The following is a 67,483-nucleotide window of genomic DNA, read 5'->3' as shown; positions in this document are numbered from 1 at the left end:
TTAGGCTGACCGTACCAACACAAGCATCCATGTGCTGCCCCTAAGCACGTGCCTAATGAGAAATTTGCCACTGAAAGAAGGCCCGTTCCTGGGCGGAGACTGGGAGGTAACAGGGTAGAAAAAAATACCCAAAAGAGAGAGTGTTGAAGACGTGTCACAGAAAGTGTTGCGTACAAAGAGGCTTAAACGCTCACAGAGGAGTCCATGTCCACACAGATAATGCATTCACCAAATGGCTGCTGCAAGTTTGAATGGTGAGTCAGTGGTATTTCAGTGTCTACAGACGCTGACAGTGGGTTGGATGCACAGTTCTGCAGGTGCGGACTATGTAGTGCAGGGGTGGGGAACCTCCGGCCCGCGGGCCGTATAAGGCCCGCAAAGCCGTTTGCTCCGGCCCACCCGCTTCTCCCAGTGAGACACGCCGCCGCCCAGTCCGGCGGCAGCATGTCTCAAGTGTCAGGACAGGGAGGAGAGCGCGGCGGCGGCGTGTAGAACTTGAAACCAGCCGCCGGTTCGTGAGCCAATCAGGAGCCGCGGCTGCCGGTCCACGAGCTCTGATTGGCTCTCGAACCGGCGGCTAGTTTCAAGTCCTACACGCCGCCGCCCAACATAGCCGCGCTCTCCTCCATGTCCCGCCGAAAGGAGCGGTAAGTAGCACGGAAGGGGGGGGGGGGGGCACTGTGGGGGCATCTGTATACCTGGCACTGTGGGGGCATCTGTATACCTGGCACTGTGAGGGGCATCTGTATACCTGGCACTGTGAGGGGCATTTGTACACCTGGCACTGTGAGGGGCATTTGTCTACTTGGTTGGCACTGTGGGGGCTTTTGTATACCTGGCACTGTGAGGGGCATTTGTATACCTGGCACTGTGGGGGCAATTGTGGATCTGGCACTGCACTATTGGGGGCATATGTGTATCACGTCCCATTTTAACTGACCACACCCATATTTTTGGCGTGCGTGCGCCTCCGGCGCGCCCATACAGTACCTCTGAGGGGCAGACCTGCTGGGGGGCAGGGTAATTTCTCTAACGTCCTAAGTGGATGCTGGGACTCCGTAAGGACCATGGGGAATAGCGGCTCCGCAGGAGACAGGGCACAAAATAAAAGCTTGAGATATCAGGTGGTGTGCACTGGCTCCTCCCCCTATGACCCTCCTCCAAGCCAGTTAGATTTTTGTGCCTGGCCGAGAAGGGTGCAAACTAGGTAGCTCTCCAGAGCTGCTTAGAATAAAAGTTTAGTTAGGTTTTTTTATTTTCAGTGAGTCCTGCTGGCAACAGGCTCACTGCATCGTGGGACTAAGGGGAGAAGAAGCGAACTCACCTGAGTGCAGAGTGGATTGGGCTTCTTAGGCTACTGGACGTTAGCTCCAGAGGGACGATCACAGGTTCAGCCTGGATGGGTCACCGGAGCCGCGCCGCCGTCCCCCTTACAGAGCCAGAAGAGACGAAGGTCCGGTGAAAGCGGCGGCAGAAGACATCCTGTCTTCAAGACTAAGGTAGCGCACAGCACCGCAGCTGTGCGCCATTGCTCTCAGCACACTTCACACTCCGGTCACTGAGGGTGCAGGGCGCTGGGGGGGAGCGCCCTGAGACGCAATATAACACACATATACCTTAGCTGGCAAAAGGAATACATCACATATAGCTCCAGGGCTATATGGATGTATTTTTTCCCCTGCCATTTTACACAAAAAAGCGGGAGTTAAGGACGTCGTGAAGGGGCGGGGCCTATCTCCTCAGCACACTGGCGCCATTATTCCCTCACAGCTCCGCTGGAAGGACGGCTCCCTGATTCTCCCCTGCAGTACTGCATCTGATTCAGGGTAAAAAAGAGAAGGGGGGGCATTTTGGCAGCAAATAACTAGATTAACAGCAGCTATAAGGGATTAACACTTATATAAGGTTATCCCTGTATATATATAGCGCTGGGTGTGTGCTGGCAGACTCTCCCTCTGTCTCTCCAAAGGGCTAAGTAGGGTCCTGTCCTCTATCAGAGCATTCCCGGTGTGTGTGCTGTGTGTCGGTACGCGTGTGTCGACATGTATGAGGAGGAAAATGAGGTGGAGGCGGAGCAGTTGCCTGTGTTAGTGATGTCACCCCCTAGGGAGTCGACACCTGACTGGATGATTGTGTTTAAGCAATTGAGTGATAATGTCAGCAATTTACAAAAAACTGTTGACGACATGAGAAAGCCGGCAAATCAATTAGTGCCTGTTCAGGCGTCTCAGACACCCTCAGGGGCCCTAAAACGGCCGCTACCTCAGTGGGTCGACACGGATCCAGATACAGATACTGAATCTAGTGTCGACGGTGACGAGACAAACGTAATGTCCAGTAGGGCCATACGTTACATGATCACGGCAATGAAAGAGGCATTGAACCTTTCTGACACTACAAATACCTCAAAGGCGGGTATTATGTGGGGTGTGAAAAAACTGGCAATAGTTTTTCCTGAGTCTGAGGAAATAAATGAGGTGTGTGATAAAGCGTGGGTTTCCCCCGATAAAAAACAGCTAATTTCTAATAAGTTATTAGCACTATACCCTTTCCCGCCAGAGGTTAGGGCACGGTGGGAAACACCCCCTAGGGTAGATAAGGCGCTCACACGTTTATCTAAACAAGTAGCGTTACCGTCCCCTGATACGGCCACCCTCAAAGAACCAGCTGATAGGAGGCTGGAAAATATCCTGAAAAGTATATACACACATACTGGTGTTATACTGCGACCAGCAATCGCATCAGCCTGGATGTGCAGTGCTGGAGTCGCATGGGCGGATTCCCTGACTGAGAATATTGATACCCTGGATAGGGACAATATTCTGTTAACTATAGAACATTTAAAGGATGCATTGCTATATATGCGTGATGCGCAGAGGGATATTTGTACCCTGGCATCAAGAGTAAGCGCAATGTCCATCTCTGCCAGAAGAGCATTATGGACCAGACAGTGGTCAGGGGACGCAGATTCCAAACGGCACATGGAAGTATTGCCGTATAAGGGGGAGGAGTTATTTGGGGCTGGTCTAACAGACCTGGTGGCCACGGCAACGGCTGGAAAATCCACCTTTTTACCCCAGGTTACTTCACATCAACAGAAAAAGACACAGTCTTTTCAAACTCAGTCCTTTCGTTCCCATAAGTACAAGCGAGCAAAAGGTCACTCTTTTCTGCCCAAGGGCAGAGGAAGAGGAAAAAGGCAGCACCATGCAGCCGCTTCCCAGGAGCAGAAGCCCTCCCCTGCTTCTGCCAAGTCTTCAGCATGACGCTGGGGCTTTACAAGTGGGGGCCCATCTCAAGAATTTCAACGCGCAGTGGGCTCACTCGCAAGTGGATCCCTGGATTCTACAGGTAGTATCACAGGGGTACAAACTGGAATTCGAGGCGTTTCCTCCTCATCGGTTCCTGAAGTCTGCTTTACCAAAGTCTCCCTCCGACAGGGAGGCAGTTCTGGAAGCCATTCACAAGCTGTACTCCCAGCAGGTGATAATCAAGGTACCCCTCTTACAACAGGGGAAGGGGTATTATTCCACACTATTGGTGGTACCGAAGCCGGACGGCTCGGTGAGACCAATATTAAATCTAAAATCTTTGAACACTTACATAAAAAGGTTCAAATTCAAGATGGAGTCACTCAGAGCGGTGATAGCGAACCTGGAAGAGGGGGACTATATGGTGTCGCTGGACATCAAGGATGCTTATCTCCACGTCCCAATATATCCTTCTCACCAAGGGTACCTCAGGTTTGTAGTACAAAACTGTCATTATCAGTTTCAGACGCTGCCGTTTGGATTGTCCACGGCGCCTCGGGTCTTTACCAAGGTAATGGCCGAAATGATGATTCTTCTACGAAGAAAAGGCATCTTAATTATCCCTTACTTGGACGATCTCCTGATAAGGGCAAGAACCAAGGAACAGTTAGAAGTCGGAGTGGCACTATCTCAGGTAGTGCTAAGTCAGCACGGATGGATTCTAAATATTCCAAAATCGCAGCTGATTCCAACGACACGTCTACTGTTCTTAGGAATGATTCTGGACACAGTCCAGAAGAAGGTGTTTCTCCCGGAGGAGAAGGCCAGGGAGTTATCCGAGCTAGTCAGGAACCTCCTAAAACCAGGACAGGTCTCAGTGCATCAGTGCACAAGGGTCCTGGGAAAAATGGTGGCTTCTTACGAAGCGATTCCATTCGGAAGATTCCATGCAAGAACTTTTCAGTGGGATCTACTGGGAAAATGGTCCGGATCGCATCTTCAGATGCATCAACGGATAACCCTGTCGCCAAGGACAAGGGTGTCTCTCCTGTGGTGGCTTCAGAGGGCTCATCTACTAGAGGGCCGCAGATTTGGCATTCAGGATTGGATCCTGGTAACCACGGATGCCAGCCTGAGAGGCTGGGGAGCAGTCACACAGGGAAGGAATTTCCAGGGCTTGTGGTCAAGCATGGAAACATCTCTTCATATAAACATTCTAGAACTAAGGGCCATTTACAATGCCTTAATTCAAGCAAAACCTCTGCTTCAGGGTCAGGCGGTGTTGATCCAGTCGGACAACATCACGTCAGTCGCCCACATAAACAGACAGGGCGGCACGAGAAGCAGGAGGGCAATGGCAGAAACTGCAAGGATTCTTCGCTGGGCGGAAAATCATGTGATAGCACTGTCAGCAGTGTTCATTCCGGGAGTGGACAACTGGGAAGCAGACTTCCTCAGCAGACACGACCTTCACCCGGGAGAGTGGGGACTTCACCCAGAAGTCTTCCACCAAATTGTAAACCGTTGGGAAAGACCAAAGGTGGACATGATGGCGTCACGTCTAAACAAAAAACTGGACAGATATTGCGCCAGGTCAAGGGACCCTCAGGCAATAGCAGTGGACGCTCTGGTAACGCCGTGGGTGTACCAGTCAGTGTATGTATTCCCTCCTCTGCCCCTCATACCGAAAGTATTGAGAATCATAAGAAGGAGAGGAGTAAGAACTATACTCGTGGTTCCGGATTGGCCAAGAAGGTCTTGGTACCCGGAACTTCAAGAGATGCTCACGGACGAACCGTGGCCTCTACCTCTAAGACAGGACCTGCTACTGCAGGGGTCTTGTCTGTTCCAAGACTTACCGCGGCTGCGTTTGACGGCATGGCGGTTGAACGCCGGATCCTGAAGGACAAGGGCATTCCAGAAGAAGTCATCCCTACTCTGGTAAAAGCCAGAAAGGAAGTAACCGCAAAACATTATCACCGCATTTGGCGTAAATATGTTGCGTGGTGTGAGGCCAAGAAGGCCCCTACACAGGAATTTCAACTGGGTCGTTTCTTGCATTTCCTGCAAACAGGACTGTCTATGGGCCTAAAATTAGGGTCCATTAAGGTTCAAATTTCGGCCCTGTCGATATTCTTCCAGAAAGAACTGGCTTCAGTACCTGAAGTTCAGACATTTGTGAAAGGGGTGCTGCACATACAGCCTCCTTTTGTGCCTCCAGTGGCACCTTGGGATCTCAATGTTGTGTTGAGATTTCTAAAATCACACTGGTTTGAACCATTGTCTACGGTAGATTTCAAATATCTCACGTGGAAGGTGTCGATGCTGTTGGCCTTGGCTTCAGCTAGGCGTGTGTCAGAATTGGCGGCTTTATCATGTAAAAGCCCTTACCTAAATTTTCATTCTGACAGGGCGGAATTGAGGACTCGTCCTCAATTTCTACCTAAGGTGGTTTCTGCATTTCACATGAACCAACCTATTGTGGTACCTGCGGCTACTAGGGACTTAGAGGACTCTAAGTTGCTGGACGTTGTCAGGGCCTTGAAAATATATGTTTCCAGGACGGCTGGAGTCAGGAAAACTGACTCGCTGTTTATCCTGTATGCACCCAACAAGCTGGGTGCTCCTGCTTCAAAGCAGACGATTGCTCGTTGGATTTGTAGTACAATTCAGCTTGCACATTCCGTGGCAGGATTGCCACAGCCAAAATCAGTAAAAGCCCATTCCACAAGGAAAGTGGGCTCATCTTGGGCGGCTGCCCGAGGGGTCTCGGCTTTACAACTTTGCCGAGCAGCTACTTGGTCAGGGGCAAACACGTTTGCTAAATTCTACAAATTTGATACCCTGGCTGAGGAGGACCTGGAGTTCTCTCATTCGGTGCTGCAGAGTCATTCGCACTCTCCCGCCCGTTTGGGAGCTTTGGTATAATCCCCATGGTCCTTACGGAGTCCCAGCATCCACTTAGGACGTTAGAGAAAATAAGATTTTACTTACCGATAAATCTATTTCTCGTAGTCCGTAGTGGATGCTGGGCGCCCATCCCTAGTGCGGATTGTCTGCAATACTTGTATATAGTTATTGTTACAAAAAATTCGGGTTATTATTGTTGAGCCATCTTTTCAGAGGCTCCTTTAAATTTATCATACTGTTAACTGGGTTCAGATCACGAGTTGTACGGTGTGATTGGTGTGGCTGGTATGAGTCTTACCCGGGATTCAATATCCTTCCTTATTATGTACGCTCGTCCGGGCACAGTATCCTAACTGGCTTGGAGGAGGGTCATAGGGGGAGGAGCCAGTGCACACCACCTGATATCTCAAGCTTTTATTTTGTGCCCTGTCTCCTGCGGAGCCGCTATTCCCCATGGTCCTTACGGAGTCCCAGCATCCACTACGGACTACGAGAAATAGATTTATCGGTAAGTAAAATCTTATTTTTTTAAGTTGAGAATTTTTGTATGGCCCCCGAAGGATTTTATAAATATCCAAATGGCCCTCGGTAGAAAAAAGGTTCCCTGCCCCTGATGTAGTGGCATTAGCAAAAAGACCCAACTACAGAAAAAGATGCATCTGTGGCCACTCCTAAAATCACATTCATTTAGCCCAATATGTTTTCCGCTGCAAACTGGATTACACCTGGAAACAGGGCAAATAACAGCCTAAAGCTGCCCATATTAAAATTATTCACTTGCAGTCTCCTAGGTAAGAGATATAGCTTTTGTTTTGTAGTTAAATATGCATTTACTTTAAGGTTTAAAAATTATGCAAGGAATAGTCAGGATAACACTCAGTAATTTTAGTTTTAAGTCAACTTGCCCTTTTGGATTTAATTGTTTTAAAATTCATTGTTCATTGCCTTCAGGGCTAATATTTTAACACACCATGTTTATGTAAAGTAATACATCAAACTCAATCCAATCGAGTAATAAAATTCATCACCACCAGGTGTATAGGTACACAAATATTCATGCATTGACACAACTAATATACTGTTACACTAGGTCAAACACATTGACCTTGCATTTCTGCTGTGTCTGCCTTTGTTCATCTGCCCCTTTCCTGTGCTGCCAATACACTGGCTGGCCCTCATTTTTAATTTATCTAACCTCCCCAGTAAATTTAAGCCCATGCCCAGCCCTCTACTGCTCTGGCTGCCCTTGTGTCTGTTCTCCACAATGCTTGTCTACGGGATCAGTATAATTTCACAACTGACGGGATACCGACGCCGAATCCCGACAGCTGGAATCCCAACCAAGAGTGCAGCGTGTCTCCTCATGAGCACTCGCTACGCTTCAGGCACGGTGGCGACCGCCCCCCTCGGGTGGTGGCATGGGCCACCACCCAAGTGGTGTTTGTGGCCGGCGGTCAGGATTCCAATTGTCGTCATTTCAGGATTTCGACAACTGGGATCCTGACAGTCTGGAATATAACTGCATACTCTTGTCTACATGTGCCTAGCTCTCTACTGCTCAGGCTGCCTTTGTCTCCTCTCTTGGGAGTCTATTTACTAAGCCTTGGATGGAGCCAATCCAGCTCATAACTGCCGTGTTCCAGGCTGGATTTGAAAAATGACAGGAGCTGGTTGGTTGGTAATTTATCTCCATCCACGGCTTAGTAAATAGACCCGTTGGTGTCCATGATCTACAGTACTTGTCTACATGTGCCCAGCCATCTACTGCTCAGGCTGCCCTTGTCTGATCTCTTGGTGTCTATCCTCCACAGTGCTTGCCCACTCATACCCAGCAGTCTCCAGTGGCATATCCTTTGCTTCACTCGTTGGCCTTGTCTCATTTCCTGGTGTCAGTCCCCCCAGTAGTTTTTGCCCCTGTCCTTTACTGCTCTGGCTTCATCTCCTGTCATCTATCCTATCCAGTTGTTGTCTCCCCGTCTGTCCTATACTGCTCTGCATACCCCTTTACCTCATCTCTTTGTGTTATCCATCCCTGTAATGTCCTCTATCTGCTCATTTTGTCTCATCTTGAGTTCTTGTCTGTCCGTGTTCTGCCCTCTAATGCTGCATCTGTCCCTTTGTCTCGTCTTCTGACCATTGTCCTCTCCAGCGGTTGTCTTCTAGTCAGCTGGTGGCTGTGTGCATATTGTTCTCACTCTTCTTCCCTATTCACGGTCTTCATTTGTGTTATTTGGCAAACTTGATCTTTGTATTGTTATTTGAATAGCCACCACCTAGGCAGTTATATTTCATTCACCTAATGCTGTTCCGACACTTGGTGGTGACATAATGCACTGTCAGTGAGGGCTGTTAGATGCTGCATGCGGGGCTTATCCCGCTGGGTGTCACAGTCGCTCAAAAAATGAAGCTTTAAAAAGCACAAATGGGTTATTGCCATGGGAAGAGTTCTGCACATTCCATATACTTTGTCTTGATACAAGTTTCTTCCAATCGTTCCATAATGATTCCACGCGCAGGTAATCCTTTTATTCCCTTACAGAACATCGTTTTGCCACCACTGTGGATTCAGTAGTCCTCTGACGCCAGATGGCACAGCTGGTGTAATGCTGCTCCTTGGCCTTTGTAAGGACAGATATAAAAGTAATAAATATCCTATATTCCTATTGAACAGTTTTTAAATACGTTCTTCTTTGGTAGTGACATGATACATTCTGTGGTCTGACATGTCCAGCAATGCCATAGTGATTTAGGTGTAGTCTCAGTTCATACGGATGCCGGATTTGGCCTGTATCCAGTCTATGTAGCGCGTCACCCGCGTATAAACACCGGGCTTATCCTTTTGACCACATCCATCACCCCAGCTGATGACACCCATAAGGTGCATGCGTCCGTTCACAAGGCAAACGAGAGGACCCCCTGAGTCCCCCTGCAAGGGAAGAAGATGGAAAATACTGTCCTTTGCTCTCCCATATAATTACATTTGAAATACATCATAGAACAAACAGACAGTAGGAATAACATTTATATAATAGGTAGTCCCTTCTGCCATTATAGACTGGCTGTTTATGGAACAGGTCAGTGAATCAGCCAAGATTTCTGTAACATGAGGCTAAGCCACCAATCCCCAATCCTATATAACTGTAATGGAACAGTGTCTCGGGGAGACCTCCTTTTGCCATCACTGGGTTCAGTAAGCAGGAAATAGACCCTCAGTAGGGGAACTGCGCCTTCATAGAGATAGGCAGAATGATTTACTTACTATATGACAACTGTATAATCTACACGCCCAGTCTGCTGTCATATCTACAACCACAGTGTCTGTTAGGTATGAAATGCTGGATGCCGGTGGTCAGGGGACCAACAAGGGGTGGAAGTAGTCTAACCCTCCCCCTAGCATCCTGTCTCAGGCTGTGTATGAGAGAAGTATGGTTTGCTCACCTGGCAGGCGTCATCCTGGTTCCGCGTGTCACCCGCACACAGCATGTTAGCAGTCACAAGGCGGTCAGATAGCTGCTTGGGGGTACACATGGTGTCGGGGTACAGTCTTACATGACCTTCTTTAAGCTGTTCAGAATAGAATGGAGAAACTGAGGAGAGAAGACAGAGAAGTAAGTTATATAGGCGTCCAGATATAGGCACGTAAACAGTTAAGATAACGGAGTCAGAAATAAGAGCCTACAGTACAAACGCTCCCCCTGATTTAGATCTGCTTATATGCTGCTATCACATATATACCGCAACATCATCACTAACACTATATAAAGTGTGTATTATGTATATATGCCAGGTCCAATATCTATACTTGTAATAAAAGTGTAAGGGTTGTGTCTCATACATAGTAATGTTTTTTAAAAATATACTGCTAGTGACTGAAATATGGAGGTGAAAATTTTTTTTTGCTGAATTTTCATCTGTTATTGAATAGCTTAGTGACCTACAAAGAAACGGAGGTATGTATGATCTCAGGGAAAGGAGCAATAAAGGAAACCACAGACGCTTGATACTCGGCGCATCCAGGTTCCTCCTGTCCAAAATGACTATATATACACACACACACTCTCACTCTCACTCTCTCTCTCTCTCTCTCTCTCTCTCTCAATATATATCTACAAGGACCCAGTCATTTGATATGTAGAATAGAACCTGGTAATTATAATATAATAATAGTCAGTGTCATGTTTTGTTAATAAGCTGCCATCTCATACCATATGCATGTGGAAATATCCTTGCATACTTGTTTAAGTGTCTGAGAAGTACACACTATGAAAGCACATTTAACCTTATTGCTGTCCACCCATTGGCTGAACCTGCTGCTAATTTCATAGCTTCCGATGCAAACCTTCCAGAAAATCTGGCATTAGTTTATAAGGCCTTGGGAGAATGCTGATTGGTAGGTAGCAATACCATTTGACTCAGCATTACAGGTCTATGATTGGTCCATATATTCTCTGGGTCTCTCCAGATAACACAAGTCCTATACCATGTTTTACTTGCTTTTGTCCTGTTTTATTTGAGCTTACTCTTTAAGAGATGGTATACAGCTCCCACCATCTTCTACAAATGACCTACCCCAAACCACTGGTGTAGTGAATACATAATATTTAGTACGATCAGAGATGGGTGTGGTTCATTGGGTCGACCACGTATGGTCGACATGCATTAGCTTGACATGGAAAAAAGGTCGACATGAGTTGTTGAAAACTTTTTTTGGTGTCGTTTTCTTCGTAAAGTGATGGGGAACCCCAATTAGTGCACCGTGTCCCCTCGCATGGCTCGCAAGCTATGGGCATGGTGCCTTGCTCTGCTACTGCTGCGCTCGGCACAGGTTACCGTTCCCAATTGTAGTCCACGTGGATCGTTGGGTATGAAAAAGGTTAAAAAATGGAAATAAAAATGTGAAAAACTCATGTCGACCTAGTGATCATGTTGACCTAATGCCTGTAGACCAAACGTGGTCGACCTAATGTATGTCGACCTAATGACCGCCATCCATAAGAGATGGCCATATGAAACAAATAAAAGAAAATGGTTCCTCCCAGTTGGCGCAAGTCAGGTGTTACTGATATGCATCCTCTTTTATAGGGTGCTAGAAAACATATGAAGTCTAAGGGGTCCAATCAGAGTGTAATGATAAAAACATGATATTTTAATATGAACACTACACTAAAAAAGGGACTTGGACGTCCCGAAACGCGTCAGCGTTTGCCACTCAGTGCCCACGGATGTTTATGGACTGTTGGATCCAGTGAAAGATCTCGTTTGGAAATCAAACTCTAGGAGCCGTATGCAGGGTATTTTTCCCGGGAGTACTCTGCATTCTTCACCTGTGGCTCCTTTTCCTCAATTTGGTAGGACTTCTTTCCATACGAGCTTTCATTTGTTTGTTATGGCTCATTTGCATTTTATATGTTTTCAAGGCTGTATTCAGCTCTAGGAGCCGTATGCAGCGCCAATTGGGAGGATCCATTTTCTTTTATTTGTTTCATATTCTGATTAGGAGCTTTTGAGGGAAGCTCCTGGGTTCTCCCTGGGCTTGCACTAGTCTTACAGCGCAGCAAGCAACCTCAAAATTTGCCATTGTATATAGATAGAGATGGGCATATGTTTTGTGTGTTGTCCTTTACGTATATGTTTTTGCTTACTGACAGCCAATTTTTTTATTTCTCTGACGTCCTAGTGGATGCTGGGAACTCCGTAAGGACCATGGGGAATACCGGCTCCGCAGGAGACTGGGCACAAAAGAAAAGCTTTAGGACTACCTGGTGTGCACTGGCTCCTCCCCCTATGACCCTCCTCCAAGCCTCAGTTAGATTTTTGTGCCCGACCGAGCTGGGTGCAATCTAGGGGGCTCTCCTGAGCTTCTTAGAAAAAGTTAGTTTTAGGTTTTTTATTTTCAGTGAGACCTGCTGGCAACAGGCTCACTGCATCGAGGGACTAAGGGGAGAAGAAGCGAACCTGCCTGCTTGCAGCCAGCTTGGGCTTCTTAGGCTACTGGACACCATTAGTTCCAGAGGGACCGAACACAGGCCCGGCCTCGGAGTCCGGTCCCAGAGCCGCGCCGCCGGCACCCTTACAGAGCCAGAAGCAAGAAGAGGTCCGGAAAATCGGCGGCAGAAGACATCAGTCTTCACCAAGGTAGCGCACAGCACTGCAGCTGTGCGCCATTGCTCCTCATGCACACCACACACTCCGGTCACTGATGGGTGCAGGGCGCTGGGGGGGGGGGGCGCCCTGAGCAGCAATATAAACACCTTGGCTGGCAAAAATACATCACATATAACCCCCAGGGCTATATGGATGTATATTAACCCCTGCCAGATTCCAGAAAAAAGCGGGAGAAAAGTCAGCCGAGAAGGGGGCGGAGCCTATCTCCTCAGCACACTGGCGCCATTTTCCCTCACAGCTCCGCTGGAAGGACGTCTCCCTGACTCTCCCCTGCAGTCCTGCACTACAGAAAAGGGTAAAACAAGAGAGGGGGGGGCACTAATTAGGCGCAGTATAATATAAACAGCAGCTATAAGGGGAAAAACACTCTGTATAGTGTTATCCCGGTATATATATATATATATATATATATAAAGCGCTCTGGTGTGTGCTGGCATACTCTCCCTCTGTCTCCCCAAAGGGCTAGTGGGGTCCTGTCCTCTATCAGAGCATTCCCTGTGTGTGTGCTGTGTGTCGGTACGGCTGTGTCGACATGTATGAGGAGGAACATGATGTGGAGGCGGAGCAATTGCCTGTAGTGGAGATGTCACCCCCTAGGGGGTCGACACCTGAGTGGATGGGCTTATGGAAGGAATTACGTGAAAGTGTCAGCTCTTTACAAAAGCAGTTTGATGACATGGGACAGCCGGCTACTCAGCTTGTGCCTGTCCAGGCGTCTCAAAGACCATCAGGGGCGCTTAAACGCCCGCTATCACAGATGGCAGATACAGACGCCGACACGGATACTGACTCCAGTGTCGACGATGAAGAGACGAATGTGACTTCCAGTAGGGCCACACGTTACATGATTGAGGCAATGAAAAATGTTTTACACATTTCTGATAGTACAAGTACCGTTAAAAAGGGTATTATGTTTGGTGAGAAAAAACTACCTGTAGTTTTTCCTGCATCTGAGGAATTAAGTGAAGTGTGTGATGAAGCGTGGGTTTCTCCCGATAAAAAAACACCCCCTAGGGTGGACAAAGCGCTCACACGCTTGTCTAAACAGATGGCACTGCCGTCTTCTGATACGGCCGCCCTTAAGGAACCTGCTGACAGAAAGCAGGAGAATATCCTAAAATGTATATACACTCACACGGGTGTTATACTGCGACCAGCAATCGCCTCAGCCTGGATGTGCAGTGCTGGGGTGGCTTGGTCGGATTCCCTGACTGAAAATATTGATACCCTGGATAGGGACAGTATATTACTGACTATAGAGCATTTAAAAGATGCATTTTTATATATGCGTGATGCACAGAGGGATATTTGCCGACTGGCATCAAGAGTAAGTGCGCTGTCCATATCCGCCAGAAGAGGGTTATGGACGCGGCAGTGGTCAGGTGATGCTGATTCCAAAAGGCATATGGAAGTATTGCCTTATAAAGGGGAGGAGTTATTTGGGGTAGGTCTATCAGACCTGGTGTCCACGGCAACCGCTGGGAAATCCACATTTTTACCCCAGGTAGCCTCTCAACATAAGAAGATGCCGTATTATCAGGCGCAGTCCTTTCGGCCCCATAAGGGCAAGCGGGCAAAAGGCTCCTCATTTCTGCCCCGGGGCAGAGGGAGAGGAAAAAGGCTGCAGCAAACAGCCAGTTCCCAGGAACAGAAGTCCTCTCCCGCTTCTGCCAAGTCCTCAGCATGACGCTGGGGCTCTACAGGCGGACTCAGGCATGGTGGGGGCCCGTCTCAAGAATTTCAGCGCACAGTGGGCTCACTCACAAGTGGACCCCTGGATCCTTCAGGTAGTATCTCAGGGGTACAAATTGGAATTCGAGACGTCTCCCCCTCGTTGTTTCCTAAAGTCTGCCTTACCGACGTCTCCCTCCGACAGGGAGGCGGTATTGGAAGCCATTCACAAGCTGTATTCCCAGCAGGTGATAATCAAGGTACCCCTCCTGCAACAGGGAAAGGGGTATTATTCCACGCTGTTTGTGGTACCGAAGCCGGACGGCTCTGTGAGACCTATTTTAAATCTAAAATCTTTGAACACTTACATACAGAGGTTCAAATTCAAGATGGAATTACTCAGAGCGGTGATCGCGAACCTGGAAGAAGGGGATTATATGGTGTCTCTGGACATCAAGGATGCTTACCTCCATGTCCCAATTTACCCTTCTCACCAAGGGTACCTCAGGTTTGTGGTACAGAACTGCCACTATCAGTTTCAGACGCTGCCGTTTGGATTGTCCACGGCACCCCGGGTCTTTACCAAAGTAATGGCCGAAATGATGATACTTCTTCGAAGGAAAGGAGTTTTAATTATCCCTTACTTGGACGATCTCCTGATAAGGGCAAGATCCAGGGCACAGTTGGTAGTCGGAGTAGCACTATCTCAAGTAGTGCTGTGGCAGCACGGTTGGATTCTCAATATCCCAAAATCGCAGCTGATCCCGACGACACGTCTTCTATTCCTAGGGATGATCCTGGACACGGTCCAGAAAAAGGTGTTTCTCCCAGAAGAGAAAGCCAGGGAGTTATCCGAGCTAGTCAGAAACCTCTTAAAACCAGGACAAGTATCAGTGCATCAATGCACAAGGGTCCTGGGAAAAATGGTGGCTTCCTACGAAGCAATCCCATTCGGCAGATTCCACGCAAGAACATTCCAGTGGGACCTGCTGGACAAATGGTCCGGATCGCATCTTCAGATGCATCAGCGGATAACCCTGTCTTGAAGGACAAGGGTGTCTCTCCTGTGGTGGTTGCAGAGTGCTCATCTTCTAGAGGGCCGCAGATTCGGCATTCAGGACTGGGTCCTGGTGACCACAGATGCCAGCCTGCGAGGCTGGGGAGCAGTCACACAGGGAAAAAATTTCCAGGGCTTGTGGTCAAGCCTGGAGACATCACTTCACATAAATATCCTGGAGCTAAGGGCCATTTACAATGCTCTAAGCCAAGCAAGGCCTCTGCTTCAAGGTCAGCCGGTGCTGATCCAGTCGGACAACATCACGGCAGTCGCCCACGTAAACAGACAGGGCGGCACAAGAAGCAGGAGGGCAATGGCAGAAGCTGCAAGGATTCTTCGCTGGGCGGAAAATCATGTGATAGCACTGTCAGCAGTGTTCATTCCGGGAGTGGACAACTGGGAAGCAGACTTCCTCAGCAGGCACGACCTCCACCCGGGAGAGTGGGGACTTCACCCAGAAGTCTTCCACATGATTGTAAACCGTTGGGAAAAACCAAAGGTGGACATGATGGCATCCCGCCTCAACAAAAAACTGGACAGGTATTGCGCCAGGTCAAGGGACCCTCAAGCAATAGCTGTGGACGCTCTGGTAACACCGTTGGTGTACCAGTCAGTGTATGTGTTCCCTCCTCTGCCTCTCATACCCAAGGTGCTGAGAATTATACGGCGGGGAGGAGTAAGAACTATTCTCGTGGCTCCGGATTGGCCAAGAAGGACTTGGTACCCGGAACTTCAAGAAATGCTCACAGAGGACCCGTGGCCTCTACCTCTGAGAAGGGACCTGCTCCAGCAGGGACCCTGTCTGTTCCAAGACTTACCGCGGCTGCGTTTGACGGCATGGCGGTTGAACACCGGATCCTAAAGGAAAAAGGCATTCCAGACGAAGTCATCCCTACTTTGATAAAAGCCAGAAAGGATGTAACCGCAAAGCATTATCACCGCATCTGGCGGAAATATGTTGCGTGGTGCGAGGCCAAAAGGGCCCCGACGGAGGAATTTCAACTGGGTCGATTCCTGCATTTCCTGCAAGCAGGAGTGTCTATGGGCCTAAAATTAGGATCCATTAAGGTCCAGATTTCGGCCCTGTCGATTTTCTTTCAAAGAGAACTGGCTTCAGTGCCTGAAGTCCAGACGTTTGTTAAGGGAGTGCTACATATACAGCCTCCTTTTGTGCCTCCAGTGGCACCCTGGGATCTGAATGTTGTTTTGGGTTTCCTAAAATCACATTGGTTTGAACCACTCAACACTGTGGACTTAAAATATCTCACATGGAAAGTGGTCATGCTGTTGGCCATGGCTTTGGCCAGGCGTGTGTCAGAATTGGCGGCTTTATCCTGTAAAAGCCCTTACCTGATTTTTCATACGGACAGGGCAGAATTGAGGACTCGTCCTCAATTTCTCCCTAAGGTGGTTTCAGCGTTTCACCTGAACCAGCCTATTGTGGTACCTGCGGCTACTAGGGACTTGGAGGACTCCAAGTTGCTGGACGTTGTCAGGGCCCTGAAAATATGTTTCCAGGACGGCTGGAGTCAGAAAATCTGACTCCCTGTTTATCCTGTACGCACCCAACAAGCTGGGTGCTCCTGCTTCTAAGCAGACTATTGCTCGCTGGATTTGTAGTACAATTCAGCTTGCACATTCGGTGGCAGGCCTGCCACAGCCAAAATCTGTAAAAGCCCATTCCACGAGGAAGGTGGGCTCATCTTGGGCGGCTGCCCGAGGGGTCTCGGCTTTACAACTTTGCCGAGCAGCTACTTGGTCAGGGGCAAACACGTTTGCTAAATTCTACAAATTTGATACCCTGGCTGAGGAGGACCTTGAGTTCTCTCATTCGGTGCTGCAGAGTCATCCGCACTCTCCCGCCCGTTTGGGAGCTTTGGTATAATCCCCATGGTCCTTACGGAGTTCCCAGCATCCACTAGGACGTCAGAGAAAATAAGAATTTACTTACCGATAATTCTATTTCTCGTAGTCCGTAGTGGATGCTGGGCCCCCATCCCAAGTGCGGATTATCTGCAATACTTGTACATAGTTATTGTTAACAAATCGGGTTATTGTTGTTGTGAGCCATCTATCCAGAGGCTCCTCTGTTATCATGCTGTTAACTGGGTTCAGATCACAAGTTGTACGGTGTGATTGGTGTGGCTGGTATGAGTCTTACCCGGGATTCATAAATCCTTCCTTATTGTGTACGCTCGTCCGGGCACAGTATCCTAACTGAGGCTTGGAGGAGGGTCATAGGGGGAGGAGCCAGTGCACACCAGGTAGTCCTAAAGCTTTTCTTTTGTGCCCAGTCTCCTGCGGAGCCGCTATTCCCCATGGTCCTTACGGAGTTCCCAGCATCCACTACGGACTACGAGAAATAGAATTATCGGTAAGTAAATTCTTATTTTTTTTTGCTGTCCGTAAATTTGTTGCCTGTTTTCAGCCATGGGGATTGCTGCAAGGAAAACATTCCTAATAATGCCTGGACTTGTATGACCAATGTAATGAAAGTATATAGAAGACTGTTCTCATACACTGCTCAAGCTTCCCGTATCCAGAAATCTCACACTCCGTCCAGTCTGGCAGTGTCTGTCCTCTCTCTGGCATACATGCTGGCCTGGCACTGTCTGTCTCCATCGCACATGACCCAGAAGCAGACTTGAGCTTTAGAAGAGCTGCAAAACATGGCAATGAAGGGGAAAGATGTGAGAGCTGAAATTAATTGTACAGACACAGACAAGAGCAATGCAATATTAGGGGGGTGTAATTTTAAAGATAGGAGATGTTCTGAGTAGAGATTCCCAACTACGTGAATGGACTCAAAAAGACTCAAGTAACCTCTAATTATACACCGATATCCTTAAAACTTGGACCGCTGAGGGCCTTATAGGGGGAACTTGAAGGCTGGAGTTGGGAACCAGTGTTCTAAGTGGAAATGAGTGAGAAAATAGGCAATAAATAGTTTTGGGGTAAGCTTAGCAATCAGGCACATGTGTGAAAACTGGTGTACCCATAGCAACTAATGATACATTTGCTGACTTTTGTGATCAGTTAAGTGTCCTGGGCTAGGCAAGGGTAAACCGGACTGTACTCAAATAGAGAATTTCAGTAAGGGTGGGGAGCATTGAAATTGGTTAAATGAACAGGATTACTGCGATGTGGCATGGTACACTGGGAATCCTGCCACTATTTGCTCACCAATGTCATTGTCAAAGGTCCTTTCATCAAACTGAGGGTGACTATAAATTGTTTCCACTTCAAATCTTTGTTCCTCCTCCCCAGGCACAACCCGGAATGTCCGGCCCAGTTTCACATTGAACTGCTGAGGGGAGGCCCTGCAAACAAAATGTGTCAGTGGCGTGACATGGTATACTCGCACCCGCTGTCACCTGTAATAATCAATACAAAATACTCACTCATCAGGGAAACAATGGGCTGCTGTCAACACCCAACAGCGGTCTATGAGAGTCCCTCCACAGCGAAAGAACTCAGATCGACGCCCTTTAATAAAGATGGCTGCCATCCATGGGTGAGAGGTTATCTGTGCACCAAGGCCTCCAGCGATCCGGAACTGGGGCAGTAATTGTGTTTGTTGTTGAGGATGCTGTTGAGGTTTCCGAATACCACAGGTGGCTGGCAAAAATAAACAGAGAGCAAATGGTAACACTAGATCAAATTAGGTCTGCATCGTATGGCTCCTGCCCAATTCATTATCACTTACAGCATTGGGGGACATCACAGAATTCCCAGGCTGTTTCTGTCCCATTCCTAACGTGACACCAAGGACGAACATCATTGTCTGGATTCCTGCAACGTATGTAAGAGACAACACTGTTGTACGGAAAGATCAGGCAATAGTCTAAGGATCAAAACAGGGCTGTGATTTGAGCCATCTTGTCTGTCAACATGTTAAAGTAATAAAGCTTAAAAATCCCTCTGGCAGATGTATTAAGCCTGGAGAAGTGGTAAAGAAGTGATGAGTGGAAGGTAATAACACACAAGCCAATCAGTACCGGTTTGAAAAATGGAAATGACAGTTAGGAGCTGACTGGCTGGTGCGTTATCACCTTCCACTTATCACTTCTTTATCACTTCTCCATACATCTGCCACCCTGTTTCCTCTTCCTGAATGGGCTGAACTTCTTAGCATCAGTCTATATCCCCAGGGGAAGGCATCTGAACCTAGAAATACCCGGATCAATGCTAAGTAGCAACGCCCTGGCCAATGCTATGTATGGTGACCAGTGGGTGCATGGGTAACGAAAAGTAAAATTATACCCTATATTAAATAAAGATTATCTGTGCCCCTTTATTATAATATTTAATTGTAGATTCTGCAGTATGGAGGGTACCATCACAGTAATGTGCGGTGCTCTGAAACTGCTACACAAACCGTTTTTAGTAAATATCCCCCTGGACCTCTGGCCATGTACATATACACACAGAAATGGGGCTATGCTTCTCTCATTTGTATTGGTGGTCCTCATCTGTTTTCAGTTAACCCTAAAAGTGTCATTGTTCTGGGACCCAAAAAGAGTTAGGGGGACATTTACTAAGCAGTGATAAGAGCGGAGAAGTGAGCCAGTGAAGAAGTTGCCCCATCAACCAATCAGCAGCTCTGTATAATTTTATAGTATGCAAATTATAGATGTTACTTCAGTGCTGATTGGTTGCCATGGCTCACTTCTCCGCTCTTATCACTGCTTAATAAATGTCACCCTAAGTTCTTAATAAAATATATTATCTATCTGTCCGATCCCAGCCCACAGGTTGTGCACCCCTCATCTACATTATGGCCCTCATTCCGAGTTGATCGGTCGGTATTTTTCATCGCATCGCAATGAAAATCCGCTTAGTACGCATGCGCAATATTCGCACTGCGACTGCGCCAAGTAATTTAACAATGAAGATAGTATTTTTACTCACGGCTTTTTCATCGCTCCGGCGATCGTAATGTGATTGACAGGAAATGGGTGTTACTGGGCGGAAACACGGCGTTTTATGGGCGTGTGGATGAAAACGCTACCGTTTCCGGAAAAAACGCAGGAGTGGCTGGAGAAACGGAGGAGTGGCTGGGCGAACGCTGGGTGTGTTTGTGACGTCAAACCAGGAACGACAAGCACTGAACTGATCGCACAGGCAGAGTAAGGTTGAAGTTACTCAGAAACTGCAAAGTAGTTTGTAATCGCAATATTGCGAATACATCGGTCGCAATTTTAAGAAGCTAAGATACACTCCCAGTAGGCGTAGGCTTAGCGTGTGTAACTCTGCTAAATTCGCCTTGCGACCGATCAACTCGGAATGAGGGCCTATGTTCTTCTCCACCATGGGTATTATTCATGTTTTTTGCTCCACCATGATTTATGTTAGTCCAATTTATAGCCCTCTCTGCCACTGGCCATCTCTACTATTTATAATAGTCCTTTTTATGATTCTCTCTACCATCAGTTTTAGTTGTAGTTATAGCTAACAAAGATTTGTCTAGATGTTGTGTTAAAAACATCACTGCTTTGGCCAGCGCTAACGTGACAGCAGCCATTCAGTGTTGGTCGAACAAAAGTGTTTCAGGAACAAATAGTCACCGGTACATCGATGTAATCCTTTCGTAAAATTGAATTAGGAAACATTAACTTGTTTTATTCCCTGTCTGGCACTATAGTTGTGCCCTGAGCAAGCTCTTACTGTCACAGTCAGCTACAGTATATGTACTGCACAACCTAAACGATTATTCAGTATTTATTTTGACAAATTGGGTGAGTAGTCTCAGAGATTCTGGTTTATTACCCGTAGGCTGAGATGAGTCTTCAGCTCCTGGCTGGTAAAAGTTTGTGCACATGCACTGCCAACTAGCCTGTCTGTTATTGGGCCACGCCCATAACGCATAAAGAGATCTTACCTAGCAATCAATACTAGGTGATTGTTCTTTGAACCCGCTCAATCCTGTACAAATCCTGAAAACATTTGAATGAGATATCGGCTTTTGACCTCTGGCTTTTGTTTGGACTACTGTTCTGTCTGCTCCTGTATTTGTTTACCACTTACTGGCCTGTTTACTGACCCTGCTTTTACCCTTTCTGCTTTACTAACAACCGCTGTGTACTGAATATTAGACTTATCTTTGAATCTTTGCTTGCTGTATCCTTGCCTGCTGATCATCTCAGGACTGTGTACCATACCATACCACTGTCTTTCTATAAGTTACTGGTGGCCTGATAGTATGAGGCAGGTGAGTAACATTCTTAGATCATTGTGGTTGCTCCACATGCATTGCCAAATTTATGCTAGTGTCCTTGCCAATGGGGTCCAAAGTTAGTAAAGAAGGTAATGAAATGTGTGACACTTACCTGCAGTAATTGTGGCTCCCCAGTCCCTGACTGCGGGCATTGTCACTCCAGGCAGTAAATGCTCTGTTTTTTAGCAAAGGTGAGTCCCAGTGCAAGCAGCGGGTATTAGAGGTGGTGACACTCTGAGAACCCCGATATGTTGTCCCTCTGTCAGAATAACATTTTGATGGGGCTGAATGGAATGGAATAAATGTAGACTTCAATTTATCCTGCATTTTTATCAGTTATTAACAGTTGTTATTAATCATAATAAAATCTACACTATAAGTTCTCTTGATCATGAGCAAGATCCTCTGTAACCTTTTATTTTCATTTCTGGATTATTTTGGAATTCTCAACCCACCGTGACAGAACTTTGGCACTTTCCGCATGTTGTCTGCCATTTATGTGAACATGTAAGAAGCAGCACTCTGCCAAGACAGCTATACCACAATGGAAAACAGCTACAATCTGCTGCTGAGGTAAACTCCTTCTTTTTTTCTTCTAATGACCAAATGAGTGGAAAAGACTTTTTGAAGGACTTCAGTTGTGTGCTGAGTGTCTTCCAAAGTGTTGGGATTTGGATATGCGGTTGGCTTCAAGGTCATCTCCCTGGTTAGTATTTTCCTGCCAGAATTAAAAGCCTTCTACCGTTTCCAGGAAAATCTGTGTGCGGAGATTAGTGGGTAGTAGTCAGGTCTGGAACTCAGTCCATGGCAGACCTTGAGCTGATAAGTCATCACCAGCAAAGGGAGTGTATATAAACCATTCCAGCAGTAGGGGCTGATTTTTAGTTGGGCACATTGCTTTTCATGGACGCAAATAGCGAGTTTTAGCATAAAGCACTTACGCAGAAGCGAATTTGCACATTTTGTGTTTCTTTGCTAAGTTCTTAGTTGGATGGACCTTGGCTGGTTCTCTCTTGCATAAAATGAGCATTCTATGGTCCCATCTGGGCGGAGACAATGTGATCACACGGAGCTGTTCAGTCTTGTGGTTATGAAGTTGGCGTGTAGCTAGCACTCCATGCTAATCTAAGTCATACATATGAAGAAGGGAAGCCTGTTTCAGATGGATCTCCTGTACCTGATTCTAATGATGGCAGTTGTGGATGGAAAAACAACGGGAGGGTCAGATTCTAGCTTGATGCTAAACCGGATAGTCGCATTAGCGATACGGAAACTCCCAGTAGCATTAAGTAATAAATCAGGGATCCACTGCATCAGACAGACACAGCAGCTTTGTGTCCGACTCAGAATCAGCCCCATACTCTCTGTCAAATGCTTTCTGCGTTCATGACCGCTGTCTTATACATACATGTAATACGTAAACTGGACCTACAGGGCCATAGATGTGCACCGTGTATGTATTTATAAACAGTTTGCAGACTACTAGTTTAACAAACTAAATAAAATTTCCATAATGTTCCTACAACCTATTCACACGCTCTGCTAGGTGAGTACGGTGACTGGCAGATGAGCACGGGTCCTGCATCACTGGCAGTGATAGAAGCTGCCAGCGCGTCTGGGCCTGCACTAACTCATAAGGCCTGATTTAGATTTCTACGTAAACCGGATGTACAAATCCGATGGTGAGTGCACCATACATGTGCAGAACAGGTTCTGCGTCATTGCACTTACTACCCAATAAGCTGCAGGCATTTGAGGACAGGGCAGGGACTGCGCCACGCAGTGTTACATTATATCAAAAACTTTCTTAATTGTCTGCACTTGCTATGGAAACACTGTTCAGTCTGGTGGCACTTACCCACTTTGCAGGGTGGCACGCTGCAGTACTCCCAGCTGTACTTTCCATCCTTGAAAACATGGCACCAGGGAGTGATGTCATCATCAGGGTTCCTGTGAAATGGTAAATCTCCTTATTGTACATACAATACAGCCATACCTAGTTTGGTGGCTTGTCAGGGTTATAGAAACAACTCACTGCTGGCCGTTGACAGTTACAATGCGTGGCCTTGCCAACTGTGTGAGGAATATGAGCTGTGCTCTATGCTTATCCAAGTAGCCCCAGACCATGACCGTACCAGGAACACAAACATCCACTGAGGGTTTATGAACCAGAATTATTTGCCAAGTCTCCCTGCTAAACAGCAAATGCAAATCCTTCAGATGAAAAAAAAAAAAAAATGAATTCATTTTCTGTTGTTGCTGTTATTTATTCCCTTATTTATCAATGAGTGATAAATTTCACAGTGAGTGATAAATTGCACCAGGCAATCAGCTCCTAACTTCCATGTCACAGGCTGGGTTTGAAAAATTACAGGAGTGGATTGGCTGGTGCAATTTATCACTCACAGTGAAATGTATCACTCATTGCTAAATAAGGGCATTAATATCAGTGCAGTAAGATGTCTGTTAGGACCTGCTGGTCGGGCCAAGTCGGACACAGGCTTGGAGAGTAATAAACAATCAGCTCCTAACTGCCACGTCACAGGCTGTGTTTAAAAAATGACAGTTAGGAGCTAGTTGGCTGGTAGTTTATCACTTTCCATTTTATCACTCTCCAAGCGATGATGCATCTAGCCCTATATATCCTCTCCATGCCACTCCCTCAGTGCTGGTTATAGTTTACCCTTGCTGTGTAAACTGCTGGTCCGTGTTACCTATCTTGGTCACCATCCTGTGGATACTCTGTCGGAATCCCTGCCTATCAGTGTCCAGTATCCTGTCCTGCCTGCTTTTACCCAGGTTTAGACTGGCACTCTCCATAAACATCTGTCCCCAATACCAGGTGCGCATTTCAGCAGGGCCAAGAGCTTCCAATATGAGCCATTTGAAACAAACAGAAGGGGTGACTTTAAGAGCTGTAAATGTAACAGGGTGCTGTGCTGTAGCATATTGTCTCAACTCTATGGTTATGTTTCAACCTCTCCTATTCCAGTTTTAAGTAACTGGTGATATCATGCGATAAATGGACACTGTGCTTCCCTTTCTTACCACTATGCGGCAATATAAGCCTGGAAACTGCTACACCAGTATGGATCCATCTGACTACCTGCAGTAGTTGTGGTTGCCCAGTCCAAGTTGTTGCGCCTCTCTGTGCTGTGCATTGTATTTCTTTTGACTGAGAGCTGGGGAGTTCCAGTTCATACAGACCCCTCCACTCAGAGTCTTGCTGTGGTTTCCTCTGTATGTCTGTCCTGAGCCCTGATAACACGAGTCAAGAGTGTCTGCAAAAGGATAAAGAGATACTATGCATCAGTCTACTGTTCTATTAGTGTACAGGTTATCAGTACTGGCATACAATCATTTCATAGAGCGATATGTTCATAATAAGGGTAAATGGTCGCTCTGCATCACTATACAATGCAGCACTACAAGGGCACATGTGGGATTTCAAGAGGGGAATTTCCAAATACTCGATTTTAGAGAGCGTGTAGCCAGGCCATGAAGGGGGCATAAATAGCACTTAACATGTTATAGTCTGCCTTATATTTTTCTCTTACGTCCTAGAGGATGCTGGGGACTCCGTAAGGACCATGGGGTATAGACAGGCTCCGCAGGAGACATGGGCACTCTAAAGACTTTAGTTGGGTGTGCACTGGCTTCTCCCTCTATGCCCCTCATCCAGACCCCAGTTAGATCCTGTGCCCAGAGTAGACTGGATGCACTGCAGGGGAGCTCTACTGAGTTTCTCTGAAAATACTTTTTGTTAGGTTTTTTATTTTCAGGGAACACTGCTGGCAACAGGCTCCCTGCATCGTGGGACTGAGGGGAGAGAAGCAGACCTACTTAACTGATAGGCTCTGCTTCTTAGGCTACTGGACACCATTAGCTCCAGAGGGTCGGAACACAGGTGTCGTCCTCGCTGTTCGTCCCGGAGCCACGCCGCCGTCCTCCTCACAGAGCCGGAAGATAGAAGCCGGGTGAGTATAAGAAGAAAGAAGACTTCACAGGCGGCAGAAGACTTCAGATCTTCACTGAGGTACCGTGCAGCGGTAACGCTGCGCGCCATTGCTCCCACACATACACAGAAGGCACTGGACGGGTGCAGGGCGCAGGGGGGGGCGCCCTGGGCAGCACTCAAGGGAAACTGGCTAATATATTAGATACTGCGGAGGCAGTATATTGAAAACCCCCCGCCAGTATAAAGAATTTGAGCGGGACCGAAGCCCGCCGTTGAGGGGGCGGAGCTTGATCCTCCAGCACTAACCAGCGCCATTTTTCTCCACAGCAAGCTGCAGAGAAGCTGCTCCCCGGACACTCCCCTGCTGAGCAAGTACAGAGGGCAAAAAAGAGGGGGGGGCACATTTAATTGGCGCAGTGAGTGTATTATTTATTCTATAAAAGAGCGCTGTACAGTCTGGGATTTTATTCCAGTGTCCAGTGGCGCTGGGTGTGTGCTGGCATACTCTCTCTCTGTCTCTCCAAAGGGCCTTATTGGGGGGCTGTCCCCATAATTGTATATCCCAGTGTGTGTGGGGGTGTCAGTACGTGTGTGTTGACATGTCTGAAGCGGAAGGCTTGTCTAAGGAGGAGGTAGAGCAGATGATTGTGGTGTCTCCGTCGGCGACGCCGACACCTGATTGGTTGGATATGTGGAATGTTTTAAATGCAAATGTGTCTTTATTACATAAAAGATTGGACAAAGCAGAGTCCAGAGAAAAAGCAGGGAGTCAATCCAAGGCTTTGACTGTCACAAGGCCCTTCGGGCTCTCATAAACATCCCCTCTCCCAGGTAGCAGACACTGATACCGACACGGATTCTGACTCCAGTGTCAACAACGATGATGCGAGGTTACACCCAAGGGTGGCCAAAAGTATTCATTATATGATTATTGCAATAAAAGATGTTTTGCATATCACACAGGACAGGTTACGGTGGGAATCCTCGCCCAGGGTGGACAAGGCTTTGATGCGCTTGTCCAAAAAGGTGGTGCTACCGTCTCCAGACACGGCAGCCCTCAAGGATCCAGCTGATCGCAGACAGGAGACTACCTTAAAATCAATTTATACACATACGGGTGCCTTGCTCAGACCGGCAGTAGCATCGGCATGGGTATGTAGCGCGATAGCAGCATGGGCAGATAACTTGTCATCTGCCATTGACACCCTAGATAAGGATAGCATTTTATCGACCTTGGGTCATATTAAAGATGCAGCGTTATATATGAGAGACGCTGCGAGAGACGTTGGGCTGTTGGGTTCAAGAGCCAATGCCATGGCAATTTCTGCTAGGCGAGCCCTGTGGACCCGCCAATGGACGGGTGATGCCGATTCAAAGAGATATATGGAAACTTTGCCTTACAAGGGTGAGGTTTTATTTGGGGAGGGCCTCGCGGACCTGGTTTCCACAGCTACCGAGGGTAAATCTTTTTTGCCTTATGTTCCCCCACAGCAAAAGAAAACACCTCAATATCAGATGCAGTCCTTTCGGTCGCATAAGTCCAGAAGAGGTCGGGGCTCTTCCTTCCTCGCCAGAGGTAAGGGTAGAGGGAAAAGATTGCCTGCTACGGCTAGTTCCCAGGAACAGAAGTCCTCCCCGGCTTCTACAAAATCCAACGCATGATGCTGGGGCTCCACTGCGGGAGTCCGCGCCGGTGGGGGCACGTCTTCGACTCTTCAGCCAGGTCTGGGTTCTGTCAGATTTGGATCCTTGGGCGATAGAAATTGTATCTCAAGGCTACAAACTGGAATTAGAAGAAGTGCCTCCTCGCCGATTTTTCAAGTCGGCTTTGCCAGCTTCTCCCCCAGAGAGGGAAATAGTTTTAGCTGCAATACAAAAGCTGTGTCGACAGCAGGTGATTATCAAGGTTCCCCTAATACAACAGGGAAAAGGGTACTATTCAACCCTATTTGTGGTCCCGAAACCGGATGGCTCGGTCAGACCCATTCTGAATCTAAAATCCCTAAACCTGTATCTAAAAAGGTTCAAATTCAAGATGGAATCTCTCCGGGCAGTGATCTCCAGCCTGGAAGGGGGGATTTTATGGTATCACTAGACATAAAGGATGCATGCCTTCATGTCCCCATTTATCCTCCTCATCAGGCGTACCTGAGATTCGCTGTACAGGACTGTCATTACCAGTTTCAGACGTTGCCGTTTGGGCTGTCCACGGCCCCGAGGATTTTTACCAAGGTAATGGCGGAAATGATGGTGCTCCTACGCAGGCAAGGAGTCACAATTATCCCATACTTGGACGATCTCCTGATAAAAGCGAGATCGAGAGATCAGTTGCTGAAAAGCGTGTCACTCTCCCTGAGAGTGCTGCAGCAACATGGCTGGATCCTAAATCTGCCAAAGTCGCAGTTGATTTCAACGACTCGGCTATCATTTTTAGGCATGATTCTGGACACAGAAAAGAAGACAGTTTTTCTCCCAACGGAAAAAGCCCAGGAACTCCAGAGCATGGTCAGAGACCTGTTAAAGCCAAAAAGAGTGTCAGTTCATCAATGCACTCGAGTACTGGGAAAGTTGGTGGCGGCCTACGAGGCCATCCCCTTCGGCAGGTTCCATGCAAGGACATTTCAGTGGGACCTTCTGGACAAGTGGTCGGGGTCCCATCTACAAATACATCCGAAAATAAGCCTGTCCCCCAGGGCCAGGGTGTCTCTCCTGTGGGGGCTGCAGAGTGCTCACCTTCTAGAGGGTCGCAGGTTCGGCATTCAAGACTGGGTTCTGGTTACCACGGACGCGAGCCTCCGAGGATGGGGAGCAGTCACACAAGGAAGAAATTTTCAGGACTGTGGTCAAGCCAGGAGGCTTGTCTGCACATCAACGTGCTGGAATTAAGGGCCATATACAACGGCCTACGACAAGCGGAGACTCTTCTTCGCGACCTACCTGTTCTGATTCCATCGGACAACGTCACAGCAGTGGCTCATGTAAACCGCCAAGGCGGGACAAGGAGCAGAGTGGCAATGGCGGAAGCCACCAGGATTCTTCGCTGGGCGGAAAATCACGTAAGCGCGCTGTCAGCAGTCTTCATTCCGGGAGTGGACAACTGGGAAGCAGACTTCCTCAGCAGACGCGATCTCCATCCAGGAGAGTGGGGTCTTCATCAAGAAGTTTTTGCAGAGATAACAAGTCGTTGGGGGCTTCCTCAAATAGACATGATGGCGTCACGCCTTAACAAGAAACTACGGAGGTATAGTGTTCCAGGTCAAGGGACCCTCAAATTGTAGCAGTAGACAACCTGGTGACACCGTGGGTGTTTCCGTCGGTCTATGTCTTCCCTCCTCTTCCACTCATCTCAAAAATACTGAGAATCATAAGACGAAAAAGAGTCCAGACAATACTCATTGTTCCGGATTGGCCTCGAAGGGCCTGGTATTCAGATCTTCAGGAAATGCTCACAGAAGACCCGTGGCCTCTTCCTCCCAGGGAGGACCTGTTGCAGCAGGGGCCCTGCGTGTTCCAAGACTTACCGCGGTTACGTTTGACGGCGTGGCGGTTGAACGCCAAATCCTAGCTAGGAAAGGTATTCCGGGGGAAGTCATCCCTACTCTGATAAAAGCTAGGAAGGAGGTGACGGTGAAACATTATCACCGTATCTGGAGGAAGTATGTATCTTGGTGTGAAGCCAGTAATGCTCCTACGGAAAATTTCCACCTGGGCCGTTTTCTCCACTTTCTGCAGACAGGAGTGGATATGGGCCTAAAGTTAGGCTCCATTAAGGTGCAGATTTTGGCTCTGTCAATATTCTTTCAGAAGGAATTGGCTTCTCTCCCAGAAGTCCAGACTTTTGTAAAGGGAGTGCTGCACATCCAGCCTCCTTTTGTGCCCCCAGTGGCGCCATGGGACCTTAACGTGGTGTTACAGTTCCTTAAGTCACACTGGTTTGAACCTCTTCAAACAGTTGAGTTAAAATTTCTCACTTGGAAAGTGGTCATATTGTTAGGCTTGGCATCTGCGAGGCGGGTGTCCGAATTGGCTGCTTTGTCTCACAAAAGCCCCTATCTGATTTTCCATGTGGATAGAGCAGAGTTGAGGACTCGTCCTCAATTTCTGCCTAAGGTGGTTTCATTGTTTCATATGAACCAACCTATTGTGGTGCCTGTGGCTACGGGTGACTTGGAGGATTTCAAGTCTCTTGATGTAGTCAGGGCCTTAAAAGTTTATGTAGCCAGGATGGCTCGGGTTAGGAAAACAGAGGCACTGTTTGTCCTGTATGCAGCCAACAAGGTTGGCGCTCCTGCTTCTAAGCAGACTATTGCCCGCTGGATCTGTAACACGATTCAGCAGGCTCATTCTACGGCTGGATTGCCGTTACCAAATTCGGTAAAGGCCCATTCCACTAGGAAGGTGGGTTCTTCTTGTGCGGCTGCCCGAGGTGTCTCGGCATTACAACTTTGCCGAGCAGCTACATGGTCTGGTTCAAACACTTTTGCTAAATTCTATAAGTTTGATACCTTGGCTGATGAGGACCTCATGGTTGCTCAATCGGTGCTGCAGAGTCATCCGCACTCTCCCACCCGGTCTGGAGATTTGGTATAATCCCCATGGTCCTTACAGAGTCCCCAACATCCTCTAGGACGTAAGAGAAAATGAGATTTTAAACCTACCGGTAAATCTTTTTCTACTAGTCCGTAGAGGATGCTGGGCGCCCGTCCCAGTGCGGACTAAATTCTGCAAGGCTTGTATATAGTTATTGATTACATAAGGGTTATGTTACAGTTTTGATCAGTCTCTGGCTGATGCTGTTTTGTTTCATACTGTTAACTGGTTCGTATATTCCATGTTGTACGGTGTGGGCTGGTATGTATCTTGCCCTTAGATTAACAAAAATCCTTACCTCGTACTGTCCGTCTCCTCTGGGCACAGTTCTTTAACTGAGGTCTGGAGGAGTGGCATAGAGGGAGGAGCCAGTGCACACCCAACTAAAGTCTTAAGTGCCCATGTCTCCTGCGGAGCCCGTCTATACCCCATGGTCCTTACGGAGTCCCCAGGATCCTCTACGGACTAGGAGAAAAAGATTTACCGGTAGGTTTAAAATCTTATTATTATTTATTACCAGTTATTTATATAGCGCACACATATTCCGCAGCGCTTTACAGAGAATAATTGTCCATTCACATCAGTCCCTGCCCCAGTGGTGCTACACTCTATATTCCCTACCACATGCACACGCACGCACGCACGCACACACACACACACACACACACACACACACACACACACACACACACACACACACACATTTACGCTAGGGTTCATTTTGTGGGAAGACAATTGACCTACCAGTATGTTTTTTGGCTTGTGGGAGGAAACCGGAGAACCCGGAGGAAACCCACGCAAGTACAGCGAAAATTAAGTAGATTGATTATCTACTTTATTGTGTATGGGATTGCATTGACTGTTTCTGCTATGTTGTGAATATTGATTCTCTTCACAAGCTAGGTCATAGTCAATATCATATTGCATGGTTCTGTATTGTTTGCATTGTTCTTCTGAAGGTAATAAGGAGTTGAGTTCTCAAACAATGGGAGGGGCTGTGATTGAGAATCTCACTCAGTGCGTGTCGTGCAAGATGTATGTGCACCTGGAGCAGCCGTCCCAGTGTGAATAGATATGCGCGAGATGTGTGCGTACGGTTGCCCTGGAAGCCCAGGTAACGGATCTAGAGCAAACCGTTATGCGACTGAGAGATATTCATAATCTTGAGCAAGGTTTAGATAGAACGGTGGAGGAGTTGCGAGGGAGAAGGGGGGTCACCGGTAGATGAGAAAAATCAGGTAGCCAGCTGGGTCACTGTTAGAAGGAAAAAAAAGAGGGGGAGACACGACATCTCTGAACTATCAAACCCGAACAAATTTGCCCTATTGGACGAAGATTCGGTGGATTATAGCAAGGAAATGATGGAGCCGGAGGAGACTGCTCCCTCTAGTAACCGGAGGAGTAGTTCCTCTGGCTCAGTTGGGATGAAAGATAGTGAGGCACCCAGACAGATGGTGGTGGTAGGGGACTCTATCATCAGGAAGGCAGATAGGGCAATCTGCTACCGGGATCGTGATTGCCTTATGGTCTGTTGTCTCCCGGGTGCTCGGGTACGGCACATCGTGGACGGGTAGATAGATTGTTGGGAGGGGCTGGGAAAGACCTGGCGGTCTTGGTGCATGTTGGCACCAACGACAAAGTTAGCAGCAGGTGTGATGTCCTTAAGAAAGATTATAGGGATCTAGGCCAGAAACTGAAAGTAAGGACATCTAAGGTTATATTCTCCGAAATATTACCGGTGCCACGCGCTAGCCCAAGGAGGCAGAGGGAGATTAGGGAGGTAAATGTGTGGCTTAGAGACTGGTGTTGGAAGGAGGGGTTTGTGTTCATGGAACACTGGGCGGACTGCTCAGTCAGGCGCCATCTTTTTTGTCGCAATGGAATGCACCTGAATGAGGAAGGGGCTGCGGTGCTGGGAGGAAGGATGGTTAGTAGGTTGGAGGAGCTTTTAAACTAGGAGCCTGGGGGGATGGTTTAGTTAGAAACTATGGGTCATGCAGCGAGAATAGTAAAGATGGTGGTAGTGAGCTAAATGGGGTGGAGAAGGGGGGGGGGGAGAGCAGGCGGCAAGGGTATTAGCATGGGTTCTAAAAAGGGTATTAACAAATGTATTGCAAAACATTAACTAACAACATCTATGTGTCATCATTACAGCATATAGAAAAAGATGTACGTAGCATAAGGGAAAATACTGATGTCAGGGCAGAGAATTTAGGCCGAAACACTGGGATGATCAAAGAGATGAGTAAGGTGGGCAGTATTAAGTATGGTGGGGGTGGAAAGGGAGCGAGAAGGACAGTCAGTAAGAGTAACTCTAGGGAGGCTCTAGTAAACCTAGATAGGATACCTTTACAAAAACAAGTGGATAAGAGAACATCTAAACTAAAATGTATGCTTGCAAATGCAAGAAGTCTAGCAGGTAAAATGGGGGAACTGGAATTGTTAGCATCAAAGGCTGAGTATGATATTATAGGTATTACAGAAACATGGTGGGACGACTCTCATGACTGGGTTGCAAACTTGGAGGGGTATTCTCTTTTCAGGAGGGACAGGGAAAGCAGAAGAGGAGGATGTCTATGTCTTTATGTTAAACTGTCTCTTAAACCGTACTTAAAGGAGGTTATTTATGAGGGGACAGGCGATAACGTGGAGTCACTATGGGTTGAAATCTCAAGTGGGGGTAAAAAAATTAGTTATAGGCACGTGCTACAAAAGCCAGATATTAGCATACATGAGAAACAACAACTCTTGCAGCAAATCGAAAGGGCTGCAGGATTGGGGGACATCCTAGTGATTGGGAATTTTAACTATCCTGATATTAATTGGAGTAACAATTCATGTGTTAAAGCTAGGGAAAGCAGGTTCTTAAATATGTTAAAAGATCACTACCCAACTAGGGGTACAACTATTCTAGATCTAGTAATTACTAATAATGTGGACATCATATCGGATACTAAAGTTGGGGAGACTTTGGGTAACAGTGATCACTATATGATCACATTCGACATCAGTTTCAGGAAACATAGCTATAAAAGTTCAAAAAAAACATTTAACTTTAGGAAGGCTAACTTCAGTATGCTGAGATGTGCACTAAACGACATTGAGTGGGAAGTTTTGTTTCATGGTAAGAACACTTCGGAAATGTGGGATGCTTTAAAAGGGTTGCTACATAGCAATATCCACAAATTTATTCCCATGGGCAGTAAGTGCAGGAGTACCAAACTCAAACCGATGTGGCTTAACAAGAAGGTCAAGAGGTGTGCTTTCAAAGCATTTAAATCTAATGGAAAGCAGGATTCATTCCAGTACTACAAGGTATGCAATAAAAGTTGCAAAAATGCAATTAGAGCAGCTAAAATTGGGAAAAAAAATGAATTGCTATAGAGAGTAAAACCAATCTGAATTTTTTTTTACATACATAAACAGTAAAAGGTTAAAAAAGGAGAACATAGGTCCATTAAAAGATGAATTTGGAGTACTGTTAAATGAAGACGTATCAAAAGCAGAAATACTGAACACATTTTTTTCATCAGTGTTCACCAGAGAAGAACTGACGGTGGGAGTAGTGCATAGCGATAGTGACAGTAAGGATCCGTGGTTAGATACTTGTTTAAGTAAAGAAGTAGTCAGGGAGAGATTACGCAAAATAAAGATTAATAAATCACCTGGCCCGGACGGACTTCCTCCGAGGGTTCTTATGGAGCTTAGGTCACAACTAGCAAGATTCCTATACTTGATTTTCAATAGCTCAATTAGATCTGGCAAGGTACCGAAGGATTGGCGTATAGCAGAGGTAGTGCCATTATTTAAAAAGGGATCCAAAAATCATCTGGGTAACTACAGGCCGATTAGTTTGATATCTATAGTGGGGAAAATATTGGAAGGAATTCTAAGGGATAACATACAGGAGTATCTGCAGACCACTAAGATTATTAGCAAGAACCAGCATGGGTTTGTGAGGTACAGATCATGTCAAACTAACTTAGTTAACTTCTATGAGGAAGTGAGCGACAATCTTGACCAAGGAAAAGCAGTGGATGTGGTCTACTTAGATTTTGCAAAAGCCTTCTATATGGTGCCTCACAGGAGATTAATCATCAAATTAAAAGAGCTTGGCCTAGGAAAAACTGTTTGTACATGGATAAGTAACTGGCTGGAAAACAGGGTACAGCGAGTAGTGGACTCCAGTAGTCAGCGGAATACCACAGGGGTCAGTACTCGGGCCACTACTGTTCAACATATTTATCAATGACCTAGAAATAGGCCTGGAAAGCACAATGTCAATCTTTGCAGATGATACTAAACTGTGTAGGGTAATTAATTCAGAAATAGATGTAGAGTCTCTGCAGAATGACTTATCTAAACTTGAAATCTGGGCATCTAAATGGAGAATGAGGTTCAATATAGAAAAATGCAAGGTTATGCATTTCAGGACTAAAAACAAACTTCCATCCTACATATTAAATGGGGAAAGTCTAGGGGTAACAGTTTTGGAAAAGGATTTGGGGGTACTCATTTATAATAAACTAAATAACCGTATACAATGTCAAAGCGCAGTACAGAAGGCAAGCAAAGGTGTTAGCGTGCATAAAACGGTGAATTGAGACAAGGGACGAGGATGTAACTCTGCCGCTGTACAAATCATTGGTACGTCCGCACTTCGAATATTGTGTTCAGTTTTGGGCACCACGGTATAAGAAAGATATCGGTGAACTCGAAAGGGTTCAAAGACGAGCTACTAAATTGATTAAAGGGCTCGAGGGACTGGATTACGAGGAAAGGCTTACTTGGTTGAACATGTATACACTGGAAAAGAGGCGTCTAAGAGGAGACATTATTAATGTCTTCAAATATGTAAAGGGTCACTACAAAGAGTTATCAGAGGAATTATTTATTAAAAGAACACTGTTTAGGACACGTGGGCACTCGCTGAGGCTGGAGGAGAGGGTTCTTCACTGTTAGGGCAATAAGGATTTGGAATTCCTTGCCAGGGAAAGTGGTAATGGTGGACTCTGTAAATGCATTTAAAAGGGGATTGGATGAATTTCTGATTGAAAAGGATATCCAATGTTACAACATTTAAAATATTGAAGTTGTCAATCTGGGTGTAACATGGTTTGCAGATGTTAACTAGTCATGAAACATTCTTCAGTAGATACATTAAAATCAACTCAACTTAATACAGGTCTAACGCAATGAGCCTTTTGGCTCTTTTCAACCTCGAATACTGGGGGTCATTCCGAGTTGTTCGCTCGCTGCTATTTTTAGCAGACTTGCTAATAGGCTAAAATCCGGCAGTTCTGCGCATGCGTATGCACCGCAGAGCGCACTCGCTATGCAAGTTCACACAAAACTATGCTATTTTACTCACGGGCGTACTAAGTTTTTCAGTCGCTTTGTTGATCGGAGAATGATTGACAGGAAGTGGGTGTTTCTGGGTGGTAACTGAGCGTTTTCCGGGAGTGTGCTAAAAAACGCAGGCGTGCCAGCAGAAAACGCAGGAGTGGTTGGAGAAACGGGGGAGTGGCTGGCCGGACGCTGGGCGTGTTTGTGACGTCAAACCATATGGGCCTCGTGCTCTGGTTCCTTACCTATTTCGCAGTGCTCTCCGGTGAATCCTCGTAGACATCGGCACAGGTAATGTGAGGAATACAGCGCCTGCAGACAACGCCCTCCATTGTAGCAGTGCTGCTCTATACAATCTGTGGAGAGAGGCGCTGGTGAGTACACTAAATTGTATATTCATTTCCTCAGTCTGCCTCACCTGCAGTCATTGTAAGCCACAGGTCATGTGTGATAGCTCTCGTCATGGGTGTCCGCCTAATGCCTCCCAACATCTATCGAATGACTTCCCACTTCTTACCTATAAACGGCACACTGTGACATCGGCTCCTCCCATCTTCACAGCGACAGAACTCCACCCTCCGTCCAGCAGAGCGCATCCAGGTGTCTCCTCCCGTGAATATCCTTCCTGAGGGTCGGTCCGTGCACAAGTCTGAGAAACAAAGCATAACCTATTGGTAAACTAGCCATCAATATATACTTTCGTGCATTTACCTTTGGCACCAATTGCACCATGCACCCAGTACCTACTCTGCAGGTCACAGTGACAATACCAATCACACTAATATGCCTTCAGACATAGTAAAAAAACCTGTGAATTTGCCAGGGCAAGCCGTGTCGATGAGTCCGCAACACTGCAATTGCACAGAGTTAATCCTGGGACTTGCAACTGAGGTTAGTGCCCTGTCTTATGCCTGAATGGCAAAACTGGGTTGCGCTGAGAAGGAGCTGATTGGCTGTTCAGGACTGCCTGGGGCTGTTACAGATGACCTCATCAGTGGCAGATGGCAGAGGAGGGCATTAAAGTGTCCCCTATAAATGACTTCACACTGAATTCCAAGGCAGATGCAGCTTATGTGTGAAAGGGATCGACCAAGGAAAAACCCAGTCTGCAGTGTAGTGTGAATGGGGTTCTCCAAGCTGGGATCCGGGTTACACTTGTGTTGAAGCCATACATGGAGCCGTGTATTTGCCGGGGTGTAAACTGGAATACAAAATTCTTAGGATGCACCTGACGCCTAGATATTGGCGAGATATAAACTGATACAAAGATATATACTGAGAAGGGGAGACGCTGTGACCAGCGCCATGTGGGTGTGGCCAGATCCACGTGTCCGTGTACAACCCCCTACACTATCAGCCATGCTGTCTCCATAAATACATACAAATAGAAAAATGTCATCATTTTGAGAGAAAACCCCCCCCCCCCCCCCCAATTGTGACACTTATGATTTGTGGTCACTGTGCTGCCATGATGATGGGCTTGTTTTCTATGGAGGCTTGGAGCTGTAACTCCAGCCACCCAATTGTTAATCTTGCCCTGACCATGTCTCTCACATACTCTTGATAGAACATACTCCCTCCCCCAGACAGCCATTGCATGCCAATAATCACATTTATTTGTCCTGGCTCCTCGTTTCTCTCGATGATGTAGAACCTAGAAAGGAAGCGATGCAGGTGTTAAGAAGCCATTGGTAATGGATCAGCTACTACTTATAGGGGACAAATAGGGAGATGTGCACTCTCAAAGTTAAACTCTTTGTTATAAAATAATCAGAACACAAATGGAACGGAGAACTTCAAGTCCATGGATCATAACCAGATTACCACTTCCAAATAAATAGATGCCTGCTATATACAGCTCTAAATAAGTATTTCTCTCATAAAATGTTGGTTTGTCATATTAATAAAATATTAAGGGCCTGATTCTGAGTCGGACACAGCTGTGATTTTGGAAGCAGTGGAGCATGCGTTCGTATTCTGTGCACACAGAGTCGCACTGCACATGCGTCAATATTCTGTGCACACAGTCGCGCTATGCACACAGAGTTGCAATTGAGCATGGAACTCACACAGTCTCAGAAATGTTTTGATAATGAACCGGTCGTGACAGGGAGGTGGCTAAGCGTACACACAGATGAGGTCTGTCTTATGAGCGTGATATGGAAGTGATATGGGCATGTGTATAGAGCTGCTGATCCAATACGAGATCATACTCAGACGGATAATCTGCCCCTTCCATATGGCTGCAGCAAGTATTGATGGTGAGCCCAATGATGCATCTAAAGGCTGCGGTATTACAGCTTGTGGGACACACGGCTGTACACCAGGGAAGGGCTTGCAGCGAGATTTACATAAAGTCACAGGCGGGCCTCCGGCAAAAGACGCGACATGGACGCGGAACAGGCCCTAAGTGTCAACTATTTCCCTAATACTCAGTTTTGGATGGAGATCACCAAGATTAATGAAAATAAATCTACATTTTTAATAGCCTTCGGTCTGGGGTCACCCAATTTGGGCATCAAAATCAAGTAATAATTTTATTTTACTTTATCTTATTGAACTCTGTAAAGAGTGTCCTTAATAGACAGGTTGTGACCAGGAGCAAGCTATGGTGGACACATATTGGCTATAACCCGGGGTTAAATAACCTGCGTTCCCCCTTTCACACTGCAGCTAAACCAGGGTCGAGATCCTCGGACAACGAACCTTGCTGGACTGACACACGACCAGAGTTGTCCCTGCAGTATCCAGGGCCCGAGGTGTGGTATGAAAGGGGAATTATTCTTTCATCTTTTAAAATTATTATGTATCGACATTTGTAAAAAGCATTACTAGTATTATAATAACAGAATACTGAAACATTCATAAAAAAGAAAGTAGTATTCAAAAGCAGACCATGGGCTGAAAAGCTACATCCTGAGAGTTACCTAGGTTGTGTCCTAAGCCTATAGACCTCAGTACTACAGCTGGGCTTTATTAGTCACCTACCAACCCTCTCACCTCTTGCACAGAAGATAAGACCTCTCCGACGATGAGTAATAAGATAATCTTCATGGTATTGTGGCCAAGCGGAAACATTTGTACCTGTTTGGAGGACAGTGGAAAAGTAAGATAAAGGAAAAGGAGTCAAAAAATAAGGGACTATGGGGCAGATGTATTAAGCCTGGTGAAGGCATAAAGAAGTGATAAAGCAGTGATAAGTGCAAGGTGATAATGCATCAGCCAATCAGCTCCAATTTGTAAATTAACAGTTGTGAGCTGATTGGCTGCTGCGTTATCACCTTGCCCTTATCACTGCTTTATCACTTCTTTATGCCTTCTCCAGGCTTAATACATCTACCCCATGGATACAAGTTACTAGCCCCAAATAGCACAATTTTCCACAGGCCCCATAATGTGAGCTAAGTACTAAATATATACAGTAACCACCCACCGAAATCTGCTTCATCACTATTTAATATGTAACACTACAGCACAGTGAATGGAGATCCAAGGCAAATACTGAGGAAGCCGCTGAGTGTGTCTAGAAGGCGGAGAAACGCGTTTTTGAAGTGACTGATACCCAGGACGTTTACCCTCCATTCACCGACATAAACATCGTCGTGTGGTATGATCATCAACCAGTGCATTTGCAATTGCGGCTAACCACCAGCAGAGGGAGCCTGGGCACTGTGGATAAGTCCCCATGACATTTTCTCCAGATATTCTGCTAATAGACGGATAAGTACCAGCAGAGGGAGTCTTTGAAATTGGGATTGTCTCAGCATAATAAAAATCTTGGAGGTGAACCAAATGTTAAAAATTGGATGGTAACTACCCATTTTAATTCATTATATGTGTGCACACATGTTCAATTGGAACATTAAAAGAACTGAGGACCTCTGAACACACCTAGTGTTTGAAATGCTATTAATAGCTTGTTCATGAATTAATGAGTGGACACTGTGAATTATAGTAACATCAAAGTCCAAGCCTCACTATTTTAGTGTATTATAGCCAAACCAGTAGTCGTATATGAATTGTTTGTATTTTGATATTTAACATGCATAATATATGTTAATTGAATGCTATTTATGCTGCAGGATTGCAGATTAATACATTTCTATCTAATTTTTAAATTGTTATTTTTCTTAAATGCATATTTTTAAATTATCTCTTTAATTAGTGCGGACAGCGCTCCTGATTTTCTACAGGGGGTTACATCCCTGTAGTTAGTGTGCTTTTTGGTCTTTTAAGGATTGCAATTATCCTGTAATTAGGAGCAGCAGTCCGCACTGTTATTTGATCTCCATCTTTCTGGTAGTTACCAGCGCTTAAGGGTATACACACCAGTCCACACACAGGGGTGTGGGGTGGTTGTGTATACATACAAAATATATGCTCATTATTACCTGAGGAAAATCAATGCACTCACACTAGGGGGGTCATTCCGAGTTGATCGTAGCTGTGCTAAATTTAGCACAGCTACGATCAGGCACTCAGACATGCGGGGGGACGCTCAGCACAGGGCTAGTCCGCCTTGCATGTCAGTGCTGGCCTTTTCCCCCTGTAGAAGTGCAAAAGCATTGTGCGCTTTTGCATTTCAGGAGTACCTCCCAGCCAGCGCAGCTCCTGCGGCTGGCCGGGAAAAACTCTTCACTGCCCGGGTCGTCATGCAGCCGCCGCGGCCCGCCACCCCGCACCCCCCCCCCCCAGTGGTCTGGCCAGCCCCCTCTCGCCCAGCGACCGCCTCTGCCTGTCAATTAGGCAGAGGCGATCGCTAGGCAAAGACGAACCTTTGGCCGTCTGGCATGCGCAGTTCTGACCCGATCGCACCGCTGCTAACAAAAGCAGCGTGCGATCGGGTTGGAATGACCCCCTAAGCCCTGAGGGATCGTCAGTCCCATAGACACCCGAGGAGCCAGCTAAACCCCTGCAGGCCCCACCATGCACAATACTGTATTCCGGGACTTTAATTAAATGTAATGTATGAGCGTTTTTTTTTTAGCCCCACTCCCTCTGTTACACTGTACCATTCCCATTCATCCAGTCCAGGAGAATAGTCAATGAGACACTGACTGGCAATGCCTCTATTATATTATCGGCTACAATAACACAGAGCCTCTTCATCACTTCCCAGTACCAGTCCCATGTTCCCTCTTCCACCCTGCCATTCTCTGTGAAGTGAATACTGTGCGCCCTCTATGTAGGAGAGTACAGGGAAAGGACACTGATGTAGGCTCAGTGGCGTAACTACTGCCCCCGCAGTCCTCGCGGTGGCTTGGGGGCGAGGGGCTGCGGGGGCACCACTGACTTTGCACAGATTGACATGCGGACGAGCGTCCGCATGTCAATCTGCGGTCTCCTTCCCTCCGCTGCTGTAAGGAGGGACACGGAGCGCACATCGCGCGCCTCTCCTGTGTCCCTCCCTGGCTCTCCCCCGGCCTGTCTAATAAAGGAAGTGCCGTTCGTGAGCTCTGATTGGCTCACGAACCGGCACTTCCTTTATTAGACCGGCAGGAGAGCCAGGAGGGACACAGGAGAGGCGCGCTATGCGCTCCGTGTCCCTCCAACACAAAGGAGGGGGGGGGGGGGCAGGCACTGGGGGCATATACCTGGCACTGGGGGCATATACCTGGCACTGTGGGGGAAGATCTGGCACTGGGGGCATATACCTGGCACTGTGCCTACAGTAGGCTTCATGTTTTACAGCATGTATTTAAATATATGTTAACTAAAAGAGCTGCCATAAAGCCTTCTGGCTGTATGACAGTGATTGGGCTGTGGGGACTTGTATGTGCATAACATTTAAAACTCATTCTCTACCTCCCTACATTGAGTATATATTTTCCAATAATTATACAATAGACCAGGGGTAGGCAGTGACCAGCACTCCAGCTGCTGTGGAACTGCACATACCAGCATGACCTGCCACAGTGTTAGCATGCCCTAACAGTAAAAACTGTGGCACGGCATGCTGGGATGTGTAGTTCCACAGCAGCTGGAGTGCAGGATGTTGTCTGCCCTTGCAACTGACTGTGCCCACACATTCTAATCCTTGTACCCTGTTGCTACCCAATTCAGCGCTAGCACAATGTGAATAATGGGCTCCTGTCTTTCCTCTGCAGGACAGCTGTGACAGAGCTCTGGTGTTTCTGCGGCCCTGTACCGCCAACCTGAAAATGATACATTATAGGTGGCAGCCCCTGTAATACAGACCATTACAATGTAGCAGGCAGCTCCTGGGAGGTGCAGGTGTCCCTATCCATGCTTTTTACCATAAATTATTACTAATGCTACTCACTAAGAGCGGAGTGTTGATGTTTGGGTGGATCTGATTACAGCTCTGTATGCTGTACTGGACCATGAATCTTTATGGGTCATCACATGACTCATAAACTTCTGCTACAAAACAGGCCTGCCGCAACCCTCCAGAATACTAGAGACTCTTCCAGTTGGCTCGGAGCCTGTGTTGCTCGCAACAAAAATGAGGTGATTTTATATTTTCTTGATGTCTGATCTCCATTCCTTCTGCAAATATGCCTCATGCACCAAATGTTATATTAACACAGTCACTTTCCCGGTAGATGACATTTATGTGAACTGTCTGGCGTGGGTTTTCTCATTAATTCTATTAAAATGTTTTTTTTCTTATTGACCAGACAAATGACACAACTTTACTAAGTGTCCTTATATTGAGAGGGGCTTTAACTATTTCATGTTCTAAAGGAAATTTTACATGATGGCTGCATCTAAAGACACATCAACCAGAATTTCCCTTACACCTGCAGGTGTGCGGCTGTATGTTGTTTCTGGGCAAATAGGAACAACATATCATGCGGCTCATACAGTGTGTGCGGTCAATTGCTCGCTCCCATGGGTTGTATGCAATATCTTCTGGCCGTGCTGCATGGCCAATCAGAAGTTATCGTGTACGATGTGGTGCAGTTAAATGAAGGACGCAGGCCGATATATCAGCCGTTCTCTTAAATGGGCGATATATCGCGGGTCCATGATATGTCTGTGAACTCCGTCGTTGCTGCACAGCTGACGACCAATATATCGTTAGATATATTGGCACGTCGGTGTGTGTGTACGGGCGGTCAACAAGCTGCAGCAGCCGGCGGTGACTGACAGCTGAACTGGGCGGGTGTGTGTAAGTGCTCGCCCAGTTCATGACGACAGTCCCCGACGGATCGGGCAGTGTGTATGCACAGCACACTGCCAAATCCGGCTTTAGATATATCTGCAGGTGTGTACCCAGCAATAGAATTGCACATTGTCTATGGCCAATATCACTTGGTACGGGGCGAAGGCATACCTCCCAACGATCCCAATTTTGCGAGATAGTCCCACGGTGGGAGGGAAGTTGGGAGGCTCCTGTCATTCGCTTATCTGCTTAGCACAGCATTGGTGACGTCTATTCAAGGGAGAAAGAGGGGCCTGGGGCATGGCCAGCAGCTGAAAGAGCATTGGACATGCCCACAGAATGATGAAAGCGGTAGGCGTGGCTCACGACAGCAGGCATTACCGTGAAGCCATTCCCCCTGTTGTTGTGGCCACACCCCCTTTTTGAAGTCCCAACCTGGCATCTCACAATGTTGGGGGGTGTGCAAAGGGAATTTGTTCTGAACATTGCGCCAACAGGCCATGGTTCTGGTGTGTACCTGGCCTAAAGCTGGGTACATATTAGATGATTTTTTAAACAATTTGCCTGATTCCGATGGCTCAGAACGACAAATTGTTAAGATCTTCCAGGGTGTACCCAATAAGTTGCTAACAATGCGCACTCCTGCGGGTTGTCAGCGACATTGTCTGTCGAACCTGCATGCAGCTCAATCTGGTGACACTGAAGGCGTGGGTCATGCTGCCAAATGCAGCATGGCTCCCGCTACCCCCCGGCCGTTGCTCCGTCTCTGTCAGCATCGGCAAGTGTGTATGACTTGGTGACTCCGGCACCACCGCCAGGTCCTGTCGCTGCCGATGTCATGTTAAGTACACATCATCTAATGTGTACCCAGATTAATAGTCTGGGGATTCTTACCATTTGAAATGCTGGGCATATATCTTTCCACAACAGGAATTTATATCCAAGGGGTGACAGCTGGGGAGGGGCGTTGTCTTCTGTAGCCACAGAGCTCTATGCAGCCACTAGTTACACTTTATCTGAGAATGTACTTTGGTGATTTATGCTTAGGTAAAATAGCCTTTATTAAACAAGAAATAATTGTCTCTCTGACTTCCCACAAGAAATCTGCATTAGGAAAACCCCGGGACACCTATCTGTATACAAGAGAACTGAAGATGCCATGCTGAGTATGGATAACAGTGATATACATGCCATGGCTAATATAAACATGGATAACAGTAATATACAGATGTAGCCCGCCTCGTTGTTGCCTGTGGGTCTAGGAGCCGTGGGTGCGACTATATGCACGTGCCTGTAAATGGGTACACTGCTCGCGGGAAAAGAGTCGCGGCAGTAAATAGCCGTAGCAACAATCTGTACCTGTCATGGATAACAGTAACATAAATGTCATGGACACTATGGAGAAATGAGCAGGCATTTACCCTGTCCTGATAATCTGCAGCCAGGAGATCACTGGACATTATATATCATTTCAGAGAGATAAACCGGAGCTTCCATCTATACTTTATCTAGAATGGGCTATACAATGACAGCAGCTGATTAGTTGCTATGGACAATTTCTCCACTTTATAGACATTACATTTAAACCATACTTGCCTACTTTTGAAAAGTGCACTGTGTTACCCAGTCCTGATAATCTGCAGGCAGGACTCAGGGGGATCCGGTCTGGAGATCGACAGTGTCTAGGTCGACAATGTTTAGGTTGACCACTTTAGGTCAACAGTCACTAGGTCAACATGTTTTCAAGGTCGACAGGGTTTCTAGGTCGACATGTTCTAGGTTGACTGGTCAAAAGTTTGACATGACTTTTTTTTTTTTAAAATGTCTTTTTTTGAGCTTTTTCATAATTAACGATCCACGTGGACTACGATTGGAACGGTAACCTTGCTCGAAGCTTGCTCGCCATGCGAGGGGACACAGTGCACTAATTGGGCTTCCCAGTCACTGTACGGAGAAAACAACACCAAAAAAACATGAAAAACTCATGTCGACCTTTTGACCTGTCGACCTAGAACATGTCGACCTAGAACATGTCGACCTAGAACATGTCGACCTATTGACTGTCGACCTATAGTGGTCGACCTAAACATTGTCGACCTAGACACTGTCGATCTAAGGATCCACACCCGACTCAGGTGATTACTGGACACTATGGGGTCTGTGTACTAAGCCTTGGAGAGAGATAAAGTGGATGGAGATAAAGTACCAGCCAATCAGCTCCTAACTGCCATGATACAGGCTGTGTGTGAAAAATTACAGGAGCTGATTGGCTGGTACTTTATCTCCATTCACTGTATTGCTCTCCAAGGCTCAGCAAATAGACCCCTAAGTACAGTATAAAGCCAGGACTGTGTGATCCTGCCCTGATCACTAGACTGTAGTTACAGTATAATCCCAGCACATTCCCAGATCACTGCATTTTAGGTACTGTCCCAGCACTATGGAATCCTGTAAAGAGTTACCTACATTATGCGGCTGTTTGTCCACTTACCTCCTGCATTGTTGTAGTTGTGCTAGCAGCTCTCAGGCGATGGCTTTATATTCTCCCAGCAGACTTGATGCAGCTGCAGAGAGATGAGAGAGGGCAGCATTACTAAAGTATTAGTCAGCAGCGAGAAAGAAAGGAGATAGAAAGCAGTAGAGACGTGTTGGGGGAGGAGAGAGGACCCCAACAGGACTGAAAGAAGAATACAAAGACAATTGATAAAAAGGAAGTTATACAGACATAAAGAAGAGAGGATGAGTGTGCACAGCATACAAGGCAGGGAAGCAATTCATCAGGCAGCGAGGATTGGAAGGAAGTCAGTAACATTATAGTAGGGTAAAAGCTAAATTAAGACTTTTGGGGCAGATGTGAACAGCACTTGTGACTTTACGTATGGTTTTCTAATTTGTTTGCCACAATATGTAATAAACTGTTAAATATTGCCAAATATTGCAGTTTTATTTGAAAAGTGACCTTTTTTATAATGTATCAAGCACAGAAAAGGATTTTAATTTTCTGATTGATTGTTTTAGTTTTCGTCATCTTTTGATGGTGGGTTACTTAGAAGTTCATAGAAATGTATGGAGGAAACATACATCACATGACCAGAATTATTACCGAACTGAAAAACCTGTTGGTTGGTTGGTGGAAACTACTCACGTGGTCGGCTAATGATCACGTGATCAGGAATATTATGAAACAGACAACTCTGTACTCTGCTACTAAAGGTAATAAATTAGAGGATTAAACATGTGGCATTTAGTAAGATTGCCAAATTTTGTTTTACAAATATATTTTTTAGGATGGATAAATTGTTATGTGCAGGACCATCATAACATTTGGGCTCACTGGGCAGCTACCCAGGGGCCTCACAATTCTAGGGGCTTTTGAGCAGGGTTGGTGGCTCTGGAGCTTCTTGGGAGTCGTGTAGAGAATGCAGCTCTGATTGTGAATGACACAACATTCTCTGCTTGCATCCCAGCCTGCAGCCAGGCAGTGAACGGTCATCAGCATGCTGATTGGTGGATGCCTGGAGGTATCCACCAACCAGAGTGGTGGCAGATATTTACTGCAAGGACCATGTGAGTTGATGGCACAAAGCCGCAGGAAGGGTTAGTTATGATTTTTTAAAATATTCCCGTGAATAGGTGGGTAGGGGCCTAAGTGCATTGCTTTGCATAGGGTCTACAAGGGTGTGGATCATTAGATCGACAGTGTCTAGGTCGACCACTATAGGTCGACAGTCACTAGGTCGACAGGGTTGGAAGGTCGACATGGTTTCTAGGTCGACATGAGATTTTTACATTTTTTGGGTGTTGTTTTCTTCGTTGAGTGACCGGGAACCCCAATTAGTGCACCGCGTCCCCTCGCATGGCTCGCTTCGCTCGCCATGCTTCGGGCAAGGTGCCTCGCTTCACTCGGCACAGATTACCGTTCCGATCGTAGTCCACGTGGATCGTTAAGTATGAAAAAGTTCAAAAAAATAATTTTTTTTGGAAAGCTCATGTCGACCTCTTGACCTGTCGACCTAGAAACCCTGTCGACCTTCCAACCCTGTCGATCTAGTGACTGTCGACCTATAGTGGTCGACCTAAACATTGTCGACCTAGACAGTGTCGATCTTCAGACCGGATCCCGGTCTAAAATGCTGATAAGATGGCCCTGGTTATGTGTAGGTGACAAACAGCTGTTTTGGATGCGTCATCATTAACGGGGTATATACGAGGTCTCCTGAACACATTTGGAATATGCTTGCTGGGTGGCCTTGTCCAGTGAAACACATTGAACCTTTTCCTGACCTCGACTCCAGTCACATTGTTCATCGGAATTACAAGTTTTGGACTGAGCTTAAAACCTACTGGACTGAGCCTTTACCTCCATTACTCCAGACACTTACAGCTCTCGGATGCCCAGTGGACAACCTGTACAGCCTGATATGTCTGCAACTTGTTGCTAAGGGACTATTAAGGTCTCCCTTCCACGTATCTGGTAATATCCTACTGCTTAAAACTCAATGTTTCATTAGATTAATGGAGAAAGTCCTAAATATAAACCTCCTACACTTTAGGAACCGGTGCGGTGACATTTCTTAATTATTGTTGAATCATATTGGATCCTTTTTAATTATTTCTTTCTTTTTACAATAAATGTGTGTGCCTATTTTTATACTTATCTGTCCATTCAATTATTTAACTAATTTGTAATTTGCTAATTGAACACATAAGCGCTGGTACACTCCGTTTATGTATGGAGGAAAGGCATCATTCCCCATCCCACTCTGTGTTGCTCCTGCTGTCCTAACACACGGAACATGTCTTGGTTGCCCAAGAAGAATTAATAGGTTTTCTCCACTTGTCAAAACATCTGATATGATAAAAATCCCTACCTATAAACCCATCTACTCTCATTTTATATAAAGTTAACACTTGTGACTTCACTACCCATTTTAACATGATCCCATGAGATCTTTAATTTATTGTTTGCCATATCTAGGTGCATCAGTAAATCTAATAAAAAAATAACTGTATAAAATGTAAGTTTTTTTGCGAATTTTGTTCATTATTGTCCCCAATGGAAGCCATAGAGTAATTCTTTACCATGTCCATAATTTGTTTTTATATATAATAGCTTTGAAATAGTTTTGAAAATACTTATGTTTATTACATTTTAGTCACCTTTGGTGTAGATGGTTTTCATGGTCTCATGCAGAAGCCATTTTTAGATGTTTGTACAGATTGCAAGAACATGCACTATTTTATTTTTCAATTTAATTGACACGTTTCGTATAGGGTGAAAAACCGTGATATTTTTCACATTTAAAACTTGATTAAATAATACATCTGTCCCTTTAAGAGATCATTTGGAATAAATATAACAATAACCTAACAAACAATGCATGCATGTCAACCTCTTAAGCTGGCCATACACCTAAAGATTTTATTGCCCAATCTAGCCATTTGGAACGAAAATCAGGTAATGTATAGAAGCAAATGACAATTGACCATTTGCCCCAAAATGCCAGAAAACTGACAAAATGGTTATGGGACCTACACACATAACGACCCACCGCCGAGCTGCCCGATGGCAGACGGGCGACCCGGCGGCGGGGGGAGTGAAGTTTCTTCACTCCCCCCACGTCACCCGGCTCCATAGCACTGCATGCTAATATGGATGAGATTGTCCATGTTGGCCTGCATGTTTAAGCGAGCTGAGATTGTCCATATTGGCCTGCATGTTTAAACGAGCCGGCACCAGCGATGAACAAGCACAGTCCACACATATCACCCACATATTTAATTCTTCACTCTCCCATCCTCCTGACCCTGGCTCATCACTGCTGTGCTGTGATATCAGGCAGCCCACCAGAACCTTTGCAATCTGGTGGACAACTATGCAATAGATAGCACCTATCCTTGTGTATCAAATGCCTATTTCCCCATAGAATGTAAGCTTGCGAGCAGGGCCCTCCTACATCTATGAGTGTTTGTTATTACCCAGTTTTGTCTTATCATTGTGTCCAGTTGTAAAGCGCAACGGAATTTGCGGTGCTATATAAGAAACTGTTAATAAATACATTTTATCATTTATTTACACAATATTATGAGGGAGGTAGAGAGGGGAGTGAGAGAGAGGGGGGCAAATTTATCATTAAATATTTGAGACTTAGCACCCATATTTGGGCGTAACTACAAGTGTTTAGTATCCCCCATATATATCACAGAGAGACTGCAGCAGATATCTCCGATACCTGCTGCGATCCTTCCATTCCTGCCTGTGCCTCTTAAGCCCCAGCCTGATTGACAATGTCGCCTGTGTGGGAGTGCCTAAAGGTGGGTACACACTATTAGATATATCTGCAGATCAATTGATCTGCAGATATATCTATGTACGGATCGGGCAGTGTGCTGTGCATACACACAGCCCGATCCGTCGGGGGACTGACGCCCAGTTCACCTGTCAATCACCGCCGGCTGCCGCAGCATGTGTACAGGCGGGCGGACGACCGCCCCGTACACACACAGCGACGCGCCAATATATCGTTAGATATATTGGCTGTCGGCTGTGCTGCGCGGCCGACGCGATACGTCTGTGAACGACGGAGTTCACAGACGTATCGCCCGTACACACTGGCCGACGGTCCCGCGATGTATCGGCCATTCAAGAGAACGGCCGATACATCGACCAGTGTGTACGGGCCTTAAGTCAGTGTCTGCTCTTGCTGACGCAGATTTACTGGCCACGGCTGTGGACCTGAGATGGCCATCCTGAGTAACCTGAAGGCTACTCAGATGACCGATCTCAGATGACCGATGCCTCCGCAGAGTGATCTGATGGTGCATCTGCAGACGCAGTGGTGGATCATGGAAGCAGGCAGGAAGCGTCTATTTACACCAGACGCCTTCTGCTGCATTAGAACATTAGCTGTATGGTATTGCATAGCTGCTCCCCTGAGGCTGTGCAATACTGTAGAACTCTGAATCAGGCCCATAGAGTACTCCCAGTGATAAGGTGGTATAAGAATACATGATTGTGATTCTTTTAACAGATAAACAGTTTTGTCCTACTTTTCTTATATCATAGCATGAAATCTAGTGAGTTATCCATGGGTTAAATTACTACAGTGCTGCCCACTACAAAGATGCAGAGATAAACTTATATATTTTTGGTTCAAAGCCACTTGCATTGTATGAGCGTGTGTATTTTTGCGTGTATGTGTGTGTGTATATATATATATATATATATATATATATATATATATATATATATATATAAAATCTGTCAGTCCCTCCATTGGTTACCTATATTCTACCGTATTAAATATAAAATACTTTTACTTACATACAAGGCTATTAACCAAACTGCACCAACATACATCTCTTTACTCATTTCAAAATATCTCCCTACCAGACCTCTCCGCTCTGCACAAGGGCCCTCATTCCGAGTTGATCACTCGCTAGCTACTTTTTGCAGCGCTGCGATCAGATTGTCGCCGTCTCTAGGGGAGTGTATTTTCGCTCTCCCAGAAAAAGGGCAGTTGACACCCATAAATGCCCTCTTCTTGTCAATCTCCTTGCGATCGGCTGTGCAAATTGATTCGTCGCTAGAAGCCTTGCACAGCATCGATGCTGTTTGTACCCATACAACGCGCGTGCGCATTGCGGTGCATATGCATGCGCAGTAGTAACCTGATCGCTGCGCTGCGAAAATCTGCAGCGTGCGATCAACTCGGAATGACCCCCGAGATCCGTGTCTCTCATCCACATGCATTACTTGTTCACACTCAAAATTACAGGACTTTTGGGGGTCATTCCGAGTTGATCACTCGCTAGCAACTTTTTGCTGGCTTGCGATCAAATAGTCGTGTATTTTCGCTTTGCAAGTGTGCAAACGTATGTGCTGCCGAGCAGGCCGAAAACATTTTGTGCAGTTTCTAAGTAGCTCTAGACTTACTCAGCCCTTGCGATCATTTCAGCGTGGCTGGTCTGGATTTGACGTCAGACACCCGCCCTGCAAACGCTTGGACACGCCTGCATTTTTCCAGCCACTCCCTGAAAACGGTCAGTTGACACCCATAAACGCCCTCTTCCTGTCAATCATCGTGCGTTCGGCTGTGCGAATGGATTCTTCGTTAAATCCATCACTCAGCAACGAACTGCTTTGTACTCGTACGACGTGTCTGCATTGCGGTGCATTTGCATGCGCAGTTTAGCCGCGGTTGAGATGATCACTGTGCTGAAAAAAGTTGCTAGCGAGCGATCAACTCGGAATGACCCCTTTATTCGGGCTTCACCCACTCTGTGGAATGCCCTCCCACGCACAATAAGACTCACCTCTAGTCTCCAAACCTTTAAACGTTCCCTGAAAACTCACCTCTTCAGACAAGCCTATCAAATTCCAGACCCACCCACATAACCTTCAGTGCTTCCCTATCTAATTACATCCACTCTGTACAGTACACATAACCTCACATACCTTGTCTTTCTTTACTCTCACACACTCCTGACCCTTTGACAACATTGCTGAGTGATCATATCATACAACCCATTAAGAACCTAGCAATCTGGTGGACCATTATGCAATAGGTAGCATCTATCCTTGTGTATCAATGCCTATTTCCCTATAGATTGTAAGCTTGCGAGCAGGGCCTTCCTACCTCTATGTCTGTCTGTTTTTACCCAGTTTTGTTCTACTGCTGTTGTTCTAATTGTAAAGCGCAACGGAATATGTTTCGCTATATAAGAAACTGTTAATAAATAATAAGTATATATATATATATATATACAAACAAAGAACCCAGCACTCACCAAAGTAAACTCACTTATCCTCAACAATTCAATAAATAAATAAATGATGGGGGTTTAGTTGGTGGATTGGCCAATGCACGTAAGCCTGCATACCGATTTTCAAGGTACCCCACCTTCATGCAGGTCCTACACTGAGTTTACTTTGGTGAGTGCTGGGTTCTTTGTTTGTATTTATTAGAGCGATGTGGTCATGGGCTACATGCACCCCGCCCTGTGAGTGGTAAGTACAGCTGTGTACCCCGCTTTTGTGGTGGAGAGTGCTGTGTTACATGCACCCCACCCTGTGAGTGGTAAGTGCATGGCTGTGCCCCGCTTCTGGTGTGGTGAGTGCTGTGGTTTTTTCTCTGTGTGTGTGTGTATATATATATATATATATATATATATATATATATATATCTTTAGATATATCTAAGATCATCACATCTACAATCAGTTACTCTGACATGCGGGGGGACGCCCCGCACGTCTGTCCCTGCCCCCCCTCCACCACACCGGTAAAAAAGCGCTTTTGTACCTGGCGAGTAGCTCCCTACCTGCGCAGCTCCTGCGCTCTTCCAGGGAGCTACCTGTCGCGTCCTGGGTCGCAGCGGCTGCGTGTGACATCACACAGCCGTCATGACCTGTCCCCCTAATGGTCCAGACATGCCTCCGCTGTCCGGACTGCACCCCGCTAACGCCATTCTAACGCTGTTGGCACGCCCCCTCCCGCCCCCGCCTCTGCCTGATGTTGATAGCATCTCACTGGCTGCACATGCGCATAGTTATTCAGACTGCGGTCTCAATGGGTGGTCTTCAGTATGCCGACTGACGGGATCCCGGCGCACAGCATACCGGCGCCAGAATCCCGACAGCCGGCATACCGACACTTATTCTTCCTCGTGGGGGTCCACGACCCCCATGGAGGGAGAATAAAATAGCGTGGTGCCCGTAGCGTGGCGAGCGCAGCGAGCCCGCAAGGGGCTCATTTGCGCTCGCCACACTGTCGGTAAGCCGGCGGTCGGGCTCCCGGCGCCGGTATGCTGGTCACCAGGAGCCCGACCGCTGGCATACCATACTGAACCCGTCTGAATTCCCTCCTATATTGTAAGCATAGAGAGAATTTAGTATGAACATATTACTTCCATAAATGGAGGTATAATACATCATGTTGATCTTCTCTGTATTGAAGATGTCCTCTGCTAAGTCACTTACCTCTTCCCTGCAGCCGGCTGTCGCTCACCCTGTGAGTTACCGTACTACGCTGTTTACAGTGAGGATAATGTGTGATGCTCTACCACAGCTGATAAGGGTTATCTCATCCTCCCACAAGGGTTATCATAGTCTGCCTCACACAACTCCCTCACATACACACAGACTGCTCTGCCAGGAACAGGCCTCACCATCAATACAAATGAACACATGGGGCTCCATTTACAGTGCCTTGCTAAAGTATTCACCCCCCCCTTGACTTTTTACCTATTTTGTTACATTACAATCTGTAATTATTTTTTTTTGTATCTGAATTTTATGTGTTGTCTAAGTTGGTGAAGTGAAATGAGAAAATTTTATATAAAAAATAATTTTTATAAATAAAAATCTGAAAATTGGCTTGTGCATATGTATTCACCCCCTTTGCTATGAAGCCCCTTAAAAGTTCTGGTGCAACCAATTACCTTCAGAAGTCACATAATTAGTGAAATGAAGTCCACCTGCGTGCAATCTAAAGGGGGGTACTCACGGAGCGATCGCTGCTTAAAATCTAAGCAATCTGACTAGATTGCTTAGATTTTAAGCAGTGATCTCTCTGTGTGTGCCCCTCACAGCGATAGCGATGTGCAGCCCCGCGCATCGCTATCGCTATCGCTGGTGCTAGATTGGCCGATCTAGCTGGTCGCTCACTTCACCCGCTGAAATGAGCGCCCCCCCCCCCCGCACCCCCTGCATGCTCAGCACACAATGCGCTGTGCTGAGCGGGGGGAGAGATGTGTTCGCTCAGCAAACATCTCTCCCCACATCTGCCAGTGAGTACTGGCCCTAAGTGTCACATGATCTGTCAGTATAAACACAGATTTTCTGAAAGGCCGCAGAGGCTGCAACACCACTAAGCAAGAGGCATCACACCATGAAGACCAAGGAGCTCTCCAAACAAATCAGGCACAAAGTTGTTGAGAAGTAGAAATCAGGATTGGGTTATAAAAAAATATCAAAATCTTTCATGATCCCCCGGGGCACCATCAAATCCATCATCTTCAAATGGAAAGAACATGGTACCACAACAAACATGTCAAGAGAGGGCCGGCCACCAAAACTCACAGACCGGGCAAAGAGGGCATTAATCAGAGAGGCAGCACAGAGACCAAAGGTAACCCTGAAGGAGCTGCAGAGTTCCACAGCAGAGACTGGCGTATCTGCGCATGTGACCACAATAAGCCGTAGACTCCATAGAGCTGGACTTTATGGAAGAGTGGCCAGAAAAAAAGCCATTACTCAATGTTAAAAATAAGAAGGCATGTTTTAAGTTTGCCAAAAGGCATGTGGATGACTCCCCAAATGTATGGAGCAAGGTGCTCTGGTCAGATGAGACTAAAATTTAACTTTTCAGCCACCAAAGAAAATGCTATGTCTGGCGCAAACCCAACACATACCATCACCCCAAGAACACCATCCCCGCAGTGAAACATGGTGGTGGCAGCATCATGCTGTGGGAATGTTTTTCAGCAGCAGGGACTGGTAAACTTTTGAGTCCAGGGAAAGATGGATGGTGCTAAATACAGGGATATTCTTGAGCAAAACCTGTTTCAGTCTGCCTGTGATTTGAGACTGGGATGGAGGTTCACCTTCCAGCATGAGAATGACCCGAAGCATACTGCTAAAGCAACACTCAAGTGGTTTAAGGGGAAACATTTAAATGTGTTGGAATGGCCTAGTCAAAGCCCAGATCTCAATCCAATTGAGAATCTGTGGTCAGGCTAGAAGATTGCTGTTCAAACATGAAGGAGCTTAAGCAGGAATGGGCAAAAATCCCACTGGCAAGATGTGGCAAGCTCATAGAGACTTATCCAAAGCGGCTTGCAGTTGTAATTGCCGCAAAAGATGGCTCTACAAATACCGAACTTAGGGGTGAATAGTTATGCACGCTGAAGTTTTCTGTTATTTTGTCCTATTTATTGTTTGAAGATGAAGCAAAGTTGTAGCCATGGTCTGTGAATGAAATGATGCAAACCTTCAAACAATCCATTTTAATTCCAGGTTGTGAGGCAACAAAACGTGTAAAATGCAAAGGGGGGTGAATTTAGCAAGGCACTGTACATGGATGATCCTTGTTGTGATGTAATTGGAATTTTTGCATGGAATTACAGCCTGCATTTGCACGAAGCACAGAAATCAACCTCTAAATCTGTCACATTTTAAAACGTTTCACCAGTAGGGCAATATGGTTTTGACTTTTTAGATATATTTGCCCCTTACTCTAAAGGAGACACGGGGGATGCATCAATTTAAAAAATGGGGTCAAACCTAAAAAAAAAGCCGCTTTAGGAGTTTTGACCGCATTCCCTATATGCACCAAGCTCCAGAAAGAGAAACTTTTTTGGAGCTTGTTTCCAATAGGCAACACCACCTATAAATGCCAATGCCTAATAGATTCCTATGGGCTTCTATTTGCAATGTTCCCTGAGAGGAACCAATAGGATCCCTCCCAGTCATGGGCGTAGCTACCATAGGTGCGGGGGATGCGACTGCTATAGGGCCCAAGTTGTCTCTGGGGCCTGAGCCTTCCCCTGCACCTAGTTGCTGAGTGAGCCCCGGCGCTGGCATCTTTTACCTTTAGGTATGCTGCTGCACTGCAGCCACACCTGCTCACCAGCTCTGCCTCTCCTGAGTACTAACTAATGCTGGGAGGAGGCGTGGCTGAGCCTGCAGGGACATTCCTGGACCACGGGCACGCCTCCTCCCAGCGTCTGTGAGGAGACACGAGGCGGAGCCGGGCCGGCCCGGCCAGGAGAGCGAATGAGGCGGCAGTGTAGCCCCAGTGGTGAGTGCTGCGGGGAAGGGGTTCTTTGGAGTAATCCACGGGGGGTGGGGTGGGGGGACTGTGGCATGGAAGTATGCTAAGGGGCCCCGTCTGGCATAGCTACGCCCCTGCTCCCAGTGTTTCTCGTGGTTCGGGCATATGATGGCCAACAGCGGTGCATGCACAGAAGGACTCCCGAATCATAAACCCAGAAGTCTTTATATCACAAAGGACAGCTCTTATCGGTAGAGCCAGCCTTTGTGATTTTACTTGCAGTTGTTCAAGCATATGGTGTTATTAAATGCCGCTATGCAGGCGATCAGGGGGTGGATACTTGATGCATCCTGTCCACTGAGAGAATAAGCAGGCAAAACAGATATACAGGTTGAGTATCCCTTATCCAAAATGCTTGGGACCAGAGGTATTTTGGATATCGGATTTTTCCATATTTTGGAATAATTGCATATCATAATGAGATATCATGGTGATGGGACCTAAATCTGAGCACAGAATGCATTTATGTTACATATACACCTTATACACACAGCCTGAAAGTAATTTTAGCCAATATTTTTTATAACTTTGTGCATTAAACAAAGTGTGTGTACAGTCACACAATTCATTTATGTTTCACATACACCATATACACACAGCCTGAAGGTCATTTAATACAATATTTTTTATAACTTTGTGTATTAAACAAAGTTTGTATACATTGAGCCATCAAAAAACAAAGGTTTCACTATTTCACTCTCACTCAAAAAAGTCCGTATTTCGGAATATTTGGATATGGGATACTCAACCTGTATAAAATAGGGTGAATGCTTAAGGACACAGGCATACTTTCTCCTACACGACAGGGGAAGTAATAGAATTCTCACAATAGGACATACAGGAAATATTGTTTATACTCCATAAAATGGATAGAGATAAATAGTGTCTAAGGCAGGTACAAAATATATCACAACTTGTCGCAAAAACAGGACTGGCAGATATCACCAATAATACAAAACTAAAACAAAACACATGTAGATTAGATTTGACAACTGACCCTGATTTTTAGGACAGTCCCATTTCCTAGACTTGTTGAAAGGAGAGATGTTTATAATTCATGTTTCTATTAAATCCTGTGTAGATTTGTCATAATGACAGTTCGGTGCTACAAGGTCCTCTGCTAATAGTACTGTGTGATACAGCCACAGATTCAGCAGCAATGTGTCCCTGGAAACTGTTTTTAAATACTGTCTTTGCAACTGTGCAAATGGTTACAAAGGGAATCATAAGATTGTCTACATTGTTTTACAGAACAACTTTCTGTACAGTATAAATGAGATACTGTATATACACTGGAGACTGCATCCTATATACGGAGAGATAAAGACCAGAGAAACAGCCTATATTATAAATGAGACATATACACTGGAGGCTGCATCCTATATACTGAGATACAGACCAGAGAAATAACCTATGGTACAAATGAGACATATACACTGGAGGCTGCATCCTATATACTGAGATACAAACCCGAGAAATAGCCTATGATACAAATTAGATATACTGTATACACTGGATACTGTGTCCTATATACTGAGATACAGACCAGAAAAACAGCCTATATTATAAATGAGACATACAGTATACACTGGGGGCTGCATCCTATATACTGAGATACAAACCAGAGAAATAGCCTATGATACAAATGAAATATACTGTATACACTGGATACTGTGTCCTATATACTGAGATACAGACCAGAAAAACAGCCTATATTATAAATGAGACATACAGTATACACTGGGGGCTGCATCCTATATACTGAGATACAGACCAGAGAAACTTCCTATTGTATAAATGTGACATATACACTGGAGACATATACTGAGATACAGACCAGAGGGATTCAGTATGATATCACCATGGACGAGATGCCTGCATCCTAACCCTAACACCCCTTCTAATGACTAAACCTAACCTCCATCCCCCCGCAGCAAGATGCGAGCGTGTCCGCTGGAAGAACGATCGGGATTATGGCTGTCAGTATTTTGACACCAGGATCCCGACCTACGTTGGGATTTAGACACCGGGCTTATGGCGTCCTTTGGGATTCCGGAGTTGGTATATCGACCCCCGGGATCCCGTCCAGAGAAATGGTGTATGGTACAAACGAAATATATACACAGGAGACTGCGTCCTATATACTGAGATACAGACCAGGGAAGCAGCCTATGATATAAGAGATAAGGCATATAAACTGAAGACTGTGCCCTACAGTACTGTATATACTGATATACAGACCAGAGACCTACTGTATAAATGAGATATATATTGTATATGAGATATATACAGCGGACACCATGTCCTAGAAACTGCCATACAGACCAGAAAAAGACCTTACAGCATAGCTAAGATATATTGACAATGTTATATGGCAACTGTAATTATAAATGATATTTCCCATGAACAAAGACCAGACAAAAATAATTTTCCATTGAGAAATAAAGTTATATACACCACAGATTGTGTACAGACTGGTAACTAACTTTACTCATCAAATACTTGTATTAATTACCTGGACAATTAAACCAATGATTGGGTGAAACCAGGTAAGTTTGGATCTGGGCAGCAGCACTCAGGAATCAGCGATGTAGCTCCTGTAACCAGAGAGATGTCACTTACCTCTGTGCCTCAGAAATGTGAAGAATTGCAGAAAACGTTGTTCTTTATAAAGCTGCAAGCAGGGGGCTGGAACGCTTTGAGTCAGTGCAGGAGCTTACAGTGACATCACTGATCTCCACCCTCTCAAAGGTTAATTTAAAGGAGTCAGTATGGCTAACAGAAACAACAGCTAGCTTCATATAGAAACTATTCATATGATTCAGAGATATAGGGGTCTATGTATTAAACCTTGGAAATAGATAAAGTGGAGAGAGATAAAGTAGCAACCAAGCAATTAGCACCTATCATTTTGCAAAAAAAAGTCTATAACGTGACAGTTAGGAGCTGATTGGCTAGTACTTAATCTCTCTCCCCACTTTATCTCTCTCCATGCCTTAGAACATAGGTTCCATAGGGCCTGATTCAGAGTCGGATGCAAATGCCATCTCTACTGCAATCACTTTGCAACACTGAACTTATTGTTGCTCAGAACGTCTGCCTCAACTAAGATGCCAGGACCAGTACAAATGCAAAACAGATTGCAGTCGCTGGCTGGGACACGCCCAGAAAATGCTCGCAACACGCTTGTTTTTTTTTTGTAGTCACCCCATTACCTCCAATAGACCCTCACTACCTGTCACTCACTCTGTAAATAAATCCTCACTGCTTATGCTAATCGTTTTCACACAGCAGCGATCGGGTCTGACCTGCGCCGCAATGCGCAGGCGTGAGGCCCCACCAGCGTCGGGGAGCGCCGGACTGCGACGGGATGGACGACAAAAGCGATCACACCGGCGATCGCAAGAATATTGACAGGAGGAGGCCATTTGTGGGAAGCAGGCGTGTCCAGGCGTTTGAAGAGAGGGTTCCTGACGTCAGCTCCGGGATGGCTCATCGCAGCTGAGTAAGTCCTGAGCCGTGCAGAGACTGCACAAACTTTTGTTTGCTCTCTGCACATGCGATCGCACAGCGACTACCCCCTCCCTTGTAGGCGGCAACTACCTGATTGCAAGGATGCAAATAACACACCCTAGCGACCAGGTCTGAATTAGGCCCAGAGAGACAGGTTCTCCTGGAGTGGAGAGACAGTTCCTCCTGCAGAGGAGAGAGCGATGGTTCCTCCTGTAGCATGTGTCGCACTGCTTGAGCGGGATGGAGAACAGTGGGCGGTGTGTGTTCCAACGGTATTCAGTCTGCACGAATGTGCAGCCTTCCATCCCATACTGTCAGAGTCACTACCTTACAACAGCCGCATAAGTACTGCGCTTTCACTGTACCAGCCTGTTATATACAGTATATGAGTAAGTTACTGCTTCTGAAGAACATCTTAAGTGTTGTCTTTGTATGTTAATAAACCAGTGTTCTGGTTAACTATCAATTATGTGGATTAACATCACTATCAAACCACCGTAACACTCTGCCAACAGGGAGGCGGCTATCACTGCTGCATCCGCTTCTTCCAAGTACCCCCTTCTGGCTAGAACACAAAGCTGCTTAGTTGCCAATCATGGACAGCAGCCAGCCATGGAAAGACAGCTGCCGCCGGCATCATATCGAGTTCACCGCAGGCTGCACGCCAATCAGAGCTCATGAACCTGCAATTCCAATCAGGAATGGCCACAATGGCAGCCGTTCTGTGAGCACCAAATTCGAAATGCCAGTGCTGTCTCTACATTTTTGGCTGCTGGACCATGATCTTCTGCCAGGCATTCTCTGTGTCTATGCCCGGTACTCCTGTCATAGCAAATTTGTTAGCAGTTGGGCAAAACCATGTGTACTGCAGGTGTGGCAGATATAACATTTGCAGAGACAGTTAGATTTGGGTGGGTTATATTGTTTCTGTGCAGGGTAAATACTGGCTGCGTTATTTTTACACTGCAATTTAGATTTCAGTTTGAACACACCCCACCCAAATCTAACTCTCTCTGCACATGTTACATCTGCCTGCAGTGCACATGGCTTTGCCCAACTGCTAACAAATTTGCTGCTGCGATCAACTCTGAATTAGGCCCATTATTCCAACTTGTTTGTAGTACCAAAGCCAGACGGTTCGGTAAGACCGATTTTGAATCTGTAATCGTTGAACCTGTACTTACGAGTGTTAAAATTCAAGATATTGGGGGTCATTCCGAGTTGATCGTAGCCCTGCAAAATTTTGCAGGGCTACGATCATGTCCATAGACAATGGGGGGGTGGGGGTACGCCCAGCACAGGGCTATCCCGCCCCGCATGTCAGTGCCGGCCCCCCCGCAGAAGTGCAAAAGCATCGCACAGCGGCGTTGCTTTTGCACTTTAGGAGTAGCTCCCGGCCAGCGCAGCTTTAGAGTGCTAGCCGGGAGCTAATCGACGCTCACCGGCACGCAGCCGCTGTGTGTGACATCACGCAGCCACTGTAGTCCGCCCCCGCACGGTCCTGCCACGCCTGCATTGGTCGGACCGCATCCACAAAATGGCGGCCAAACGCTGCCGTTCCGCACCCCCCCGCCCAGTGACCACCTCTGCCTGTCAATCAGGCAGAAGCAATCGTAGCGCAGCTACGGCCGTCGGGCATGCGCCAGCGCACTGTGGCGCCGGCGCATGCGCAGTTCTGGCCCGATCACACCGCTGCGATAAACTGCAGCGTGCGATGGGTTCAGAATGACCCCCATAGTCTCTGAGAGCGGTGATCTCAGGTCTGGAGGAGGGGAATTCCTAGTGTCTCTCTGGATATCAAGGATGCGGACCTTCATATTCTGATCTGGCCGCCTCATCAGGCTTATCTATGGTTTGCACTGCAGGACTGCCACTACCAGTTCCAGGCCCTGCCATTAGATCTCTCCACAGCACCGAGAGTGTTCACCAAAGTGATGGCAGAGATGATGTTTAAACTCCGCCAACAGGGATTGAACATAATTCTGTACCTGGACGATCTTCTGATAAAGGCACCATCCAGGGAACGGTTGTTGGACAGCGTTGGCTTTTCAACCAAACTACTCCTGGATCACGGGGGGATTCTGAACTTACCAAAATCTCACCTGGAACCGACGCAGAGGCTCTCCTTCTTGGGAATGATACTGGAGACGTTATGGGTAGAAATTGCATGCGGGGATAAAGGAATTAAAAAGTTGGTATTGGGTATATGCTATAGGCCGCCTGGTATTAATGTATCTGATGAGGAATTGTTACTGAAGCAAATTGAAAGAGCAGCAGGAGTAGGAGACATAGCAGTGATGGGAGATTTTAACTATCCAGAGATAAACTGGAAAAACGATTCATGTGATACTGCTAGGGGCAATATGTTTTTAAACACACTTAATGATAACTACTTAGTTCAACTAATTGAGGAACCTACCAGGTACAATGCAATCTTAGACCTGGTATTAACAAACAATGGGGATTTGGTATCAGGTATTATAGTAGGGGAACCCATAGGAAACAGCTACCACGATATGGTCACATTCAATATCAGTTTTCATAAACAGTCCTATACTGGCTCGACTAGGACTCTAAACTTTAGCAAAGCCAACTTTGAAAAGATGAGGGAATCTTTAAGGGATATTGAGGGTCATTCCGAGTTGTTCGCTCGCAAGCCGTTTTTAGCAGCTTTGCACACGCTAAGCCTACGCCTACTGGGAGTGAATCTTAGCATAGTAAAATTGCGAACGAAAGATTCGCAATATTGCGAAAAGACATCTATGTGCAGTTTCTGAGTAGCTCCAGACTTACTCGGCATCTGCGATCAGTTCAGAGCTTGTCGTTCCTGGTTTGACGTCACAAACACACCCAGCGTTCGCCCAGACACTCCTCCATTTCTCCAGCCACTCCCGCGTTTTTCCCAGAAACGGTAGCGTTTTTCCCCACACGCCCATAAAACGGCCTGTTTCCGCCCAGAAACACCCACTTCCTGTCAATCACATTACGATCGCCTGAACGAAGAAAAAGCCGTGAGTAAAATACCTAACTTCATAGCAAATTAACTTGGCGCAGTCGCAGTGCGAACATTGCGCATGCGCACTAAGCGTAAAATCGCTGCGATGCAATGAAATTTACCGAGCGAACAACTCGGAATGACCCCCATTGAATGGGACGGTTTGTTTTTAGGAAAAAATACTACAGAGAAATGGGATGTACTAAAATTCCTGCTAGCTAAAAATACTCTCAAATTTATTCCTACAAGCAGCAAAAAAAGGAATAAAAGTCATAAACCGATGTGGCTTAACAAAAAGATGAAGGAACTTATGGGCAAGAAAAGGTGAGCATTTAAAAAATACAAATCTGACGGGGAAGCGGAGTCTTTTCAGCACTATAAGGACTGTAACAAAATATGCAAAAAGGAAATAAGAGCGGCTAAAGTAGAAACTGAAAAACTAACAGCAAAGGAAAGCAAAGCGAATCCCCAAAAATTATTTAAATACATTAATAGCAAGAGATTAAAGAAGGAGAGTATAGGCCCTTTAAAAGACAAGTTGTGAGTCTTAAGCAAAAATGATAATGACATAGCAGACACACTAAATGAGTTTTTTTCAACAGTATTTACTAGAGAGGACCCAATTCAGGGACTAACAAATAATCTCAATAATGAGAATATCCCACTGATAGGTACTTATTTAAGCGAGGAGGTAGTCTGTGACCGATTAAAACATTTAAAGATTAATAAGTCACCGGGTCCTGATGGAATTCACCCAAGGGTTCTAATGGAGCTTCACTCTAAACTTGCAAAACCGCTATTTTTGATCTTTAAGGATTCAGTAATATCAGGTATGGTTCCCAAAGGCTGGCGTATAGTGGAAGTAGTGCCTATATTCAAAAAGGGAAGTAAAGCTGAACCAGGTAATTATAGACCAGTTAGTCTTACATCTATAGTGGGGAAAGTATTGGAAGGTATTCTAAGAGATAGTATTCAGAAGTTCCTTGAAGTCAATAAGGTAATTAAAAGGAATCAACATGGATTTGTGAAGGACAGATCCTGTCAAACCAACTTACTTGGCTTTTATGAAACAGTAAGTGCAAACTTAGATCAGGGTAAAGAGGTGGATGTAATCTTTTTAGACTTTGCGAAAGCTTTCAACACTGTACCGCACATGAGACTTATCTACAAGCTACAAGAAATAGGGCTAGGAAGCACAATATGCACTTCTATCAAAAATTGGATAGATAATAGGGAGCAGCGCGTTGTGGTTAATGGATCTTTTTCAAATTGGACTGAAGTGTTAAGTGGTGTGCCACAAGGCTCAGTATTAGGACCGCTATTGTTCAATATTTTCATTAACGACCTAACAGAAGGTCTAAAGAGCATGGTGTCAATTTTTGCAGATGATACCAAATTGTGTAAAGTTATAAATACGGAGGGGGATGCTGAGTCGCTTCAGAACGACTTAATCAAATTAGAAGCATGGGCAGCGAAATGGAGAATGCGCTTCAATACAGACAAGTGTAAGGTAATGCACTGTGGTAACAAGAACAAAAATAACACCTACATACTAAATGGGGTAAAATTAGGGGATTCTGTACTGGAAAAGGACTTAGGTGTCCTCATAGATAGCAAACTAAGCAGTAGTACCCAAAGTAGGATTGCAGCAAAGAAGGCTAATAAGATATTAGCATGCATAAAACGGGGAATTGATGCTAGGGACTAGTGAGGCCACACCTTGTATACTGTGTACAATTCTGCGCACCATACTACAAAAAGGATATCCTGGAGCTAGAAAAGGTTCAGAGGCGGGCGACCAAACTAATTAAGGGCATGGAGATGCTGGAATACGAGGAAAGGCTTGCAAGGCTAGGCATGTATACATTGGAAATGAGGAGACTAAGAGGGGACATGATCAACATCTACAAATATATAAGGGGACAATACACAGATCTTGCGCAGGACCTGTTTTTGGTTAGATCAACACAGAGAATTCGTGGACACTCACTCAGGTTGGAGGAGAGGAGATTCCGCACAATACGGCGTAAAGGCTTTTTCACGGTAAGGACGATACATGTTTGGAATTCCCTGCCTGAGGGAGTTGTAATGGCGGACTCAGTCAACACCTTTAAGAATGGATAAATTCCTAATGGATAAGGCTATCCAGGGTTATGGTGCATAGTCACGCACTATAGTTATTATAAAAAAGAGGGATAAAACGTAACGGCAGACATCAGCATCAGCCAAAATTTTATGCCAAATAATCCTGCATAGGAGACCACAAATAGGTTGAACTCGATGGACAAATTGTCTTTTTTCAACCTTAGATACTATGTTACTATGTTACTATGACACAGAGTCTCAGAGAGTGTTCCTTCCCTTGGAGAAGGCTATGGAAATCCAGTCAATGGTTCGGGCTGTCCTGAAGCCAACCCGGATCTAATGTGCACCTGTGCATTCGCCTTCTTGGGAAAATGGTGGTCTCTTATGAGGCGCTACAGTATGGGAGGTTTCATGCGAGGCCCTTCCAGCGGGATCTGTTGTACAAATGGTCCGGATCGCATCTTCACATGCACCAGAGGATCTGTCTGTTGCCAAAAGCCAGAATCTCCCTTCTGTGATGGCTTCAAACTTCTCACCTCATCGAGGATCGGAGGTTTGGGATTCAGAATTGGATTCTGCTAACCACAGATGCAAGCCTCAGAGGTAGAGGAGCAGTCATCCAGGGGGTGCAGTTTCAAGGGAGATGGTCAAGTCGGGAAGTCATCCTTCCAATAAACATCTTGGAACACAGGGCAATCTACAACGACCTTCTGCATGCATCATCTCTACCTCGGAATCAGGCCATTCAGGTCCAGTCAGACAATGAAACGGTGGTAACGTACATAAACCGACAGGGCAGAATGAAAAGCAGAGCAGCAATGTTAGAGGTGTCAAGAATCCTACTCTGGGCGGAAAAACACGCCCTGGCATTATCGGCGGTCTTCATTCCGGGACTAGACAACTAGTCCCTCAGTAGACACGACCTGCACCCGGGGGAGTGGGGTCTCCACCTGGAGGTGTTCCCGTGGTAGACATGTCAGTGGGGATATCCACGGATTGACATGATGGCCTCTCGACTCAACAAGAAGCTCAAGCAGTATTGTTCCGGGTTGAGAGACCCACAAGCAGTGGCGGTAGATGCTCTGACAACTCCGTGGGTCTACCAACTGGTGTACGTGTTTCCTCCACTTCCTCTGATCCCAAGAATTCTAAAAAGAATAAAAAGGGAAAAGGTTCAAGCAATCCGCATTGCTCCGGACTGGCCTTGAAGGGCCTGATACGCGGATCTTCTCGAGATGCTGTTAGAAGATCCGTGGCCTCTACCTCTTCGCGAGGATCTTCTGCAACAGAGCCCGTTCGTCTATCAAGACTTACCACGGCTATGTTTAACGACATGGAAGTTGAACGGCTGATTCTGGCCAGGAGAGGGATTCCGGACAAGGTCATCCCGACTATGATCCAAGCCAGGAAAAGGGTAACGTCTAAACATTACCACCGTATATGGAATAAGTATGTCTCTTGGTGTGAGATCAGATGATATTCCGTGGTGGAATTTCATCTGGGACGTTTCATGCTTTTTCTGCAGTCGGGAGTGGATGTGGGCCTACGCCTAGGCTCTATTAATGTCCAGGTTTTGGCCTTGTCTATTTTCTTTCAGAAACAATTGGCTTCTCTCCCTGAGGTCCAGACGTTCTTGAAAGGTGGAAGACTGTCACACTGTTGGCCTTGGCCTCAGCAAGACGTGTGTCGGAGCTAGGGGCGTTGTCTCACAAGAGTCCCTATTTCATTTTCCATGAGCACAGAGCTGAACTCAGAACTCATCAGCAATTTCTTCCTAAGGTGGTGTCCGCTTTTCGCATCAACCAACTTATTGTGGTTCCAGCTGTGACGGACACCTCTCGTACTTCAAAGTATTTGGATGTTGGGAGGGCTTTGAAGGTGTATGTAAAGACAACAGCTCGTCACAGAAAATCCGACTCGCTGTTCGTTCTCTATGATCCCAATAAAATTGGGGGTCCTGCTGCAAAGCAGTCTATCACTCTCTGGATCAGGCTCATTATCCAGCATGCTTATTCCACGTCAGGATTGCCAGTTCTGTACAAGCCCACTCTACTAGTTTATGGGTTCTTCTTGGGCGGCTGCCCAGGGTGTCTTGGCTTTACAGCTCTGCCGAGCAGCTACTTGGTCAGGTTTGAACACGTTTGCAAAGTTTTACAAGTTCGATACTTTGGCCTCTGAGGACCTTCAGTTTGGTCAATCAGTTCTGCAGGAACCTCAGCACTCTCCCGCCCAGTTTGGGAGCTTTGATACTTCCCCATGGTACTAAATGGATTCCCAGTATCCTCTAGGACGTAAGAGAAAATAGGATTTTAATTATCTACCGGTAAATCCTTTTCTCGTAGTCCATTTTTTCCTGCACTGTTACTTGGTTAAGTATTATGGTTGGTTCAGCTATTGCTGTTCATGTTTCAAGTTTAGTTAGCATGGCTTTCCTATTGTTCTGTGTTCTGGTTCGTAATCTCAGTTTCTTTATCTTTCCTTCTCTCAAAGTATGTCCTTCTCCTTGGGCACGGTTTCCTAGACTGAGTCTGGTAGGAGGAGCATAGAGGGAGGAGCCAGCGCACACTATCAAATTCTTAAAGTGCCCATGGCTCCTAGTGGACCTGTCTATAACCCATGGCACTAAATGGATTCCCTGTATCCTCTACGGACTACGGGAAAAGGATTTACCGGTAGATACTATAATTAAAATCCTATTTTTCCTCTCAGTCTCCACCCCCATCTCCCCCCCACACACACACCTCACACTCCCAAGCATTTTCCACCAATGGTTTGCCACCGCTGGTCAATGTTTTTTTTTATTATTATTGAGCCAGCAATGTTCTGTTAATTATTATAGAGCCAGCAATGTTCTTTTTTAATTATTATTGTTTTGTCCTCGGGTTAGGATGCAAGCAGCTTAGTTCTGCCCCTGGCATATCCCAAAACTCCACCCACATCCCCGATTGGCTCTCTGCCTGACAATTCCCAAAACAGGGATGTCCATCGATCGGTGCAAAACATCACAAATCATTTCATGCCATCAATGTTAAGCACTGATATCAACCCAGGTGAAGCTAGGCTGTTTAACAGATTTGGCTCAGTGACCCCCACTGTAAAGACTGAAAAATATGTAGGGTGAGGGGTGATACAAAAAATTTACACTGTAACATTAAGGTAGTTCCGGGGTGTCTCTACTTTTATTATTATTATTTATTATTATTACCAGTTATTTATATAGTGCACACATATTCCGCAGTGCTTTACAGAATATTTGGTCAATCACAACAGTCCCTGCCCCAGTGGTGCTTACACTCTCTGGTGGTCATTCCGAGCTGTTCGCTCGCTAGCTGTTTTTAGCAGCCGTGCAAACGCTATGCCGCCTCCCACTGGGAGTGATTTTAGCTTAGCAGAAGTGCAAACGAAAGGATCGCAGAGCTGCGAGAAAGTGTTTTTGTGCAGTTTCTGAGTAGCTCTAAACCCACTCAGCGCTCGCGATCACTTCAGACTGTTCAGTTCCTATTTTGACGTCACGAACACGCCCTGCGTTTGCCCAGCCACGCCTGCATTTTTCCTGGCATGCCTGCATTTTTACGAACACTCCTGCATTTTTACGAACACTCCCAGAAAATGGTCAGTTGACACCCAGAAATGCCCACTTCATATCAATCATTCTGCGGCCAGCAGTGCGACTCAAAAGCTTCACTAGACCCTGTGTGAAATTACTTTGGCCGTTATAATAGTACGTCATGCGTCCGCATTGCGCCGCATACGCATGCGCA

General features: G+C 46.2%; 1 protein-coding gene across 4 annotated transcripts; it reads right to left on the bottom strand.

Annotated features, from left to right (window-relative positions):
• Nucleotides 1-7,041: 7,041 nt before the first annotated feature.
• Nucleotides 7,042-57,752, bottom strand: PLAT (plasminogen activator, tissue type). Of its 4 annotated transcripts, none has more exons than XM_063931746.1 (16): nucleotides 57,645-57,752; nucleotides 44,786-44,858; nucleotides 43,716-43,812; nucleotides 38,166-38,249; nucleotides 36,777-36,819; nucleotides 35,683-35,814; nucleotides 35,411-35,521; nucleotides 24,378-24,552; nucleotides 23,130-23,221; nucleotides 21,384-21,555; nucleotides 18,761-18,846; nucleotides 18,456-18,672; nucleotides 18,238-18,374; nucleotides 17,574-17,714; nucleotides 9,600-9,748; nucleotides 7,042-9,087 (listed from the first exon to the last, which is right to left on the bottom strand). In XM_063931746.1, exons 3-16 carry the CDS (start codon nucleotides 43,752-43,754, stop codon nucleotides 8,920-8,922), a joined length of 1,746 nt encoding a protein of 581 aa, XP_063787816.1. In that variant the 5' UTR covers nucleotides 43,755-43,812; nucleotides 44,786-44,858; nucleotides 57,645-57,752; the 3' UTR covers nucleotides 7,042-8,919. The 4 variants fall into 4 exon arrangements, with proteins under 4 accessions (XP_063787816.1, XP_063787817.1, XP_063787818.1 ...); XM_063931747.1 differs by lacking the exon at nucleotides 57,645-57,752 and adding an exon at nucleotides 52,276-52,292; XM_063931748.1 differs by lacking the exon at nucleotides 43,716-43,812.
• Nucleotides 57,753-67,483: the final 9,731 nt, after the last annotated feature.

This window comes from Pseudophryne corroboree, chromosome 6, assembly GCF_028390025.1.
Source record: "Pseudophryne corroboree isolate aPseCor3 chromosome 6, aPseCor3.hap2, whole genome shotgun sequence".
Lineage (NCBI taxonomy): Eukaryota > Metazoa > Chordata > Amphibia > Anura > Myobatrachidae > Pseudophryne > Pseudophryne corroboree.
This window is presented reverse-complemented; position numbering and strand designations above follow the sequence as displayed.

What these genes read in the sequence shown, in the direction of transcription:
- PLAT (XM_063931746.1), bottom strand. Translation starts at nt 43,754, where the DNA reads ATGTCCAGTGATCTCCTGGCTGCAGATTATCAGGACAGG. An exon ending in AGGAGCCAGGACAAATAAAT is followed by an intron (nt 35,815 to 36,776) that starts GTGATTATTGGC and finishes TTTGTTTCTCAG; the next exon opens with ACTTGTGCACGGACCGACCC. An exon ending in CGGAGAGCACTGCGAAATAG is followed by an intron (nt 24,553 to 35,410) that starts GTAAGGAACCAG and finishes ATCCTTTTGCAG; the next exon opens with ACACTCTTGACTCGTGTTAT.